Source organism: Trichomycterus rosablanca, chromosome 1 (genome assembly GCF_030014385.1).
Source record: "Trichomycterus rosablanca isolate fTriRos1 chromosome 1, fTriRos1.hap1, whole genome shotgun sequence".
In the NCBI taxonomy this organism is placed as follows: Eukaryota; Metazoa; Chordata; class Actinopteri; order Siluriformes; family Trichomycteridae; genus Trichomycterus; species Trichomycterus rosablanca.
Genome location: NC_085988.1, coordinates 55815244 through 55887332, shown reverse-complemented (window position 1 = coordinate 55887332; position 72089 = coordinate 55815244). Strand labels below are relative to the sequence as shown.

The 72089-nt window shown below is 39.0% G+C and overlaps 1 protein-coding gene across 2 annotated transcripts; it reads right to left on the bottom strand.

Moving 5' to 3' along the window:
* Nucleotides 1-17829: 17829 nt before the first annotated feature.
* rab3ip (RAB3A interacting protein (rabin3)) lies at nt 17830-68443 on the bottom strand. Of its 2 annotated transcripts, XM_062994661.1 has the most exons (11): nt 68262-68443; nt 57760-58029; nt 46794-46998; nt 29614-29709; nt 28252-28329; nt 25872-26075; nt 22787-22915; nt 22287-22399; nt 19804-19903; nt 19469-19538; nt 17830-18478 (listed from the first exon to the last, which is right to left on the bottom strand). In XM_062994661.1, the coding sequence occupies exons 2-11, from the start codon at nt 58002-58004 to the stop codon at nt 18396-18398; spliced, it is 1323 nt and encodes a 440-aa protein (XP_062850731.1). In that variant the 5' UTR covers nt 58005-58029; nt 68262-68443; the 3' UTR covers nt 17830-18395. The 2 variants fall into 2 exon arrangements, with proteins under 2 accessions (XP_062850731.1, XP_062850732.1); XM_062994662.1 differs by lacking the exon at nt 29614-29709.
* Between the last annotated feature and the right edge of the window lie 3646 nt (nt 68444-72089).

Here is a 72089-nt window from a genome sequence, read left to right as displayed (position 1 = left end):
GGCATTTGGAAGTGTCTCCCAAGAAGACTGCGGAGGTCCACAATTATTCTGATGTCTGATTTTTATTGATTTTTGGCATTGGCATTAAAGGTGGGACTTAAAATACTGCCACTGGGACACATCCAATAAACTTGAATGTTGTCAGTTAGCCTGTCAGAAGCTTCTAAAGCCATAATGCCTTTTTCAGGATTTTTCCAAGCTTATTGATATAGTGAATTATTAAAGTGGAACAATTTGGTTGTAAACAATTGTTTGAAGAAACGCTTGCCATGTACAAGGTAGATATCCTAAACAACTTGCTAAAACTATAGTTTGTTGATAAGGAATTTGTGGATGGGATAAATATGAATTTTAATTACTTTAATCTAAGTGTATGTAAACTTATGACGTCAATGGTATATGGTCAGTTTTTAAACAACAGGTTCTCATTATGTCTAGAAAAAAAATTAATTGTAATGCAAGGCTGAGGGACTAAGGTGGACATACACGCAGAGGCATTTTGAACATACAACAGGGGTGAATAAAGGCTAAGCTAACACTATGCTATGCTAATGGATAAATGCATTTGTGCAAGTTGTGTGAGGTAATAGAGGAAATAATGAATTTCTTTCTCTCAAAAATCATAAAATAAAGTCACATGCCAGTTATTCATTAAAGGTAATGATGTTGTTAAACTTAAAGTTAAAAACTTTGTTAATTAAAATTTTGTTTTATTTAAGTGCTTTATTGTGTCATATAATGTATTGTTCAATAATGTAAAAAATCATTAAGAGTAACACATTTGCAATAATAGATGGAAGCAGAAGGGGAAAAATGCTTTTTCATAGCAAGATCACTAAAAATAGTTTAAACCATTAGGGTAAAGTCCCAAACAGTATAGCTTTTAAATCTTGTTTTAAAACTGTAATCAGTAAATCAACAATAAGTTTGTGAATAATATGAAAGAAAACCCATTTCTTAACTTTTTGTAAAACACTCTGAGGCACTACTTTCTTGCGCGCCTGTCAGCTCAGAACAACACTATGGCCTTGATTTAATATCTGTGATTTATGGACTCTTGGCCTTGACCATGAAAGTGTGACTTAAACTAACCGTATCAGCTGCTGAAAAAACAAGAAAAGATTATATTGACTACATTACAAAATAGTCTTACCGGCTTTATTTTATAACCTGAACCTATTTCTGAGTGTGTGGAATACATGTAATTCATTGTTAAATAAGTTACTGCTAATTAATTAAAACACTTCACTGTTTACAATAAGCAGATAAGAGTGGATAAGACACAGCAGCACTGATGGCGTTTTAAAACACCTCACTGTCACTGCTGGACTGAGAATAGTCCACCAACCAAAAATATCCAGCCAACAGCGCCCTGTGGGCAGCGTCCTGTGACCACTGATGAAGGTCTAGAAGATGACCAACTCAAACAGCAGCATATACAGTGTATCACAAAAGTGAGTACACCCCTCACATTTCTGCAAATATTTTATTATATCTTTTCATGGGACAACACTATAGAAATAAAACTTGGATATAACTTAGAGTAGTCAGTGTACAACTTGTATAGCAGTGTAGATTTACTGTCTTCTGAAAATAACTCAACACACAACCATTAATGTCTAAATAGCTGCAACATAAGTGAGTACACCCCACAGTGAACATGTCCAAATTGTGCCCAAAGTGTCAATATTTTGTGTGACCACCATTATTATCCAGCACTGCCTTAACCCTCCTGGGCATGGAATTCACCAGAGCTGCACAGGTTGCTACTGGAATCCTCTTCCACTCCTCCATGATGACATCATGGAGCTGGTGGATGTTAGACACCTTGAACTCCTCCACCTTCCACTTGAGGATGCGCCACAGGTGCTCAATTGGGTTTAGTCCATCACCTTTACCTTCAGCTTCCTCAGCAAGGCAGTTGTCATCTTGGAGGTTGTGTTTGGGGTCGTTATCCTGTTGGAAAACTGCCATGAGGCCCAGTTTTCGAAGGGAGGGGATCATGCTCTGTTTCAGAATGTCACAGTACATGTTGGAATTCATGTTTCCCTCAATGAACTGCAGCTCCCCAGTGCCAGCAACACTCATGCAGCCCAAGACCATGATGCTACCACCACCATGCTTGACTGTAGGCAAGATACAGTTGTCTTGGTACTTCTCACCAGGGCGCCGCCACACATGCTGGACACCATCTGAGCCAAACAAGTTTATCTTGGTCTCGTCAGACCACAGGGCATTCCAGTAATCCATGTTCTTGGACTGCTTGTCTACAGCAAACTGTTTGCGGGCTTTCTTGTGCATCAGCTTCCTTCTGGGATGACGACCATGCAGACCGAGTTGATGCAGTGTGCAGCGTATGGTCTGAGCACTGACAGGCTGACCTCCCACATCTTCAACCTCTGCAGCAATGCTGGCAGCACTCATGTGTCTATTTTTTAAAGCCAACCTCTGGATATGACGCCGAACACGTGGACTCAACTTCTTTGGTCGACCCTGGCGAAGCATGTTCCGAGTGGAACCTGTCCTGGAAAACCGCTGTATGACCTTGGCCACCATGCTGTAGCTCAGTTTCAGGGTGTTAGCAATCTTCTTATAGCCCAGGCCATCTTTGTGGAGAGCAACAATTCTATTTCTCACATCCTCAGAGAGTTCTTTGCCATGAGGTGCCATGTTGAATATCCAGTGGCCAGTATGAGAGAATTGTACCCAAAACACCAAATTTAACAGCCCTGCTCCCCATTTACACCTGGGACCTTGACACATGACACCAGGGAGGGACAACGACACATTTGGGCACAATTTGGACATGTTCACTGTGGGGTGTACTCACTTATGTTGCCAGCTATTTAGACATTAATGGCTGTGTGTTGAGTTATTTTCAGAAGACAGTAAATCTACACTGCTATACAAGCTGTACACTGACTACTCTAAGTTATATCCAAGTTTCATGTCTATAGTGTTGTCCCATGAAAAGATATAATGAAATATTTGCAGAAATGTGAGGGGTGTACTCACTTTTGTGATACACTGTATATGACATGTGTATATATACACACTTCGGTTACACTAATGACAAAACAGCTAGTTACTGGTTACACAAGATTCATCAGTTTAAGTTCAATATGAAACACAGTCATGGACAATTTTATAACTTCAATTCACCTCACTTGCATGTCTCTGGACTGTGGGAGGAAACCCACGCAGACATGGGGAAAACATGCAAACTCCCAAATGTATATAATGTGTGTATATCTGTTGATGCATGCTCAATAATCCAGGTACACAAATCCACAAGGTTGAATCAGTTCATCTGGACACAAGTTTGTTGTAGAGATACGTTTCGTCACTCAATCCGAATGACTTCTTCAGTCAGACTGAAGAAGTCATTCGGATTGAGTGACGAAACGTATCTCTACAACAAACTTGTGTCCAGATGAACTGATTCAACCTTGTGGAAATGTGTGTATAATGTATATATACAATCCCTCACATACTCTATCACTGCTGCAACCTTACTCACACTAGAAATGCATCTTTCTAGTTATTATTCAGCCTGTTTATTTTGTCTAGTTTTCTTCTTCTGCAATTTCTAAGATATTGACACCGTTTCAACTTTAAAACATGTCTTTTTGAGAACACCATGGTTTGTATACAGCTTTTGGATACATGCTCTCATTCACCCAGAACGCTCATTTTTATCTTCTTTTTTGTCCCGCTCACTCCCATTCATGTTTTAAATGGCATGTCAATCTACTGTACTTCTGCTCAACTGATAGCTTGCACATGCACAGTCACCTGTCTGAGCAAATGTATTCACACTCCCACCAACTACATACTTGCACACAATCACTTTGCATAACAAATACTTGCACCCCCTCCAACTACTTACTTGCACAAACAGACACACAATCTTCTGCCTGAGCAAAAGTATTCACACCCACACCAATTGCATGCTTGCACACATACAGTCAACTCTCTAAGCAAAGTATTTACACCTCCATCAACTGCGTGCTTAAACACACACACACACACAAACACACACACATTCACCTTTATAAGCAAATGTATTTACCTTTATGAGGATTATTTACATACATCCTCCCACATACATACTTGCTGTCACCATAGCAACCACCCTCCAACATCCTAGCAACTATCTGAAACACCTTAGCAACAACCTAGCAACAGCTTTGCAACCTGATTGCACTGTGGCAGCCACCTAGCCAACCAACCACCTACTTACACATTAGGAATCAACCCGTTACCATAGCAACTGCCTACCACCTTAGCAAACACCCACAATATCCTATTATCCATCTAGCAACTCATTAGGAACCACTTATCAACACTTCAGCTACCACTTGGTATATCCAAGCACCTTGTAGCAACCACTTGGCATAATTTTAGATACTGCCTAGCAACTCTTTAAAAACAACCGGTTTTCACCTTAGAAAACCTTAACAACCAAAGATTACACCTTGGCAATCACCTAGCAACACATTAGCATCGGCTGAGCAATTAGCATATCACTTAAGCGTCTGCCAAGCATCTGCTAAGCTGCAATCATATTTGCATTTTTTTTAGGAAATGCAACCCTCTAGTTTATAAGGCAATGCTTTTTCTTTATCACTGGATTTCAAGAGTTCAAAGTGTTCCCAAACATCAGAATGGACTTTTTTTTACAGGTTCCATCCTACTCACTCTTAGTTTTGGTTTCTATTTCTCTCTTTCTGTTAATCCTCTTGTGACAGTCATATGATCATTGTAGAATAAATCAAGAATCAGCTTAGTAATTCGAAGCAACAGGTGTCATTTTTGTGTTTTGTGACACATGCTTTAGGGCTTCAGGTACAAAGGTGACATCACTACTGAAATCACTAAATGTCTTGTAATTGTGTGTTGAAAAACATTGATTTAAACATTTGGACGGTTTGCTCATGCCTTTTGTTAATGCTCAATTTATACTTAACCACTATAGCATTTCCACTTACCTGTGTACCTGTGGAAAGTTCCAAAACATGTTTTTGACTATTCTGCAAACTTTCCAGTTACAGCCATCAAATTAATAATTACTGTATATTTACAAATATCAATTAAACATTTTAAAAAACAGTAACTATTTTTGTTGTGCTGCCTTCAAATAAATAACTGTAAAACATTATATTAATTAAAGTTTCCTGACTTTATATACACTGTCAATACAAACCTCTTTACTTTTGCCTATAACTTGACAAATGTTGATCAACTTTCAAACTCTTTTACTGTTGAACACAACAACGTGATCATTTTACCTATTCAAAATATCGGTTACCATGGCAACTATTTGTGTTTCCGCTCAACAGCAGCAACTGAGCAACTGAGGTTTAAGGGTCTTGCTCATGGGCCCAACAGTGGCAACTTGGAGGTGGTGGGGCTTGAACCATCAACCTTCTGATAACTAGTCCAGTACCTTAACCACTGAGCTACCACTGTCCTGTGATAGGTTATAAACTGTATGAGATTGCTGGAATACTAATTATTTCCAGAGAAAGACTTGAAAAAACAGGGGACTAAAAATTGCTGCGTAATATCTGTGAAACTGGTAGCTTTGAAAGACAAAAACAAAGCAGCCGACTGAAAAGAGTGTGCACTTATGACAGCATAGTGCAAGTTCAAAAAAACCTCAGACCCATCAGTCAACACATCACATTTCTAAGGAACTTGAACTTCATTTGTCAGTCTGAATTAATAATTGTTATCTGGCCCTTCAACAGTAACAGCATTTGAAAAACTAATGAATATTTGCAAAACTGTTGGGCCTATAGAGGTTTTCTTTTGACTCAGAGTATATTTTACCTACTGTCACATTTGTTTTTTTAGTTCTGCAATTTTTGTACCAGGTTGGATATAGAATATTATGTAATACATAATCTGATACATAAACACATGCAAAATAAGTTTGTTTACACAATTTTGCAAGTTGGTTTGCACTTGTTGCTTATAGACTTCACCAAAACTCCTGTAAAACTTAGGAATATGTGACTTTTCTTATATTATATTATTATATTATATTATATTCAAGGCTTGGTCTGATCTCAGTTTTAACTTCTTAGGGTGTAAAATACAGTAGACCCTTGAGTTACGAACGGTTTACCATACGAACATTTTGGGTTGAGTTACGAACGATCAGTTTGAACTTAACGTACGAACAAATTTCGGAGTACGAACCGAAATTCGCGAAACACGTGATGTCACAAACAAGTTGACTCCGACCGTCGCTCTCTCTCTCTCTCTCTCTCTATATATATATATATATATATATATATATTAGGGCTGTCGAAGTTAACGCGATAATAACGCATTAACGCGACCTCAATTTAACGCGATTAAAAAAATTAGTGCCATTAACGCAAATTCTAGTTCATGTTGACACTTGACTGGTAGAACAAACGTTTTAATGTCGGACTTGCCACCGTTTTTCATTTGCGGTTTGTTAACATAATGTAACCGATCGTGGTAGTGATGCACTTGCATAATAAAGAAATAAATACACGCTATATTCACAAGTTGTCGGGAGCAGAACACTTTATTACACTTAATTAACTTCTTCTTCTGTACCGAATACCGGAAAGCTGAGTCGAGCACGTTAGTTCATGAACTATGGAAGCCCCAAAGGGTCAAAACACACTCACTTCGTGTAGAAACGTCCATCAAACCATCGTCACGATACAACCACAGACAAGTCTGATACAATAACTACGCCTTATCCCACCTAAAGCACCGCTGATCTACAATGTTTGCTGATGGAGAAATTCTAACCTACAATCTGACATTTACTGCCTAGTATGTGAGTGAATAAAACTCCCTTGCAGTTTTCTCTTGTCCCAGCAGTTTTTAACATAAGTACATTTAGCATAAAATGTGTTTACCATTTTAACTGTAACATTTCACTTAAAAATCCTTGTTTTCTATAACATTTACACAGATTTTTTTTATGCGATTAATCGCGAATAACTATATGAAATTCTGAGATTAATCGCGATTAAAAATTTTAATCGTTTGACAGCCCTAATATATATATATATATATACAGTGTATATACTGTATATATATACAGTGTATCACAAAAGTGAGTACACCCCTCACATTTCTGCAGATATTTAAGTATATCTTTTCATGGGACAACACTGACAAAATGACACTTTGACACAATGAAAAGTAGTCTGTGTGCAGCTTATATAACAGTGTAAATTTATTCTTCCCTCAAAATAACTCAATATACAGCCATTAATGTCTAAACCACCGGCAACAAAAGTGAGTACACCCCTAAGAGACTACACCCCTAAATGTCCAAATTGAGCACTGCTTGTCATTTTCCCTCCAAAATGTCATGTGATTTGTTAGTGTTACTAGGTCTCAGGTGTGCATAGGGAGCAGGTGTGTTCAATTTAGTAGTACAGCTCTCACACTCTCTCATACTGGTCACTGAAAGTTCCAACATGGCACCTCATGGCAAAGAACTCTCTGAGGATCCTAAAAGACGAATTGTTGCGCTACATGAAGATGGCCAAGGCTACAAGAAGTTTGCCAACACCCTGAAACTGGGCTGCAGCACAGTGGCCAAGATCATCCAGCGTTTTAAAAGAGCAGGGTCCACTCAGAACAGACCTTGAGTTGGTCGTCCAAAGAAGCTGAGTGCACGTGCTCAGCGTCACATCCAACTGCTGTCTTTGAAAGATAGGCGCAGGAGTGCTGTCAGCATTGCTGCAGAGATTGAAGAGGTGGGGGGTCAGCCTGTCAGTGCTCAGACCATACGCCGCACACTACATCAAATTGGTCTGCATGGCTGTCACCCCAGAAGGAAGCCTCTTCTGAAGTCTCTACACAAGAAAGCCCGCAAACAGTTTGCTGAAGACATGTCAACAAAGGACATGGATTACTGGAACCATGTCCTATGGTCTGATGAGACCAAGATGAATTTGTTTGGTTCAGATGGTCTCAAGCATGTGTGGCGGCAATCAGGTGAGGAGTACAAAGATAAGTGTGTCATGCCTACAGTCAAGCATGGTGGTGGGAATGCCATGGTCTGGGGCTGCATGAGTGCAGCAGGTGTTGGGGAGTTACATTTCATTGAGGGACACATGAACTCCAATATGTACTGTGAAATACTGAAGCAGAGCATGATCCCCTCCCTCCGGAAACTGGGTCGCAGGGCAGTGTTCCAGCATGATAATGACCCCAAACACACCTCTAAGACGACCACTGCTTTATTGAAGAGGCTGAGGGTAAAGGTGATGGACTGGCCAAGCATGTCTCCAAACCTAAACCCAATAGAACATCTTTGGGGCATCCTCAAGCGGAAGGTGGAGGAGCGCAAAGTCTCGAATATCCGCCAGCTCCGTGATGTCGTCATGGAGGAGTGGAAAAGCATTCCAGTGGCAACCTGTGAAGCTCTGGTAAACTCCATGCCCAGGAGAGTTAAGGCAGTTCTGGGAAATAATGATGGCCACACAAAATATTGACACTTCAGGAACTTTCACTAAGGGGTGTACTCACTTTTGTTGCCGGTGGTTTAGACATTAATGGCTGTATATTGAGTTATTTTGAGGGAAGAATAAATTTACACTGTTATATAAGCTGCACACAGACTACTTTTCATTGTGTCAAAGTGTCATTTTGTCAGTGTTGTCCCATGAAAAGATATACTTAAATATCTGCAGAAATGTGAGGGGTGTACTCACTTTTGTGATACACTGTATATATATATATATATATATATATATATACTGTATATATATATATACAGTGTATCACAAAAGTGAGTACACCCCTCACATTTCTGCAGATATTTAAGTATATCTTTTCATGGGACAACACTGACAAAATGACACTTTGACACAATGAAAAGTAGTCTGTGTGCAGCTTATATAACAGTGTAAATTTATTCTTCCCTCAAAATGACTCAATATACAGCCATTAATGTCTAAACCACCGGCAACAAAAGTGAGTACACCCCTTGGTGAAAGTTCCTGAAGTGTCAATATTTTGTGTGGCCACCATTATTTCCCAGAACTGCCTTAACTCTCCTGGGCATGGAGTTTACCAGAGCTTCACAGGTTGCCACTGAAATGCTTTTCCACTCCTCCATGACGACATCACGGAGCTGGCGGATATTCGAGACTTTGCGCTCCTCCACCTTCCGCTTGAGGATGCCCCAAAGATGTTCTATTGGGTTTAGGTCTGGAGACATGCTTGGCCAGTCCATCACCTTTACTCTCAGCCTCTTCAATAAAGCAGTGGTCGTCTTAGAGGTGTGTTTGGGGTCATTATCATGCTGGAACACTGCCCTGCGACCCAGTTTCCGGAGGGGGGGTTCATGCTCTGCTTCAGTATTTCACAGTACATATTGGAGTTAATGTGTCCCTCAATGAAATGTAACTCCCCAACACCTGCTGCACTCATGCAGCCCCAGACCATGGCATTCCCACCACCATGCTTGACTGTAGGCATGACACACTTATCTTTGTACTCCTCACCTGATTGCCGCCACACATGCTTGAGACCATCTGAACCAAACAAATTAATCTTGGTCTCATCAGACCATAGGACATGGTTCCAGTAATCCATGTCCTTTGTTGACATGTCTTCAGCAAACTGTTTGTGGGCTTTCTTGTGTAGAGACTTCAGAAGAGGCTTCCTTCTGGGGTGACAGCCATGCAGACCAATTTGATGTAGTGTGCGGCGTATGGTCTGAGCACTGACAGGCTGACCCCCCACCTTTTCAATCTCTGCAGCAATGCTGACAGCACTCCTGCGCCTATCTTTCAAAGACAGCAGTTGGATGTGACGCTGAGCACGTGCACTCAGCTTCTTTGGACGACCAACGCGAGGTCTGTTCTGAGTGGACCCTGCTCTTTTAAAACGCTGGATGATTTTGGCCACTGTGCTGCAGCTCAGTTTCAGGGTGTTGGCAATCTTCTTGTAGCCTTGGCCATCTTCATGTAGCACAACAATTCGTCTTTTAAGATCCTCAGAGAGTTCTTTGCCATGAGGTGCCATGTTGGAACTTTCAGTGACCAGTATGAGAGAGTGTGAGAGCTGTACTACTAAATTGAACACACCTGCTCCCTATGCACACCTGAGACCTAGTAACACTAACAAATCACATGACATTTTGGAGGGAAAATGACAAGCAGTGCTCAATTTGGACATTTAGGGGTGTAGTCGCTTAGGGGTGTACTCACTTTTGTTGCCGGTGGTTTAGACATTAATGGCTGTATATTGAGTTATTTTGAGGGAAGAATAAATTTACACTGTTATATAAGCTGCACACAGACTACTTTTCATTGTGTCAAAGTGTCATTTTGTCAGTGTTGTCCCATGAAAAGATATACTTAAATATCTGCAGAAATGTGAGGGGTGTACTCACTTCTGTGATACACTGTATATATATAGTGAGCAAACATTCAGCGGACTGTGTTTTTCCGGTGTTTTCTTTATATTTTGTACAATTTAATATTAAAATGTCCCCAGAAAAGGTGCAGAGAAAGCGCAGTGGTGAGAAAAATAAAAAAATCACTATTTGTTGTTGTATAATTACTCCTGCCAGTAGCTGTCACTGTGTATCAGACAGCGGAGCGGGGACATTGAGTAAGAGAGAAAAAGGAAGTTATTCTTTCGTGAAATTACACCTACAAAATACAACGCTATTGAAATAAAGAAGGAAATAATAGAGAAATATGAGAGTCATTGTTGTTTCTGGTAGATACAATGTATTATGGTGTATGGAACAGCACACGTACTGTACTGAAATGTGATGTGTGTTTATGTACAGTACAGTACTACTGTGTATTGTTTATTATTGTTTATTACAGGAATGTCTGTTCTATAATTTAAGATTTAAGGGAAAATATACTTGTATTTATAACAAAAAAGACCATTTAAGACATTAGAAGAGTTAGGTAAGGGGGTGGTTTGGGAGGTCTGGCATGGATTAATTTTATTTACATTATTTCTTATAGAAAAAATAGGTTTAACTAACGAACATTTTGACTTAAGAACTGCCCTTTGGAACCAATTAAATTCGTAAGTCAAGGGTCCACTGTAGTCTGACAGAAAAAAAACAGCTCACCCCTAAAAAATTGCTGCAGGGCCTCATTTTCACCAAGAACATCCATTGGACCTTTTCCAGACCTGTGCTCCACTTGCTTCACCTGTTTTGACATTGTATACATTTCAGTTAAAACCTTAAAGACCTTGGGTGAAATCATTATAACTTTTATTTCCATAAATGCAAATGCACATTAAATTCCATATCAAAACATTAACAAAATGTTTTGAGTTTGTTTTAATCCTTAACAGCAAGTGAAAAAGAATATTAGGCTGTTCAAAAATAGCCGTGCCAATATATTTTTTTAAAAACTCAAAATTTTAATATATAAAAATCCCTTGTATGCGATAAATAGACCCAACACCATGGTATGAGAAACATCCCCGATTTTGTACCACCATGCTTTACTGTCTTCACAGTGTACTGTGGCTTGAATTCAGTGCTCGTGGGTCGTCTGACTGTCTGCGACCACTAGACCAATAGACTTCACCAAATGTTGCATCATTTCTCTTTGTGCCAGTCAATGTGTTCCTTGGCAAATTTTTACCTATTCAGGTTAAAACCTATTCCAGGTTTAACATGTCTTTCAACATCAGGGACTTTGCGGGAAGTTCTTGCTGGTAACTTGATTGTAGCAGTACTCACTGGTAACTTCAGATCTTCTTTGATCTTTCTGGAGCTGATCACTGGCTGAGCCTTTGCTATTTTGGCTATTTTTCTATTCATTCGAACAGTAGTTCCATGCTTCCTTCTGTGTCTTTCAGGGTTTAGTTGCCACTTCAAGGCATTTGAGATCATTTCAGCTGAGCAGCCTATAATTTGCTGCACTTCTCTATATGTTTTTTTCCTCTCCAATTAACTATATGTCTGGAACGACCCACTTTACCCAGTATTTAAGAAGGAAATGCACTATGACCAACATGTGCAACATTTAGGGGGCAAAATTGACACCTGTTCTTCCACAGAATGAATGACTTCACCAATTGAACTTCTCACTGCTATTATTTTGAACACGCCCCTTACAATCAATGATTCAATATATATAAATGAAAGGGCTTTTGTGAGTAAATATTTTAAATTTATCTCACGCCAAATAAATCCCTGACTTATACATATACAGTCATGTGAAAAAGTTAGGACACCCCATGAGAACCTTTGTCTTTTTGAACATATTTTAACATATGAACATTTGAGCTTCATTTGAACAGTATTGAGAGATGGAGCTTATATAACTAAACAAATAAAACTGAAAAAATTACTTTTAAACAGAAGTTGTAAAATGTAATGAACAAAAATGAAAATTGATTGTGAGGAAAAAGTTAGGACACCCTATGCCCTAATAGCTGGTATTTCCCCCTTTGACCGAAATAACCTCAATTAGACGTTTCCTATAACCATCTACCAGTCTCTGATATCAACTGGGAGAAAGTTTTTCCCACTCATCCATGCAGAATTTCTTCAGCTGTGTGAGGTTTGAAGGGTTTCTTGCATGCACAGCCCGTTTAAAATCCCCCCACAGCATCTCAACAGGGTTAAGATCCGGACTTTGACTTGGTCATTCCCGAACTCTCCATTTCTTTCTTTTGATCCATTCCTTGGTGGATTTACTGGAATGTTTTGGGTCGTTGTCATGTTGCATTGTCCACCTCCGCTTCAGGTTCAGTTTTTGGACAGATGGTTTTACATTCAAGCACCCTCTGATACAGTGAAGAATTCATTGTGGACTCTATAATGGAGAGCTTGCCAGGCCCTGCTGCTGCAAAGCAGCCCCAAACCATGACATTTCCACCTCCATGCTTCACAGCTGGCATGAGGTTCTTGTGCTCAAATGCTGTGTTTGGTTTGCACCAAACATGTCTTCTGTTACTGTGCCCAAATAATTCAACTTTTGATTCATCTGTCCAAAGCACATTGTTCCAGAAGTCCTGGTCTTTGTCTAGGTGTTCTCTGGTAAACTTTAGTCTTGTGCCCTGATGTTTTTTTTTGGGTTTCCTCCTTGCACACCTCCAATGAAAATCAAACTTGTGCAATCTCTTTCTGATGGTAGATGTATGTACCTTGATATCAACTGTGGCAAGAGCTACCTGTAGGTCCAGTGATGACATTATTGGATTATTGGAGACTTTTTTATGCATCTTGCGGTCTGCTCTTGGACTGAACTTGCTAGGATGGCCTGACCTGACCATGCTGGCAGTTGTTTTAAATGTTCTCCACTTGTAAATTATTTTCTGGACAGTGGAATAGCTAATTTCTAATTGTTTTGAGATCTTTTTAAATCCCTTCCCAGACTCATATGCATCTACAACCTTATTTCTGAAGGCCTCAGAGAGCTCTTTAGATCTCACCATGGTGATACCACTCACCTTAACAATCAAGAGCAAACCAAACTAATGTCTGAGGTTTAAATAAAACTCCAATGTCCTCTAATGATAGTCTAATCATTGCAGCTGATGTGGTGCACTGGATTCTAATTTTAGACATTTTAAGTAGTAATAAATGTGGGGGTGTCCTAACTTTTTTCTCACAATAAACTTTCATTTTTGTTCATTACATTTTACAACTTGGGTTTAAAAGTAATTTTTAACATTTTTGTTGTTTAGTTATATAAGCTCAATCTGTCAGTACTGTTCAAATAAAGCTGAAATGTTCATATGTTTAAATATGTTCAAAAAGACAAAGGTTCTCATGGGGTGTCCTAACGTTTTCACAGGACTGTATATACAGTATATATATAAATGAAAGAGCTTATTTGAGTAAATACTATAAATTCCAAATTTATTATAAATTTATCCCACACCCACCTGCCCACACCAAACAAAAACAAACAACATATACACAAAATGCTCTTTTTGCACTTCAATAAAACTGGTCAATTTTACAACTGTTACAGAGTTACACACTGTATTCTTCTAAGTAAACCTAATTAAACTACAAACTTTGCCAGTTTGGCAAACACTCATCTATTTTGTCCTGCATAGTAAGTGATATGGTATAACAAAACAAGGAAGACAACAAAACAAAAACGGTCATCTGACAAAATGGTTGGCCTGTTTAAAGCAGATCTTACCACTTCCTTAGGATGGATTTTTCAGCAGGGTCAGCTTGTTAAAGTGTAATCCATTTGCAACACCAATACAGACAATCGTGCATAGTTTCCTTACTCCGGCCTCAGATTTTGCTCAGTGTAACGTTTGTTAAATTCCTAAATAATCCCTATTACATATTACCAAAGTTTAATGCAAATGGCGGCTGCTTGGAATAAAATGTACTTTGTTCACCGATCACTAAGGTAAACTACATCCACCTGTCCTGCGCAGGCGTAAAGGTGTGTATGTTAAGGAGGGGCCAGTGTCCTTGCTTATGGTCATAAATGAAGCACTCTTTATTGTCAGAACGAGATGGAAAGAGCTGCTGTCTTATCTAAGTCTTCTCTTTTAAAGCAAACAGAGCAATGACATCCTAAAGATACAGTCAATCTCTGACTTGACACATGCATAAGCATCTCCCCTTTAGGTAAGCTTTAAAATGATTTTCTGCATTTAGCAGACACTCTTATCGAGAGAAGTGCTTCCATAGTAAACATTACCTTACTCTAGTTTAAGTAGACAACAATCCAAGAATATAAATCTGCTGAAACTCTGTTAGAACCAAAGCTAGAAATGAATAAGAACATTAGTAAGTATGTACATGTCAGCTTAAGTACTTGGTAAAGAGGTGGGTTTTTAATCGTCTTTTGAAGACAGTGAGAGACTCAGATTAGTGATGGGAATTTCGGCTCCTTTTAGAGAGCCGGTTCTTTTGGCTCGGCTCACTAAAAAGAGCCGGCTCTTTCGGCTCCCAAGTGGCTCCTTAGATTTTTTTGTTGCTTAAATTAATTTATTACCAAATTACATGTAAAATGAATTACTAATGTAAAAAAAACATTGTATTAAATGTTTATTATTTAAATTGCTTTATTTATATACTCAACATGGAACAGAGTGCTCCAACAATAAATTATAAAATACAAAAACAAAGACCCATCTCAATAAGACAAAAAGATCCGATTGTGTATATTATTTGTACATTTGCATCTAGAGTGGGACGGCATGGTGGCTAAGTGGTTGGCACTGTCGCCTCACGGCAAGAAGGTCCTGGGTTCGATCCCCAGGTAAAGAGCCCGGGTCCTTTCTGTGTGGAGTTTGCATGTCTTTCCCGTGTTCGCGTGGGTTTCCTCCGGGTGCTCCGGTTTCCTCCCACAGTCCAAAGACATGCAAGTGAGGTGAATTTTCCTGTCATGAATGTAACCAAAGTGTAAAACGTGACGTTAAAATCCTAATAAACAAAACAAAATAAACAAGCATCTAGAGTGAAACAACACATCAACGAAGCATCACTCACACTCAGCAAAATATAAATGAAAATGTGCAAAACAAAAAGAAGATAGTTTAGTGAAGATCAGCATTCAGAAAAACCAAGGAGGTCATCTTTGATGGGCTGATCCTGTTTCTCTTTTCTGTTATGATCTGCCCTGTTAAAAAAGATTCTCTCTGAGGGGACAAATACACAGTCTATGTGCCATTACATGTATAAGATGTGGGTAGACTGAACACTTGGTCTCCCACCAGTGGGCCTGCACTTCTCTGTAAAAGGGGCTCCTCGAGTCCAAACTTTACTATGTTTCCTCTCACTCATTTCCCTCACCTTTCCAGCGTGTAATGTCTGGCTGTGTAAGTTAATGTGTATATTTTTTGTAATTAATGTGTATTGGAACTGTGAGAGACTGAGCACCTAAGCATTTCACTCACCTTTCACACCTGTGTTAATGTGACGTGACAATAAAGTGATTTGATTTGATTTGTGTAAAGCGCTGAGTTCTCTCTCCCTCCTGTTCGTGTGCACGCTGTCTGTGTGTGTGTGTGTAACCCCGCCCCTCCTGCTCAGTGTAAACACACAAACGCCACCACGTATTTTGACCAATCACGTGCGGCTTTGACAGAAAAAAAAAACCGGGAAAAAAACGAATCGGCTCCCAATCAGGAGCCAGATCCCGTCGTTCACTTTGAAGAGCCGGCTCTTAGAGCCGGATCGTTCGCGACCGACCCATCACTAACTCAGATGTTCAGACAGACAATGGAAGTTCGTTTCACCACTTGGGTGCAAGTACAGAAAAGAGCCTTGATGCTGGTCTTCCTTGAGTTCTCTGTGGAGGATCAAGTCGAGCGAGACTAATTGATTAGACCTCGAAGGTAGCTTGGGGCTGGTCTATTTTTGGCTTTGTAGGCGAGCATTAGTGTTTTGAACTTAATGCGTGCAGCTACAGGAAGCCAGTGAAGAGAACACAGCAGTGGAGTGATGTGGCAGTGTTTAGGTTGGTTAAAAACCAGACAGGCTGCTGCATTTTCAATGAGTTGCAAGGGTTTAATAGTGGACATAGGAGCACCTGCCTGGAGGGAGTTGCAGTAGTCCAGCCGTGAGATTACAAGTCACTGGACAAGAATCTGACTGGCTTCCATAGAGAGAAATGGCAGAATCTTCCTGATGTTGTAGAGGAGGAACCGGCACGATCTTGTCATGTTGGCTACATGAGAAGAGAAGGTCAGCTGGTTATCCAGGATGACGCCAAGGCTTCTTACATTATGAGAAGGATAACCCAGATTCTAAACATATAACAGCTTGGGCAGTAAAAATAACTTCAGTGTTACTGTTTTACAGCCAAAGCTCTGTATGATGAAGGCTAACAATGAACATAAACAAAAAAACCTTTGTGATGTAGACCTTTAATTTAAGTGAAGCTTATTAGGATTTTAACATATATACAGGGTGAGTCAAAATTATGTTAACACTAATGGATCTATTCCTCGCAAAATGTGACTTTAAATGGTACTGTTGCTTGCTGGTTTTTGTGTGTTGAACATGATGGTGAACAGGTTGAGACTGTCCTGTAAATCATCTTACACATATAAGGTATTTTTGTGAATAAATGATTTCCTCCATTCAAGTGTTAACATCATTTTGACTCACCCTGTATATATATTTTTACTTTGGTTACACAGGCAGTTAGGTTACACACGATTCATCAGTTCAAGTTCCAAGAATAAACCGGAGCTCCTGGAGGAACCCACACAGATATAAGACCATGCAAACTCCAAACAGAAAGGACCCAGACCACACCACCTAGGAATCGAACTCAGGACCTTCTTGCTGTGAGGCGAAAATGCAACCCCTGTGCTACCGTGCCACCTCAATCCTGAGGGCAGTACACAATGACTGTGGAGACATTTAGGAATAAAAGTACTTACTCTCCAGCAAAGAGCATGGTTCTGGATACATGTACATACAGTATATGGCATTAAAGTATGTGGACACCTGACCATGAGCTTGTTGGACATAATATTTCAAAACCTTAGACAATACTGTGAAGTTGCTCCCTTTGCCCACCACATCTTTTCAGCTATAACAGACAGTGATGGGATGTTCAACAAACTTAGCTTATGGTCAGGTCTCCACATACTTTTTTTAAACATTTTGTTAGACTACGTTTGTATAGTATAAAACTCTTTTGTTTTAAGTAAATTTTGCCATATTTATCTCACTGCATTTCTTTTTGTGGCTGAACCTGGGTGTATAGTGTTCTAGATACACTGAAGAACAATTTACACTGTACATAAAGTAGAGCATGTACTGTTAATACAAAGCAATTTAAACTTAGTTAAACTTTTGCTTAAAACTAAAATGGCCAAATACATTAAACACTAAGATCCATGTAGTATTTTATTTATTTAAATAAGCATGCCAATCTTTACAATATAGTATAGTATTTGAACATTATGCTACGCATTGCTTTTACTGACAAATACCAACACTGGTTTTTACAGAGGTATACAATTTTATTTAGTCTTTCCGGAAGGCACTAAAATCAAAATAGAGAAAGCATGGTGAGATTTAAGAAAAAAAATGCACAAATAAACAAGAAAAATCAAATGTACGCCACATTTTACACAAATACATGAAACACCACAGCAACACACCGCTGTTTCATCTGCAAGTGATTGGATGGGGTAAAATGTTGGGTTACAATTGCAGGACACGTATTTTAAAATCTGAATGACAAATCCGAAACCAGCACAAATATATTTGTATTTTTTCAAATAGCAATTGTTTTACATCATAAAATTATATAATCATAGCTTCTGCAACATGGGTTGTACATTAAATAAGAAGGGACATAGATATGGCTGATCGCGCACACACACACACACACACACATGTGGGACAAAAAAGTGTGTCGTAAATGAGACAGAATTCTCTCCTCAGTGCTGACTGGTTATAGTTCATCTCTATAATATCCCAGCTTGGCATAAGACATTTCCTTCCTTAGTAGCATGACCTCCCAAAACATCTGTTCAGCTGAATGAAAGAAAACATCCCACAGAAATGTGTTCATAACATATTTAATAGAGTAGGACTGCATTTTATCTCTCATTATTTATTAAAAACAAATACTTTACTTGATTTATACACTGATCAGCCATAACATTAAAACCACCTCTCTGTTTCTACACTCACTGTCCATTTTATCAGCTCCACTTACCATATAGAAGTGCTTTGTAGTTCTACAATTACTGACTGTAGTCCATGTTTCTCTGCATGCTTTGTTAGCCCCTTTTCATACTGTTGTTCAATGGTCAGGACTCTTCCAGGATCACTACAGCGCAGGTATTATTTGGGTGGTGGATCACTCTTAGCACTGCAGTGACAATGACATGGTGGTGGTGTGTTAGTGTGTGTTGTACTGGTATGAGTGGATCAGACACAGCAGTGCTGCTGGAATTTGTCCACTCTATTAGACACTCCTAACTAGTTGGTCCACCTTGTAGATGTAAAGTCAGAGACAATCGCTCATCTATTGCTGCTGTTTGAGTTGGTCATCTTCTAGACCTTCATCAGTGGTCACAGGACGCTGCCCACAGGGCGCTGTTGGCTGGATATTTTTGGTTGGTGGACTATTCTCAGTCCAGCAGTGACAGGGAGGTGTTTAAAAACTCCATCAGCGCTGCTGTGTCTGATCCACTCATACCAGCACAACACACACTAACACACCACCACCATGTCAGTGTCTCTGCAGTGCTGAGAATGACCCACCACCTAAACAATACCTACTCTGTAGTGGTCCTGTGGGGGTCCTGACCATTGAAGAACAGCACAAAAAGATCTAACAAAGCATGCAAAGAAACAGATGGACTACAGTCAGTAAATGTAGAACTACAAAGTGCTCCTATATGGTAAGTGGAGCTGATAAAATGGACAGTGAGTGTAGAAACAAGGAGGTGGTTTTAATGTTATGGCTGACCAGTGTATGTACGTGTGTGTGTGTGTGTGTGTGTGTGTGTGTCTCACCATCCTGCTGCTTGACCAGTCCTTGATGGATGTAGCGAATGTAGGTAAAGAAGTTGCACACAGAGGTGATCTAGGATAATAAATATCAGGAGTTAACAAACAACAACACAGCCAAGTAGTTATTATAGGCTCATGTATTCATGTTCCCTTGTGTAATAACAAGTTTTCAGAACCAAAAATCACAAATAATCAAATGGGGTGCAATCAATTTTGTTTACAACACTGTTTCTGATTATTACTTATGTGTGTACTGCTTTATTTATTTACTACGGTTTATTTGGCTGCTGATATAAGATAGTATTCATTTATCACAAAATCTGAATCTTTCTACTTACCCGAAACCGACAGAATGGAGACACATAATAGTAACTGGTGGAGTCCCCAAATTTTATTCTGTGTTTGCAGGTTTTACTCTGTCCACTGAGGGCACATTTTCTACAAATGAAAAAAACAAAAACAAAAAAAAACAGGTATATACAAGATATACTGTATATCAAGTAGATGCTGTAATTATGCTAATTCTTAATAAACATCCATCATTGTATTTGTATTGTGGATACCATTTAAAATCACAGCTATGAGATTTACAATTTATAAATACCATCCGCTCCAAAATGATACACTTTAGCAATCAACCCATTGCAACCCATTAGTGGCAAAGTATTAAGCAAAAATGCATTTTCGCTCTTTTCGTATTTTAATTTGCTGACTTTACCAATTCTTTTTCTTTAATTTAAGGTAATCGACATCTTAAGGAGTGAGGGTATGTACTGTAGGGCCTACAAATGATTTTCTACTTCTAAACTTAAATCTAATTCACCAACATTGTATCTTTTAAAAAAACACTGCTGTGTTTATGATAATTACTTCACCCTGTATTAAATTCTGTTAAACTGTTCAATGATCAATCTCGATAATTATCACAAAGATTAAATTATCAAATAGTAAATACTGTGTTAAAATTTCTTAATATTTATTATGAGAAAATAGTATACATGCAACAGTATGCAAATCACATAAATAAACAAACAGTAAAAAATGACTTGTAACACTTTGGCCTTAGTATAAAAAACTAACAAAAAACGGATGTGTCAAACATTCTCAGGGCGTAAACATTTCAAACTACAAGCAAAAGTTAAAATATGAATTGGTAACAAGTTAAAAACAAAACAAAACTTGCAATAAAAAAAAAGTTGAACTGATGGCATGTTTGTTTGTTTGTTTATTAGGATTTTAACGTCATGTTTTACACTTTGGTTACATTCATGACAGAAACTGTAGTTACTCATTACACAAGATTCATCAGTTCACAAGGTTATTTCGAACACAGTCATGGACAATTTAGTATCTCCAATTCACCTCACTTGCATGTCTTTGGACTGTGGGAGGAGACCGGAGCTCTCGGAGGAAACCCACGCAGACACGGGGAGAACATGCAAACTCCACACAGAAAGGACCCGGACCGTCCCACCTGCGAACCCAGTACCTTCTTGCTGTGAGGCGACAGTGCTACCCACTTAGCCACCTCCACATGCATAAAGAGGAGAATCAGACAACATGTAATGGAGGTTAACCAATAGAGATAGTGTGTTGCAGGTCATCTAATTCTAAATTCATTTTTATTTATAAACTACAATTTAGGTTTTTTTTTGTATTTTACCCCTTTTTCTCCCACTTTTTTAGCGCATCCAATTTCTGCCCGTCAATCATCCTCTCACTAATGCTGGTCCCTGCTCCTGATTGGGGAGGACGACACGTGCACAGCAATCGAACATCTTATCACCTACACTTGACGAGTGCAGTGCAGTACAGTGCTGTGTACGGACAGCCACACCCTCTACCGCACTCCTTTCCCATCTCTGTGCAGGCGCCACCAACCAGCCAGCAGAGGTCGTAATCGCACTAGTCTGAGAGAGAGTCCCCATCCTTAGTCCCTCCCCTGTCTGAACAACAGGCCTATCGTTGTTCATGTGGCTGCTCAGCCTCGGCTGGCGGGCAGAGCCGAGATTCGATACGATGTATTCGAGATCTCAGCTCTGGTGAACAGCGTGTGTTTTTACCGCTGCTCCACCTGAGCAGCCTACAATTTAGTTTTTATAAATAAAACATTGTAAATCTTTTCTTGAAATTTTGTTAGTTAAATTTATATTCAAGAGAAAAAACAAATCACAGATTCTTTTTATTATTGCTTTTCTTGCCTTTTCTGAAAAAAAGAGTTAATATATTTATATATATTTTTTTTTTTAATAATAACCGTCGACAGTTAGTCAATAACTGACAAGGTGAAGGTATCCCATTAAAATATAACACATTACGTTTTATGTCAACAAGTTCTTTTGTTTATTAGGCTTTTAATGTCATGTTTTACACTTTGTTTACAGTCATGACAGGAAATGGTAGTTACTCATTACACAAGATTCATCAGTTCACAAGGTTATATCAAACACAGTCATGGACAATTTAGTGTCTCCAATTCACCTCACTTGCATGTCTTTGGACTGTGGGAGGAAACCAAAGCTCCCGGAGGAAGCCCATGCAGACACGGGGAGAACATGCAAACTTCACACAGAAAGGACCCGGACCGTCCCACCTGTGGATTGAACCCAGGACCTTCTTGCTGAGAAGCGACAGTGCTATGTCAACAAGTCACAAATGCTTTATACAATGCTTTATACTTTATACAATATAATTGAAGTTACTCACTGACCAAATGTAATATTTACTTTGGTATATTAAACATAATTATATGATAAAAAAAACACTAGCCAGTCTCTTTCAAAATACACTTGCAATTGGTAAAATTATAGGCAGTACTTACTTAGGCCCTCCACACTCTACAGCTGAAGCCTTGACCACTGGCAGAGGTTGGAAGCCCACTGGCTCCACACTCAATGTGTTGTTCTCCACAGCCTCCAGGATTGCTGAGCCCAGCTATAGAAACACAAAATATATTGGTGAAACTGCTTGCTGAGAAAAATGTTTGCTGTAGCTGTCGGACACTTTGTAGACTTTCCAGGATAAAAAAATAAAAAGCATTTATCTATTACTTAAAAGCATAGAAGGCTGCAAGTAATAATACAATAATGTTGAAAATGCTGTAATGTTTTCTAAAATAATAATGGTGTTATTTCAACTAATGTAAATGTTCAGGCTAACTTGGCAATAAATACAAAGTTTAGAACTAGGTTGTCCACATTAACAAACTAGGCATTGGCACAGTGTCAGTCACAAGTGGATAGAGTTTCAGTACTATAAAAAGTGATACTCTGAATACAAAAAACCCCACAGAATTTGGAGAGAAAAGAAACATGCACACACCTCACTCTTGCAGAAGCTAAGACATGGGTATATGTCCTCTCGATAAATCTGTTCAAGGAAAGAGCAGCTCCTGTCTAAAGTTGGGTCCTCCTTCCATGCCTTAAACTCATTGAACAGAATTGAATCCACCTACACACCCACACAGACACGATTTATTACACAATCATAAAAATAATACATAATAACTGACAAAGTAATTATTCATATGAATTTAAATTTATTTCTATTCACTGATACTATATTTGACTGTTAAATTCACCCTCACTCACCCACAGTATGCATGAACCAGCTTTATAAGAACTGCCGTTTTAACCCAAACAGAAAAAAACTATGCATTGTTATAATTTCTATCATGAACAAAGAAAATATTTCACAAATGTGGTGTTTCTTACATTTACTTTGACTGTTATTTAATTGCAGACAGTGTGAACCCAAGATATTTCATGTTTTGTCTGCTTAACTTCATTTCATTTGTAAATATACATCCATTCCTGCATTTCAGTTTTGCAACACATTAAAAAAAAAATTGGGACGGGAGCTAGTAATAAAGTAAAAGAAACTAAATAATGATGTGATTTCAAAAAGGTGATGTTAACAGGTGATTCTAATCATGATTTAATGCAAAAGCAGTACCTACGAAAGACGATCTACGGTCTTTAAGGGTAAACGCTCTCCAGTTTGTCAACATTTGTGAGAATATTAATGAAATGTTAAAAAAAAAGAAAGAGAAAAATCGAAAGGGATCTGCTTATTTCTTCATATAGAGAACATAATATTGAATAATCCAAGGAATCTGGAGGAATTTCAGTGTGTAAAGGACAAAGTCGCAAGCCTAAGCTAAACACCAGTGATCTGCAATCCATCAGACGGCACTCCATCAAGACATGCATTCATCAATAATTGATAAAACCACATGGGCAAAGGATTACTTTGGCTAACTTGCATTCACTAATGTCATTTAAAACTTTACTGTGCAAAAAAGAAGCCTTATTTTAGCCATGTCCAGTCATGTTGTGTCGAGTTCTCTGGGCTTCCAGATCTTTTTTAGAAATGAACACTGTGTGCTTGGGACCAAAGAGGAAAAGAATCTTCCAGACAAGTCCAAAAGCCAGGGTTTGTCATGGTATAGGGTTGTGTCTGTGCCCTTCACAAACATAATTTACCCCTCTGTAATGGCAGAATTAAGTACACTGGGATTTAAGGAAAACATATTCTGCCTTCAAGACGTCATCTTTTTCAGATATGTCTACGCATTTTTAAACAAGACAATGCAAAAGCACATGCTGCACACATTACAAAGGCATGGCTGTGGAACAAGAGAGTTCAGGTACTGGACTGGCCTGTCTGCAGTCCTGACCTGTCCCCAATAGTGTGGAGAATTTTAAAACTAGAAATGCGTTAATGACAACCCACAAAGTTGAATCAGTTCATCTGGACACAAAGTTTGATCCAAGTGACCTCTTCAGTCTGAGCTGGTGGTGAATACCTCAACCTTATATGCAGCAGTTCGAAACCGGCCCATTGCATAACAATGGAACCGGTGATCAGGCCCATATGCAAATCACAATGAGCAAGTCAATGACAACCCCATACAGTTGCACACCTTAAGATGTGTTTGCAAGAAATATGGGACAAAAAACACACCTTAAACATTTCATAGCTTTGTATCATCGCTGCCAAAGCATCTTTTAAGTGTTGAGAGTAAGAATGACAACATTATAAAGTTGTAAATGCTTTATCATCCCAACTTTTTGAGTGTGTTTAAGGTCTGAAATGCAGGAATTCATGTATATTAACGAATAAAATGAAATTGACCAAACAAAACATGATATTTCTTGGGTAACAAATGTAAGAAACACTGCTTTTTAATATGCATTTTCCTCAGTGTCCAAACTTTTCTGATTTGGGATTGTATACTAACTAAACTAATGATGTCAGAAATATACTAGCAGAATTGTAATTAGCATGTTTATTTATCTGCATTTTGTATGCTGAACTAGTTTTGTTCATTGTTTGTGTTAATCATACTTTTCTACATTCATGCCACATTGGTCATGTTAGGCTGTTTTAACTGTATAAAGCATGCAGCCTTATTAATATGAAAGTCAGTAATGTGTTTTTTACTTTAATGGCTTATTGGTTAACCACTGACTTATAACAGGCAGTAATTGCAGTAGCTTTCCTAATTTTAACACACTTCATGCAAAAAGTGTTTATTTAAATTTTCTTTATAGTTTATTAAATTTGTATTTCGGAAAATATGAATAAATGTGCTAAATTAAAATATACATACAGCAAATTTTTTTGGTGGTGCAGAAAATTCTATGTCATTACATTTTTGGGTGGTCTCTAATTCCTTATTTATATAAGTGTTATTATTATTTTTTTCATTATTATTATCATTATTATTATTTAATTATTTTTTAACTACAGCTTGTGACTTTTCTGTGCCCATGAAAACAAAGCTAGTCTAAATAAAAAAGGTCATGTAACACTGGTCATGTGCCAAGGTCAGAAAGAAACTTCAAAATATGACCTATACTAAAAAGACATTTTTTCAACCAAGTAAGGGCAAGCAAGTTAAATGTCTTAGAGTCTGGCACAGACCAGACAATAATGATGAAGTGGAATTGATGCTGATAAACGGTCAGTCCCTTTCAGTACATGTCATACACTTAAGTAGCACACTAAGCACATAAATGCCTACAATGAAATTAAAAGGTAAATTTGTAAAATTATATTTTTATTATTTACCCTGTGCTTTGAATGAAACAAAGAAAATGTGGTTAAAAGTGCAGAAAGTACACTTTAAATTTATGCGCTATATTAATCAAAGACCAAATATTTGACACGTTTATGATTTTGTTTTCCTTATGATTGCTTTTTTCTGGTCAAATCTTAAAAAATCTAAAAAATAGAAAAGTGTGCAAAATTAGGACAGTAATTAATAGGCAGCTTAGTCAAAACAGACTATTAGCTTGAAATGAAAAAATACCATGTGTTAAAGAAAGAAAAAACCCAACAAAAATAACTTTGCCTAAATATTCTGTGACAGAAAGAAATAAAGAGTAAATAGATCTCCTGCCTCTTTACAGTCTCGTATGATGGGCTCGGGAATGGTAACTTCTTGTTGACTGCCCAGCATAGCACTACTGGTGCTTTTGTTTCGCATGTGGCCTTTCTTGAATGGCACCCTAGAGCCCAGTGGCAAATCTTTACACGGCGAGGTGGGAGAAGTGGACATCACTAGAGTTTTTAGAGCAGCTACCTCCGCCTGAAGAACATCAATCTGCAGAGAGAAATGTAAATGATTTACTATGTTTTTATAAATAAGTCCCAAACAGTGTAACAAATAATCTTTGAAACAAAGCAGTTATTTCTTTTCAAAGCATTATTTGGTAGGAATTGTTCAGGTTGCTTAATTTATAATACAGAGCCTATAGACATTTATCAGCCTTCCATTTTCCCAAATTACAAACCAAATTATTTATTTATTTATTAGAATTTAACACAGTTTTACACTTGGTTACATTTATGACAGAATTGGTAGTTACTCATTACACAAGATTCATCAGTTAACAAGTTTAATGTCAAACACAGTCATGGACAATTTTGCATCCCAATTCACCTCACTTGAATGTCTTTGGACTGTGGGAGGAAACTGGAGCTCCCGAATGAAACCCACACAGACACGGGGAGAACATGCAAACCCCACACAGAACGGACCTGGACCGCCCCACCTGGGGATCGAACCCTGGACCTTCTTGCTGTGAAGTAATAGTGCTAACCACTAATAAGTAGTATTTACAGTATACAGCTGGTGAAATATACAGTTGCAATCAAAAATACTGACCCCCATCCCCCTTAAAGGGTATTATGGTGCTTCGTATAGAATTGAATTAAAATATCCAACAAGAAGATTCAGTAAACAGAGAAAGAATATTTATTTAAAATATAATACATTTTAAATGAAGTAAATAAATTTGACAAATGTCCATGTGCAAAATTATTCAGCCCTCAGCCTAAAAAGTTGATGGAACATCCTTCTGCCTTGATAACCACTAGTAAGCACTTGGGCTCAGTTGCAGAATTTTGCTCCATCTGCTGATCATAATCGGACGAGCCACAACAAAGGGTCCGAATAATTTTGTGAATTATTTAAGCCTCATTTTTCAATTCTTAAAACAGGTGTTTGTAATGTGGCATCTGCTTAAGTAATTTGGTAGTGTGCCACGTTAGAAGTAGTGTCCTTTGGCATTTCTATTTTGGCCAGCAGAGGGGGCACAGAGGCACAGCTGATGTTTCAGTTTCTCTAAATTGACAATCCTCTGCATCTTGTAAACGTTAATTCGATCCAGGTGAAATTTTTTCTATATATCTTGGTTTCTCCCTCTCAGACTTGATATATGCTTCGTTGGCAAACCTGCTTTTCTCTAAAACTGTGATACCGGGCTGCTCGGTCCAGTCCAGTTTTCCCTAGCATGCAATGGCACTGTTATTTCTTTCTTGGAACTTACACAGTATCACAGTTGTTGCAGACAGCCAGAGCATCCAGTCATATTGTGACAACCATTTCCGCGCTATCTCTGTTCTATCCAAGCTTTTTGTTGTGGGCTGTGGATGTTTTTGAGTCTTTCATTTGTTAATTTGTTTCTGTTATTTTGGCCACCTTTTTTTTTTTTTCAATGATCCCACTTTGATAAGTGGTCAAGGCTTTATTTCACACTTTACTGGCAACGCACAACCCACACGTTATGTTTCTTGTTTCTGGGTGATTAAGGTGATAATGGGCTGAGTAAAAATGGCAACTGAGGCTCTCACACCAGAGCTGACATTTCGAATTTGTCGGTTCGAAACTCAGCTCTGCCATCCGCCAGGCTGGGCACCTACACAAACAACAATTGGCCTGTTGTTCATTCAGGATTAGTGCCAGGCGGGACCACATAACTGATGCAATTACAACCTCTGCTGGCTGATGGATGGCGCCTGCACAGAGACAAGAGATACTGTGTTATAAGGGTGTGGCTCTCCGTACACAAAGCTGATCTGCACATGAACTCGCCTTGTGCAGGTGAAAAGATGCAGTCGGCTACTGCACACGTGTGTGTGTGGGGGGGGGGGGGGGTGTCAGCTCTCACCAGGATGGACATAACGTAATCGGGTAATTGGATACAACTAGATTGGGAGAAAAAATTTTTGGTAATAAAAATTGTGTTTTGTGAAGATCACACAATGGATTAATTGATTTGTAAAAAAAAAAACAGTTGCATGTCAATTAAAAAAAAAAAGAATAACAGAGACAATATTATTTCAGTCAGATTTGGTATACTGAGTAGTTCTAAAGTAACTAAGTGAATGTAACAATTCTAAAGACAAAACAGCAGATGTGTCAAAATGTAAATGATGTAAACTGAAAACATTACAGTTCAAAGGAAACTAAGAAAATAAATCTACAATTGTCTAACCTTTCCCAGGGCTTCTTTGAGTTGTTTCTCTGCAGTGGCTTGTTTTACATTTGCTTCCTGCACCATCCTATGAGCTTCCTGTTAAGAAAGGATTTGTTTCAGAATCTGATCACAGTGCCCCTATATGCACATTCTCCCCACACCAAAGAACAAACAAAGCAAGTCAAGTCTGCTTTAAAGATCCTTCAAGAAAACAGTAATTGGAGTTTCTACAATTCATAGCTACAGTGCAGGAAATGTGGGGAGCAAAGATGAGAGAAAATATGACAGAAGGAGAAAAAAAATAAAACCAACCACCATGAATTAGGAAACAGAAGAATATAAGCACAGATTCCTGGCACATCCTAATTTCACTAATTATATCTACAAAATAACTAACAAGGGTCAAACAAAAACTAACAAGCTGTTTTTATCTTGAATTAGTTTATAATTTTCTCATGTTTTATTGTAATTACCACAAGTAAATATAATGTAAGGGGATACGTAAATAGATTTTTTTTTGTTTTGCCACAGAAGTATGCTTTAGTCATTAAGCCTAAAACACACAAAAACACTCGGCATACATCTATCAGGCATAACATTATGACCACCTTCCTAATACTGTGTTGGTCCCCCTTTTTTGCAGCCCCATATGCAACAAACTGTGATGCACTGTGTATTCTGACACCATTCTGATATCAGAACCAGCATTAACTTCTTCAGCAATTTGAGCTACAGTAGATCGTCTGTTGAATCGGACCACATGAGCCAGCCTTCGCTCCTCACGTGCATCAAAGAGCCTTGGCCGCCCATGACCCTGTCGCTGATTTATTACTGTTCCTTCCTTGGACCACTTTTGATAGATACTGACCACTGCAGACCGGAAACACTCCACAAGAGTTGCAGTTTTGGAGATGCTCTGACCCAGTCGTCTAGCCATCACAATTTGGCCCTTGTCAAACTCGCTCAAATCCTTACGCTTATCCATTCCTGCTTCTAACACATCAACTTTGAGGATAAAATGTTCACTTGCTGCCTTATATAACCCACCCACTAACAGGTGCCATGATGAAGAGATAATCAGTGTTCTTCATTTCACCTGTCAGTGGTCATAATGTTATGCCTGGTCTGTGTATATACACTTTTAATTCTTATTTGATTCAATTTATCTTCATCCCAAATGTGGACTGAAAAACAACTAAAGAGCTAATCTGATTTCAAATGAAAACAGTCTGTACTGTTAAGAAAGTAAGAAAGTTATTAGGGGTAAAAATGTATATTAATTTGCAGATGTGCAGAATAGCTGATCCAGTTCTACCCTGTGGATTTTTTCTCTTTTTATGAGTGGAGAAAAGAAGAAACTAAACAAATAAAAAAACAAACCTCAAACAGGCTAGCAGTGAGTTCCTCCAGCTCCTGCCCCAGCTGGTCCCTTACTTTAGAAAGCCTCTCACACTCCTCGTCTTTTAATTTAAGCTCCTTCAGGTAACACACAATTAAATGAACAAATAAAAAATGAATGAATTAACAGAAAAGGGTGCAGGGAAATGTGGATCTTTTCATACTTGATGTCCCAGCTAAAAATGTTGAAGCTGAACATGAACACCACAACAAAGCCATGACTCCTAACACGTGAGGCTCTTCAAGTCAGAGCAAACAAATTTTTACAAAATGACAAGAAGTAATACTGTAATGTAAAAAATAAGTAAACTGCAATGTAAGTAAACTGCTTAACTTAATTCAGAGAATGGTCACAAAAAAGTGACCACTTATGTAGCTGGGAAAATAAGTACTGCTACAACAGTAAGTACAGCTATAATCAAAACTACAGTAATTATTTTAGTCAAAATAGTTACTGATTACAATTATTTAGCCACTTGAAAAAAATACTTTTATTGAACCTAATTAATTAAAACAAAATTGACTTCTATTTACAACCCTAAATCAGAAAAGTTGGGGCAGTATGGAAAATACAATTAAAATAAAAATGCAGTGTTCCTTACATTTACTTTGACTTTTATTTGATTGCAGGCAGTTTGAACCCAAGATATTTCATGTTTTATCTGCTCAGCTTCATTTCATTTGTTAATATACCTTCATTCCTGCATTTCTGGCCTGCAACACATTCCAAAAAAAGTTGGGACGGGGGCAATTTAGGGCTAGTAATGAGGTGAAAAAACGAAATAATGATGTGATTCCAAACAGGTGATGTCAACAGGCGATTGTAATCATGGTTTGGTACAAAAGCAGCATCCAGGAAAGGCTGAGTCTTTGATGAGCAAAGATGCATATTTGGTAGGGATGTCCCGATCCGATCTCAAAGATCGGAATCGGGGCCGATCAAGGCATTTTTCAACTGATCGGTATCGGCTTTAAAAGGCAGATCCTAATCCTGATCCTTTGTTTTACGGTAGCATGTCCGCTGTGTGGAAATACTTTAAATTGAAAAGTGAAACAAGTCCAACAGTGAAGTGTAATGTCTGCAATGCGAGCGTCGTAGTGATGCACTTGCTTAATAAAGAAATAAATACACGGTATATTCACAAATTGTCAGGAGCATAACACTTTATTAACTTCTGTTATGGTACCGAGTAGCGGACAGCTAGAGCCAAGCACGCTATTCCATGAACTATGGAAGCCCCAAAGGGTCAAAACACGTAGACACGTAGAAACGTCCATCAAACCTTTGTCACAATACAAGCACTTTAAGAACTGGCTTTCCTTCATAACAAAAGAGTGACTTTCCATTTTATTTTGGTATTCAGGTTTTACTGTAATGCTGTTAAGTAACTTATTTGTTTTTTTTTATATTCAAGTTAAGCTGCTACACCACTTTTGAATGGAGATTTCTGTTCATTTTTAGTGTATCACTGCATTAAACAGAATTGTGTTCTTTGAATGTAAAGTTCAAAGTGAAACTGTAATTATCTCACTCATTTTGAGTGTTCTAGTTTTACTACTAAGCACTACTTGTAAAAATAAAAGAACTTTAAGTAATAGCTTGGATGCAGGCATTTTTTTTCCTACAGCACTGCAGAGCTACTCAGTTGTTAAACATATACTTTGGAATAATTTGAATAACTGTAATGTACTTGAAGTGTGCACTGTGTGAACAGTATTATCTAGTTCTTATCTAGACAATATCTAGAAAATACAAGTATCGGTTTGAGACTCGGTATCGGATCGGGATCAAAATTAATGATCGGGATCTGGATCGGGAACAAAAAAACGTGATCGGGACATCCCTAATATTTGGATTTGCATATTTCTATTTCTAAGCTTAAGCTGAATGCCTGTGTGAGGGCAGTGATAGCTCAGTGGTTAAGGTACTGGACTAGTAAACAGAAGGTTGCCGGTTCAAGCCCCGCCACCACCAAGTTGTCACTGCTGGGTCCCTGAGCAAGGCCCTTAACCCTCAATTGCTCATCATGTTCAGCTCATTGTGTAAGTCGCTTTGGATAAAAGCGTCTGCTAAATGCTGAAAATGTAAATGATCTTTAAGGTGGCACTGCATCAAGAACCGCCACTCAACAACAGCTGATATAACCACATGGACAAGGAATTACTTTGCCAAACCTGTGTCAAGCACTACAATACAGAGTTACATGCACAAATGCCACTTAAAACTTTATTGTGCAAGAAAGAAACCTTATGTTAACCATGTCCAGAAGCAGCGCCGACTTCTTTGGGCTCGGAGGCATCTAGGATGGACCATCACACAGTGGAAACATGTATTGTGGTCAGATGAATCAGCATTCCAGGTCATTTTTGGAAAAACTGTTATCCAGACTGTTATCAGCAACAAGTCCAAAAGCCAGCGTCTGTCATGGTATGGAGTCGTGTCAGTGCCCTTGGGAAAGGTCATTTACACTTCTGTGATGGCAGCATTAATGCAGAAAAGTACATTGAGATCTTAGAGAAACATATGCTGCCTTCAAGACGTCATCTTTGCCAGGGACGTCCATGCATTTTTCAACATAAGTTTCAGGTCGCATTTCTTGATGCAGTAGCAAATTGTTTTAGGTGACTATAGGTTTAAAAAGAACCTCCAGGCCACATCTGTCACAGTAACATGATGTTTTTTCATGCAATGCCATTTAAGGGTTGAAGGACCAGCACATTTAACAGTGATTCCGACTTTGTCATACACTGAATTAAAATTCCTCCATAATATCAAAATCTTTATTCAGTATTATGTATGTTAGATTGTAAGAAATCTAAGTTATTTGAAACACTGATTCAATGAATGTTCTTTTAAACTCATGAAGTTTGCTTATTCCTGTTCGTTTACCTGAGTGGGAGAAAATTGTTAATTTACATTACAAGCATTAATCAATTACTACTTAAAACATGTACGTAGATATGCTTGTCAGTAGTCATATTCCAATATTTCAAGAATACTGCTACAATAGAATGCTACTGAAAAGTGGTTTATGTGACAAGAGATGTGTCAATTACATTGTATGACCTTCAAAACCTAGGTCCAGTTGGTTAGACCAGTTCCTATGTTCTAGCTATGTATGTATCTTCCACTGTCCTACAAGGTCAATGATAGAAGTATAAAGGATAAAAGGTTATTTTCTCTTTTTCTTATCACACTTTCCGAGCTTCTATGTGAGACTTTGTCAGTGCAATCCTTTTCTGCAGACAAGACTAGAATAGAATACCTTTATTTGTCATACAGTGGGGCCAAAAAGTATTTAGTCAGCCACTGATTGTGCAAGTTCTCCTACTTAGAAAGATGAGAGAGGTCTGTAATTTTCATCATAGGTACACTTCAACTATGAGAGACAAAATGAGAAAAAAAAAATCCAGGAAATCACATTGTAGGATTTTTAAAGAATTTTTTTGTAAATTATGGTGGAAAATAAGTATTTGGTCAATAACAAAAGTTCAACTCAAAACTTTGTAACATAACCTTTGTTGGCAATGACAGAGGTCAAACGTTTCCTGTAAGTCTTCACCAGGTAGCTGTAGCTGGTATTTTGGCCCATTCCTCCATGCAGATCTCCTCTAGAGCAGTGATGTTTTGGGGTTGTCGATGGGCAACACGGACTTTCAACTCCCTCCACAAATTTTCTATGGGGTTGAGGTCTGGAGACTGGCTAGGCCACTCCAGGACCTTGAAATGCTTTTTACGGAGCCACTCCTTCATTGCCCGAGCGGTGTGTTTGGGATCATTGTCATGCTGGAAGACCCAGCCACGTTCCATCTTCAATGCTCTCACTGATGGAAGGAGGTTTTGGCTTAAAATCTCACGATACATGGCCCTGTTCATTCTTCCCTTAACACGGATTTGCAGAAAAACCCTTTGCAGTCCCCTTTGCAGAAAAACAGCCCCAAAGCATGATGTTTCCACCCCCACGCTTCACAGTAGGTATGGTGTTCTTGGGATGCAACTCAGCATTCTTCTTCCTCCAAACACGACGAGTTGAGTTTTTACCAAAAAGTTCCATTTTGGTTTCATCTGACCACATGATATTCTCCCAATCCTCTTCTGGATCATCCATATGCTCTCTGGCAAACTTCAGACGGGCCTGGACATGTACTGGCTTAAGCAGGGGGACACGCCTGGCACTGCAGGATTTGAGTCCCTCTGGCGTAGTGTGTTACTGATGGTAGCCTTTGTTACTTTGGTCCCAGCTCTCTGCAGGTCATTCATCAGGTCCCTCCGTGTAATTCTGGGATTTTTGCTCACCGTTCTCATGATCATTTTGACCAACCTGCTTGCCTATTGTAGATTCACTCTTCCCAGCCTGGTGCAGGTCTACAATTTTCTTCCTGGTGTCCTTCGACAGCTCTTTGGTCTTGGCCATGGTTGAGTTTGGAGTCTGACTGTTTGAGGCTGTGGACAGGTGTCTTTTATATAGATAACAAGGTCAAACAGGTGCCATTAATACAGGTAACGAGTGGAGGACAGAAGAGCTTTAAAGAAGAAGTTACAGGTCTGTGAGAGCCAGAAATCTTGCTTGTTTGTGGGTGACCAAATACTTATTTTCCACCATAATTTACAAATAATTTTTTTTTAAATCCTACAATGTGATTTCCTGGATTTTTTCTCATTTTGTCTCTCATAGTTGAAGTGTACCTATGATGAAAATTACAGACCTCTCTCATCTTTCTAAGTAGGAGAATTTGCACAATCAGTGGCTGACTAAATACTTTTTGGCCCCACTGTATATACTTACACATGTGTACAGTACAACGAAATTCTTACTTTGCATGTAACAGCATGTTTGGAAGCTGGGGTCAGAGCGCAGGGTCAGCCATCATACGGTGTACCTGGAGCAGAGAGGGTTAAGGGCCTTGCTCAAGGGCCCAGCAGTGGATGCATGGCAGAGCTGGGATTCGAACTCTCAACCTTTCAGTTGCAAGCTCAAAGCTCTCTTATTGTGGAATGTAAAAAAATCTGTAACTTTAATATTTAATTAACTTAAACATTTAATCCCAACTTTTGAGTGTGTTGCAGCAGGCATCAAATTCTAAATTTGAAAGAACGTCAACTGCCACTATTATGCCAATGTGTCTTCGTAAACAATGATGTGAGATGAGTGCATTTGCAGATCTAGCATTAAGAAATCAAACTGTATAATCTGACACTGACACACAAGGCTTGATATAAAAGTGCACTAAGTATTTTTGAATAATCTCATAGGGTCAGGTAATTTAGGACAATTTTGGTAGATTACCAAGAAAACCACCTACAATTCTGAAGACTATGTTAAGTGTTACTTTTATAATTTGTTACAGATCTCTATAATTTTTCCAACACATCAAGAACCCCTTACTTACTCCAATGTTTTGTTCAGGTAAAATAAGACAGCTGATAAGCTAAAATAGGACAATGTCAATAAAGTTAAAAATGACACCAAACTAATAAGCTTAATTGAATAACAATTGTATTTCATCTTTTTTATATTGTTAAATGATTAAATGCATTTCCCAGTTCATTCATTAATTCATTTAATAATTCATGTAGCCTAAAGGGAGGCTGTAACTCTACCCACTACACCATGATACATACAGCCAAAGTTAATTTACTATAGGAACATCCTAACTACACAATTCAAGCTACTTGGTTTGATTTTTTTTTTTTTTTTTTTTACCCCTTTATCTCCCACTTTAGCGCATCCAATTTCCGCCCGTCAATCATCCCCTCACTAATGCTGGTCCCTGCTCCTGATTGGGGAGGACGAGGCTGCTCCATGCCCCCTCCGACACGTGCACAGCAATCGAACATCTTATCACCTACACTTGACGAGTGCAGTGCAGTACAGCGCTGTGTACGGAGAGCCACACCCTCTACCGCACTCCTTTCCCATCTCCGTGCAGGCGCCACCAACCAGCCAGCAGAGGTCGTAATCGCATTAGTCTGAGAGAGAGTCCCCATCCGGCGTAGTCCCGCCCCTATTCAAACAACAGGCCAATTGTTGTTCATGAGCCAAGATTCGATAGGATGTATTCGAGATCTCAGCTCTGGTGAACAGCGTGTTTTACTGCTGCACCACCTGAGCGGCTTTGCTTTGATTTTTGTTGCCACTGGATGTAACCAAACGTGATGTCTGTAATATGACAACACAATAGCATAGTAACTCCATAAAGAGAAAATCAACATGCCACATGGCCTGGGACCAGTGATTTTTTTTTTTATCTTTGTGCCACTGATCGTATTTATTGCAGAACGATCAAAACGCTTGTTTCATGTGAAGGACATTTGTAGCAACCATGTAATAACATGTCTGGTGACTGGCTGGTAATATACAGTATATACGTATATATACGTATATATACAGTATATATACAGTATATATACTATATATACTCAGACCCCTGAGTCAATACTTTGTGGAACCACCTTTTGCTGCAATTACAGCTGCACGTCTTTTAGGGTATGTCTCCACCAGCTTTGCACATCTAGTGACTGACATTTTTGCCCATTCTTCTTTGCAAAACAGCTCAAGCTCAGTCAGATTAGATGGAGAGTGTTTGTGAACAGCAGTTTTCAGATCTTGCCACAAATTCTCGATTGGGTTTAGGTCTGGACTTTGACTGGGCCATTCTAACACATGAATATGTTTTGTTTTAAACCATTCCATTGTAGCCCTGGCTTTATGTTTAGGGTCGTTGTCCTGCTGGAAGGTGAACCTCCGCCCCAGTCTCAAGTCTTTTGCAGACTCCAACAGGTTTTCTTCCAAGATTGCCCTGTATTTGGCTCCATCCATCTTCCCATCAACTTTGATCAACTTCCCTATCCCTGCTGAAGAGAAGCAGCCCCAGAGCATGATGCTGCCACCACCATATTTGACAGTGGGGATGGTGTGTTCAGAGTGATGTGCAGTGTTAATTCTCCGCCACACATAGCGTTTTGCATTTAGGCCAAAAAGTTAAATTTTGGTCTCATCTGACCAAAGCACCTTGTTCCACATGTTTGCTGTGTCCCCAACATGGCTTCTGGCAAACTGCAAACGGGACTTTTTATGGTTTTCTTTTAACAATGGCTTTCTTCTTGCCACTCTTCCATAAAGACCACATTTGTGCAGTGCACGACTAATAGTTGTCCTGTGGACAGATTCCCCCACCTGAGCTGTGGATCTCTGCATTTCGTCCAGAGTCACCATGGGCCTCTTGGCTGCATCTCTGATCAGTGCTCTCCTTGTTCGCCTGTAAGTTTAGGTGGACGGCCTTGTCTTGGTAGGTTTACAGTTGTGCCATACTCTTTCCATTTCCGGATAATGGATTGAACAGTGCTCCATGAGATGTTCAAAGCTTGGGAAATCTTTTTATAGCCTAAGCCTGCTTTAAACTTCTCCACAACCTTATTCCTGACCTGTCTGGTGTGTTCTTTGGACTTCATAATGCTGTTTACTCCCCAATATTCTCTTAACCAACCTCTGAGGCCGTCACGGAGCAGCTGTATTTGTACTGAGATTAGATTACACACAGGTGGACTCTTTTTAGTCATTAGCAGTCATCAGGCAACTTCTGAATGCAATTGGTTGCACTCAGAGAAAAGGGGGCTGGATACTTTTGCACACCGCACTTTTCAGTTTTTTATTTGTAAAAAATGTTTTGAATCATGTATAATTTTCCTTCCACTTCACAATTGTATACCACTTTGTGTTGGTCTTTCACATCAAATTCCAGTGAAATATATTTGTTTGTGGTTGTAATGTGACAAAATATGGAAAAGTTCAAGGGGTATGAATACTTTTGCAAGCCACTGTATATATATATAATTGTAACTTTTTTTTTTTTTTTAATCCAATTGTTCAATTTGCATCGTGCTTCCTCTCTGTCTATGCCGAACCCTGCCCTGACCGAGGAGATCGAAGCTAACCCATATCCTCTCCCCGAAACATGGACAGCAGCCGGATGCATTTTTGCCACCCTCACAATGATGAGTGTTGTGCCACCTAGCGTTGCATGCGGAGAGACACACCCTAAGGGCACTCTTCCTCATCTCTGTGCAGGCGCCTCTACTCAGCCGGCAGAATTCGTAATCGCATTCTGACAGAGAGAGACCCACATCCGGTTCTTTGTCCCATTCCCCCCAACTGAGCAATCAGCCAATCGCTGCTCATACAGCCACTCAACCTCGAACCGGTGAGGCAGAGCTGGTTTCGATACGATGTATCAGAATCCAGCTCTGGTTGCAGCGTGTCTTTTTACCACTGCGCCACCTGAGCGGCTTGACTGGCTGGTAATATTTAAAGAACACATGATAAAAAACCTTGTTTGTCCCATTACGCCTGATGTCCCAAATTACCTGACTTCACCCTATAATGATCTTACTAGGCCACTGAAATAAAAATATTACAATTTTAGATTTTAAATGAATAAGCCACTGAACAGCGCTGTTAAATGTTTTTGCTGCTGGGGTTTTTTGTGTATATTTGTCAAACTAAATGGTTACCAAAAAAGTAACTGCCCCTTAAATTACTGGCTTTGCCACATCCTCCTTGCAGAACTGCTTTAATTAAGCCACACTGCAGGGCTTTCTAACATACATTAGCCACTATTGTCTTGATGCACTGTCTGGTTTTGTCAATTATGGCAAGTCACCTGGGCCCTACATGTTTGGCTTTAGGTATAATACTGATACTGAGAAATCTTATATTAGCTTTAGGGCAGTTAAAAGGGTATCCATGTCTTTACTAGTCTTTATTAGTCCATGAAGCATCATTTCAAAGGGCATAGAAAGCCAGTATCAAAGGCCAAATGTGTGGTGTTCCTCTTGGTTGAAAGTAGTTTCGCAAGTCATGAATACAATCAGTCTATTGGTGGAATCATAAATGCTGATCTTATCTAAGACAAACAAGGCTTATAGTTTCTCGGATGTTTGTCCGTGTTCTTTTGCTACTTCCTGGATGAGTTAAATAATTAATTAATAAATAAAATATTTATTTATATTTAAAATTAATTAATTAATTCTACTGAATTTGTATGCTAAACAATTTTCTTATTGTTTTATATTTTTTATGTTTTATTTTCTGCATTAATGCTGCCATCACAGAAGTGTAAATTACCTTTGTTAAGGACACTGATACAACCCCATACCATGACAGACCTTGGCTTTTGAACCTGTTGCTGTTAAAGAGTCTGGATGGCCCTTTATGTCTTTAGTCTGGAGCACACAGCATCCATGTCTTCCAAAAAAGACCTGGAATACTGAGTTGTCTGACCACAATACACGTCTCACGCTGGGTGACCATCCATCCCAGATGCCTCAGAGCAATTCACATACCAGAGAACTTAACACTGCTTTTGGACATGGTTACCATGTATCTTTTTTGCAAGTGCCACTTGTGAATGCAACTCCAGGCAAATCTGGTTTGCCAAAGTAATCCCTTTCCCATGTGGTTATATCAGCTACTGATAAATGATGGTTCTTGATGCAGTGCTGTTTGAGAGATTGAAGAACTCTGGTGTACAGCTTAGGCTTGCACTCTTGCCTTTTACACACCGACATTCCTTATGATTCCTTGAGTCATTTATTGATACTGTGCACTGTAGAGGAAGAAACATGAACATTCCTTGCATTCTTTCTTTGAAGAACATTGTTTTTATATATTTTTATGATTTTCTCACAAATTTGTTTGTGCCCTCTGCCCATTTTTGTTCCTCAAAGACCTTTTGTACCAAATTATGTTTACAATCACCTGTTGTGTTTTATTGTGAGTGATGGACTGCATGTTTGGCAAGTTGGTTTGTAGGTTTGAATGGGCATCTAGTGGGCATCTAGTATAGATGGATTGATCCAGTTGTTTTGGGGGTAAGTTTTTTTCCTGTTTAAGATTGGAGAGACTTCATTTTTATGTATTTTATGTAATTCATTATGTTGATCAAAATATTCTTGCCATTTGATTTTTAAGTATGTCTTCATTGTGAGAAAAGCAGTCAAGGATAGAACACAACAGTTGGAAGTTACTTTTCCTACAAAGTCTGTCTGCTTGCTCATTCCATGGAAGTTCACAGTGATTAGGAACCCAGCAAAAGATTATGCTGTAGTTTTGTTTGCTCAGTTTTTCTACCTATCCAAGAATTTTAGCAATGATGGTGGTCTGGTCTGAGATTGCATGATTTGTAGGCATGATCTGGAATCTGAACAGAGTGGTGTTGTATGAACTCCACAGTAAGTAATAGAGATTATGCTTCTGCCGTAAAGAGGGAGCTGTGTTTTGGTAAGCAGATAATGTGTTGGTAGTCAGTAGTTACAAAAGCTGCATCCACATGTGTTTGCACTCTGGAGACTCTTTTCTAAATTCTTTATGTGCATTTGTTAAGAGTGTTTAGTTGTGTCCATAATCTGAGTGGTTTGATTTGATGTCTTATTTATAGGTGTAAATACTAATTATTAAAGACAGAGTGATAGGATGGGTTTTGTTCCAGGAGCTTAATAGTGTATTGCAGAGCTAATTGTTGCCTTTGATTGTGGAGTGGGCGTTTGCCTGCTTCTATGTATAGGCTTTGTACAGTGATGATCTGTAAGCTCCTAGAGCTAGTGCGAGACCTTGATGATGGAGTTCAGTGGTTGCACATATGTCCTCCTTGCTCTCGGATCAGACATAAACTATCCTGGGCATTATCTGTAACTTCCACATGGTGTGTGTGTGTGCTGGAAGATCGGATGACCCACTCCCTGTGGCTACAGTCTGAAGCACAGCCTGTCAAGTAGCTAGATTAGGACCTCCCAACTCACTCACAACAGAGTGTAATTGGACATTGTTAGTTTGCAATTGAATGGTCTGGCAGAAACTAAATCATACCAACAGTAGCCTACCACCATATAGCATTAAGCTCAGCTAAAACTAATTCCACACAGGCATATGTGTAAATACTAGAAACCAGGTAGTACAAAATGTAGAGACATCTCGAAGATAAATAACTATGGGGGTGGAAGTTAATGTAATTGAATACTCTATGTATGTACTGCATCAATAACCTATACACAAAATTTGGTAATGTATATTGCACTTTGTGTAATGTTTAAGGGGTTTTAACATAAGAGTTCATAACATATGTACAGCACAGGCTAAAATGAATAAGTGTAATAAACATGACTAATAAGTAAATATGACATATTTGATTTCTGAAAATCAATCAAAACTTTACAATGTCACTTTTATAATTTCAAACTCTAAATATCACTAATTATTGCTAAAGACTTTTCCAGCTCTCAGCACCCTCAGACTGTGCCTGTGGGTGTATCTCTCATCTTTCTTTGTAATGTGTAAAATGACAGTGTGCCTTGGTAGGGAACAACTGCTCATTTACAGTTATGTTCTCACCAGGTGTGTAACAAGCAATACTGTTTTTCTCAAACATATCTCCAACATTGTGGCAAATTAATGTCACAAGGCAGGCATAACTTGTGTTCATGTCATTGAAATGCAGACAGTGAGAAAATAGTCAGAAAATAGAATTCTCCAAGTCAGCAGACCAGTATTCAGCAAGTTTAAGGCTTTTACCGCCTGTAATCTTTATCAAGTAAACAAGACCCACAAATGCTTTTAGTTCGTCACGTCAGTATTAACTTAAGAGTTATTTCGATCAGCTTTAGCTTGAGTGTCTGCAATGATCATAACAGCCCCACCCATCCCATCATCAACTTTTATCATCTGTCAACTGCCATCAAAGGTGTTATTATATTAAATGGGTTATCACTTTGCAATATTCCTGCAAAATATAGTCATATATAAGTCATATAGCAGGCTACTTAAACCATGGACACACTACATGACTTTCAAAGTCATCAGAGTCCTGTACTGTTCACACTGCACAACTTGCTCTCTTATAATCAGAAATATTTAAGTCATGGTTTGCACACCACATGACTGATGACAAATGTTATATGTTCCCTATCGAAGATATGTTAACTTATTGACACTTATAAATACTTAAAAAACAACGAAACATTTTGTAATTTAATCAAGGGTGTCCGAACATTTGCCCTAAATTGTAATTGTTTGTGTATTGGTTCTCAGGATTCATCTTTTGTTCTGTCTTTCGTTTCTTATGAATGAATAAACGCTATGTCCCTAGACTTAACTTATATCCCTAGACTTCATCATGGGTCTGCTGCCTTCAGAGGGCAATACCATGTTCATGGTGATATGGACAGATTTTCTAAGACCAGCAAATCTGTCGCTCTACCCGAGCTCCCTTCGGCCAAAGGGACCGCCAAGATACTCCTGGATAAGATGATTAAAGTTCATGGGCTGTCTAGTCTGATCTGGTTTCTGATTCGCTACTCAGTTTTGGAAGGTCTTTTTTTCAGCTTTTGGGGGCCTATGTTAGTCTGCTATTGCAAACCAGAAAAGGCACATGGGCTTTCCTTTTCTAACCAGAAAACAAGTTTGGCTATCAACCACAGACTTGCCATTGCCCACTGAGTCCCGTAAGTTTAGCCCAAAATACATGGGACCATTCAAGATTCTCCGAAGGGTGAACCAGGTGTCATACACGCTATAGCTTTTCTCAGAATATGAGGATGACTCTTCAAACCGGTACTGTGCAGCTCCAATAACCCCCATCCCAAAACAAAGAATAAATGCAATAATCGTCATAATCAAAGTTAGACAATACTCTGAGACTCCCACAACTGATTTACATGCAGACATTTTTAAAGGCAAGAATTAAAATACGGTCAAAGATGCCTTTCTCAACATAAATATAAAAATCTTGGTGGAAATACTATCATGCAGATAAGAGAATCCTTAATCTCTTATCTCTGTATGCAAAGAAGGCTTGATTAAGTAGAATGGGGCATATATCTCTGTACTGTATTTAAGAGATTTGGTTTTTCATAACCTTTTCATAACCTTTAAACCTAATGCTGTCATTTGCTCAAACTAACCATTATCAATCTTTTGGGCCTTGCTCTGGGGCCCAACAGTGATAACCTGGCTGATGTGGAGCTTGAAGGAGTAACCTTGCAATTAGTAGTCCAGTACCTTAATCACTGAGCTACCACTGTCCACTGTTTAATTCCTTTTATAACATGGCACTTGCCATAGATGCCCTCTAGCTTCTCTAGTGCAATCAAACCCCTATTACAACCCCAAATCAGAAAAAGTTTGGACAGTATGGAAAATGCAAATAAAATAAAAATGCAGTGTTCCTTACATTTACTTTGACTTTTATTTGATTGCAGACAGGATGAACCCAAGATATTTCATGTTTTGTCTGCTCAACTTCATTTCATTTGTTAATAAACATCCATTCCTGTATTTCAGGCCTGCAACACATTACAAAAAAAGTTGAAACGGGGGCAATTTAGGGCTAGTAATAGAGATGTACCGATCAGGGTTTTTGGCACCGATTTCGATCTACGATCTCCTTTCAGGGCGATCGACCGATAGCCGATTTCGATCGGGGGGGGTGCAACATGCCCACACACACACACACACACACGCAGGTTTAATGTTATCCAGTTCAGTCTGAAAAAAAACTTAAAGAGCCTCACAGTGAAGATAAACCGGAGACAAACGCAGCAGCGTGTGTGTGTGTGTGTGTGTGTGTGCCTTTAAGAGAGACGCTTTGTTCACAGTGTCGCTAAGTGATTCATGAGTCGATTCGTTTTCAGTCGAAGCGTAAGTTTTTCTTCTCAGTTATCTCTCTGTGTTTACTTTTATTAATTAAATGTCGTGGTTTAAAATAAACACCAGATACTTCAGAACAGTTTGTGTGACTCTTTTACATTAAAAAGCTTAATTAAAAAGCTTAATTAAACTGCTATTACCACAGATCTGTAACCGAGTCAGACTCGTTCCGTCTAAAAGTTTTCTGATAATCCTAAAAGTTCAGCAGATGATCCTGAACTAACGAATTTGGTAATGAATAAACCTTTGCCTCTGATTGGCTCTGTAACGTTTTCAGTTCTCATCTACATCACAAGCAAGAACCGCTTACGATTTACCAAAGTGAACCAGGAGTTTATATAACGTGCTGATAGAATCGACTCAGATGTGACCGGGCTGAATTATCTTTTTAAAGTAAATATTTCAATCAGCAAAATTACATCGTATGTATGATGCACAACGTTAATCATGTTATTTTAGGTCATGAAGAGCTTTCACGATGGTTTCTGTACGATGATTGATGAATTTTGATGCGATGGTTGGTGCTTCGTAGCTCAAAGTCTGGATCAATCCACTGAGCTGTTAAGCTTAACATGATCTTTATATATCACACGATCGAATCGGCTACATTTGGGAAATATCGACCGATCGTCGATAGCATATTTTGATAAAAAATCGGCCGATACCGATTCATAGCCGATCGATCGTCCCATCTCTAGCTAGTAATAAGGTAAAAAACAAAATAATGATGTGATTCCAAACAGGTGATGTCAACAGGTTATTGTAATCATGGTTGTAATCAAAAGCAGCATCCAGGAAAGGCTTTGATGAGCAAAGATGATCAGAGGATCTCCAGTTTATCAACAAATGTGTGAGAAAATGATTGAAATGTTTAAAAACAATGTACATCAAAGAAAGATTGGAAAGGATTTGCATATTTCTCCCTCTACAGTGCATAATATCATTAAACCATTCAAGGAATCGGAAATAATTTCAGTGCGTAAAGGCCAAGAGTAGAGATGGACCGATCGATGGCACCGATTCCGATCTCCGATCTCCTTTCAGGGACATCGGCCGATAGCCGATTCCGATCGGTAATGAATAAACTTTTGCCTCTGATTGGCTCTGTAACGTTTTCTGTTCTCATCTACATCACAAGTAAGAACCGCTTACGATTTACCAAAGTGAACCAGGAGTTTATATAACGTGCTGATAGAATCGACTCAGATGTGACCGGGTTGAATTATCTTTTTAAAGTAAATATTACAATCAGCAAAATTACATCGTATGAGCTTTCACGATGGTTTCTGTACGATTGTTGATGAATGGTGATGTGATGGTTGGTGCTTCGTAGCTCAAAGTCTGGATCAATCCACTGAGCTGTTAACTTAACATGGTCTTTATATATCACACGATCGGATCGGCTACTTTTAGGAAATATCGCCGATCGCCGATAGCATATTTTGATTAAAAATCGGCCGATACCGATTCGTAGCCGATCGATCATCCCATCTCTAGCCAAGAGCGCAAGCTTAAGCTGAACACCCATGATCTTTGATCCTTCAGACGGCACTGCATCAAGAACCACCACTCAACAATAGCTGATGGGCATGGGATTACTTTGGCAAACCTTTGTCAAACACTACAATACGGAGTTACATGCACAAATGCCACTTAAAACTTTATTGTGCAACCATGTCCAGAAGTGGTGTCGACTTCTCTGGGCTCAGGGGCATCTAGGATGGACCATTACACAGTGGAAATGTGTTTTGTGGTCAGATGAATCAGCATTCCAGGTCTTTTTTGAAAAAATGAAAGCCGTGTGCTCCAGACCAAAGACGAAAAGGACCATCCAGACTGATATCAGCTACAAGTCCAAAAGCCAGGGTCTGTCATGGTATGGGGCTGGTCATTTACACTTCTGTGATGGCAGCATTATTGAGATCTTAGAGCAACATATGCTGCCTTCAAGACGTCATCTTTTCCAGGTTCAACAAGACAATGCAAAACCACATGCTGCACACATTACAAAGGCATGGCTGCAGAAGAAGAGTGTATGGGTACTGGACTGGCCTGCCTGCAGTCCTGACCTGTCCCCAATAGAGAATGTGTGGAGAATTTAAAAACAAAAAATGCAACAACGACGACCCCGTACTGTTGCACATCTTAAGACGTGTTTGCAGGAAGAATGGGACAAAATAAAACCTGAAACACTAAATCGCTTGGTATCCTCAGTGCCAAAACGTCTTTTAAATGTGGTGAAAACGAATGGCAACTTAAAAAAAAAAAAGTTGGGACAGTAAAGCATTTACCACTTTGTAATGTGTTGCAGGCCTGAAATGCAGGAATGGATGTTTTATTAACAAATGAAATGAAGTTGACCAGACAAAACATGAAATAGCTCAGGTTCATCCTGTTTGCAATGAAAAAAAGTCTAAGTAAATGTAAGAAACTCTGTGTTTTTTTATTATTTGCATTTTCCATGCTGTTCCAACTTTTTTTGATTTGGGATTGTAAGATTAACATTAATTTAAGATATTAACAAGGTGATATATATGTATATATATATATATATATATATATATATATATATATATATATATTCTTTCACATAAACATTGATATTGTAATCAGTGTTGAATATTTTTTTATAATTTACAGTTAAAGTTGTCATCATGGTATTGTGTATGCTAAGACTGAGAATATACTGTATATATATAATTTTTTTATTTTTTTTTTTCACTGTGGTGACTGCATTTCAATTTGTCACTAATTCCTCTTCATATTAAGGGTCATATGCAGGACTTGTTGTTAATGGAGAATGTAACAAGAAGCCAGTGTCAACTGAGTAAGACCAGGGTAATTCAATCAGACTTTTTTTCCCCCCCAAGTTAGGTCAAGTTGCTGCATTTCACATCAGCTGACGCTTAGTTAAAGAAACTGCAGGATAGCCAGCTATAGCAAAACAATGCAGCTACAGTAACACAATGCAATTTCAATACTTTTCCTCTGTATAAATAAAGTATCTATCTATCTATCTATCTATCTATCTATCTATCTATCTATCTATCTATCTATCTATCTATCTATCATCTATCTATCTATCTATCTATCTATCTATCTATCTATCTATCTATCTATCTATCTATCTATCTATCGTGTAATCTAAAGGTAATGAAAGCATGTACGCATACATGCCTTTGCCTGTTTTTCATGATAATACATTTTTTTTTACAATACAAAGGTACTTAGCAGTAGCTTTTGGATTTACAAACCAATTATGAGACTCTAAAATAACTTAAGTAACATTGCTTCTATTTTATAAAGTACCCAAAGTGATGTTATTATATAAGAAAGTCTATAATTTTATGTCATTGAGCTGATCTGGTAGAGGTGATAAGTTCAACCGCATTTTGTCAGCATACAATGAAAGTAACCATTTTATCAAAAACTGAAGATAATAAACAAATTCTAATATCTCACCCTCTGTGCTTTAGCAAGCTCCTCCTTTAGCCTCTCATATCCTTTTTCTCTGACTTCCATAACTGAGGGGCTTCTGAGCCGTGACAGACCATCGGTCCTTAGGCCCAACTGATCCACTCCTTCCTCACCCAATGAAGAACCCCCATCAACTGACCCTGGCTCCTGGGATGTGAAGACTGAGACTGCCATTTCCAGTCCAGACACACTGAAAAAAGGCACAAAAATGATATGGTAAATTATTAACATTTATTTTATTCTTTGTTGATACTGTAGCGTCGCCACTGGGGGGCCGGCACGGGCTTTACCCAGAAAGCCTTGCGGCCGTGGTATCCAGGCTTACCGTAGCCGTGTAGCCCAGTGTTGGGGATGGGGTGGCTGCGGTAAGGGCTGGATAGGCTATGATAGGTGAATGTCTATGTGTATGAATGGTTGTCTTAAAATAACCATCTGGCGGCCCCGACGCCCCTCCCTTGATACTTGCCGGCGCCACAATACCAACACAAAGGCACACTTTTGAGAAAAAATTCAGCCACACCTATTGCTGACAGATGTATAAAATAAATTATATGCTTACAACTTTGTGGCACCAGACCGGGAAAGGACCTTTTGTTGTTCCAGTATGATTTTGCCCTTGTGCACAAAGCAAGGTTCATAAAAAGACAGGTTAGACAGGTTTGTTGTGGATGAACTACAGAGGCCTTCACAGAGCCCTGACTTTAAAAGCACTGAACACCTTTGTGATGATTTGGAATATTCATTCTAAGCCAGGCTTTTTCGTACAACATCAGTTTTCCACCTCGCTAATGCTATATTAACTACGTTTGTCATACAAATGTTTGTTTTTCCACATAGTAAAGTCATGATAAAACTATGTGTTTAATATTTTATATTTAATATTGCTAAAAGCTGGTCTGAAAATGGGTAGTGGGGGGCAGTGGTAGCTCAGCGGTTAAAGTACAGGACTAGTAACTGGTGGGTCACTGGTTTAAGCCCCACATCTGCCAGGTTGCCACTGCTGGGCCCTTAAACAAGGCCTTTAACCCTCAACTGCTTGAAATGTACACAGTCTCAAATGTAAGCCGCTTTGAATAAAGGCGTCTGCCAAATGCTGGAAATGGAAATGATAGATATAAATTCAAAGCAAAGTTATTTAATTTAAATAAAGACCTCATGACAAACTTGTAACAGCGTAAGCAGCAATAACATCAAATAAACACTTATAAAAAATATATCCCACTGTTCTTAGCAGAACTGAACCAGACACAATGGTTGAGTCAGCCATGCACTGCCCATTTCAGAGCTTGCCACAGCATATACAGGGCTAGGAAAAAGTTTTTTGCCCTCGTGCAATTTCCTCTATGTTCCTCTATATATGTATATACAGTGTATCACAAAAGTGAGTACACCCCTCACATTTCTGCAAATATTTCATTATATCTTTTCATGGGACAACACTATAGACATGAAACTTGGATATAACTTAGAGTAGTCAGTGTACAACTTGTATAGCAGTGTAGATTTACTGTCTTCTGAAAATAACTCAACACACAGCCATTAATGTCTAAATAGCTGGCAACATAAGTGAGTACACCCCACAGTGAACATGTCCAAATTGTGCCCAAATGTGTCGTTGTCCCTCCCTGGTGTCATGTGTCAAGGTCCCAGGTGTAAATGGGGAGCAGGGCTGTTAAATTTGGTGTTTTGGGTACAATTCTCTCATACTGGCCACTGGATATTCAACATGGCACCTCATGGCAAAGAACTCTCTGAGGATGTGAGAAATAGAATTGTTGCTCTCCACAAAGATGGCCTGGGCTATAAGAATATTGCTAACACCCTGAAACTGAGCTACAGCATGGTGGCCAAGGTCATACAGCGGTTTTCCAGGACAGGTTCCACTCGGAACAGGCTTCGCCGGGGTCGACCAAAGAAGTTGAGTCCACGTGTTCGGCGTCATATCCAGAGGTTGGCTTTAAAAAATAGACACATGAGTGCTGCCAGCATTGCTGCAGAGGTTGAAGACGTGGGAGGTCAGCCTGTCAGTGCTCAGACCATACGCCGCACACTGCATCAACTCGGTCTGCATGGTCGTCATCCCAGAAGGAAGCTGATGCACAAGAAAGCCCGCAAACAGTTTGCTGAAGACAAGCAGTCCAAGAACATGGATTACTGGAATGCCCTGTGGTCTGATGAGACCAAGATAAACTTGTTTGGCTCAGATGGTGTCCAGCATGTGTGGCGGCGCCCTGGTGAGAAGTACCAAGACAACTGTATCTTGCCTACAGTCAAGCATGGTGGTGGTAGCATCATGGTCTTGGGCTGCATGAGTGTTGCTGGCACTGGGGAGCTGCAGTTCATTGAGGGAAACATGAATTTCAACATGTACTGTGACATTCTGAAACAGAGCATGATCCCCTCCCTTCGAAAACTGGGCCTCATGGCAGTTTTCCAACAGGATAACGACCCCAAACACAACCTCCAAGATGACAACTGCCTTGCTGAGGAAGCTGAAGGTAAAGGTGATGGACTAAACCCAATTGAGCACCTGTGGCGCATCCTCAAGTGGAAGGTGGAGGAGTTCAAGGTGTCTAACATCCACCAGCTCCGTGATGTCATCATGGAGGAGTGGAAGAGGATTCCAGTAGCAACCTGTGCAGCTCTGGTGAATTCCATGCCCAGGAGGGTTAAGGCAGTGCTGGATAATAATGGTGGTCACACAAAATATTGACACTTTGGGCACAATTTGGACATGTTCACTGTGGGGTGTACTCACTTATGTTGCCAGCCATTTATACATTAATGGCTGTGTGTTGAGTTATTTTCAGAAGACAGTAAATCTACACTGCTATACAAGTTGTACACTGACTACTCTAAGTTATATCCAAGTTTCATGTCTATAGATGTGAGGGGTGTACTCACTTTTGTGATACACTGTATATATATATATATATACAGTGTATCACAAAAGTGAGTACACCCCTCACATTTCTGCAAATATTTTATTATATCTTTTCATGGGAAAACACTATAGACATGAAACTTGGATATAACTTAGAGTAGTCAGTGTACAACTTGTATAGCAGTGTAGATTTACTGTCTTCTGAAAATAACTCAACACACAGCCATTAATGTCTAAATGGCTGGCAACATAAGTGAGTACACCCCACAGTGAACATGTCCAAATTGTGCCCAAAGTGTCAATATTTTGTGTGACCACCATTATTATACAGCACTGCCTTAACCCTCCTGGGCATGGAATTCACCAGAGCTGCACAGGTTGCTACTGGAATCCTCTTCCACTCCTCCATGATGACATCACGGAGCTGGTGGATGTTAGACACCTTGAACTCCTTCACCTTCCACTTGAGGATGCGCCACAGGTGCTCAATTGGGTTTAGTCCATCACCTTTACCTTCAGCTTCCTCAGCAAGGCAGTTGTCATCTTGGAGGTTGTGTTTGGGGTCGTTATCCTGTTGGAAAACTGCCATGAGGCCCAGTTTTTGAAGGGAGGGGATCATGCTCTGTTTCAGAATGTCACAGTACATGTTGGAATTCATGTTTCCCTCAATTAACTGCAGCTCCCCAGTGCCAGCAACACTCATGCAGCCCAAGACCATGATGCTACCACCACCATGCTTGACTGTAGGCAAGATACAGTTGTCTTGGTACTTCTCACCAGGGCGCCGCCACACATGCTGGACACCATCTGAGCCAAACAAGTTTATCTTGGTCTCGTCAGACCACAGGGCATTCCAGTAATCCATGTTCTTGGACTGCTTGTCTTCAGCAAACTGTTTGCGGGCTTTCTTGTGCGTCAGCTTCCTTCTGGGATGACGACCATGCAGACCGAGTTGATGCAGTGTGCGGCGTATGGTCTGAGCACTGACAGGCTGACCTCCCACGTCTTCAACCTCTGCAGCAATGCTGGCAGCACTCATGTGTCTATTTTTTAAAGCCAACCTCTGGATATGACGCCGAACACGTGGACTCAACTTCTTTGGTCAACCCTGGCGAAGCCTGTTCCGAGTGGAACCTGTCCTGGAAAACCGCTGTATGACCTTGGCCACCATGCTGTAGCTCAGTTTCAGGGTGTTAGCAATCTTCTTATAGCCCAGGCCATCTTTGTGGAGAGCAACAATACTATTTCTCACATCCTCAGAGAGTTCTTTGCCATGAGGTGCCATGTTGAATATCCAGTGGCCAGTATGAGAGAATTGTACCCAAAACACCAAATTTAACAGCCCTGCTCCCCATTTACACCTGGGACCTTGACACATGACACCAGGGAGGGACAACGACACATTTGGGCACAATTTGGACATGTTCACTGTGGGGTGTACTCACTTATGTTGCCAGCTATTTAGACATTAATGGCTGTGTGTTGAGTTATTTTCAGAAGACAGTAAATCTACACTGCTATACAAGCTGTACACTGACTACTCTAAGTTATATCCAAGTTTCATGTCTATAGTGTTGTCCCATGAAAAGATATAATGAAATATTTGCAGAAATGTGAGGGGTGTACTCACTTTTGTGATACACTGTATATACACTGTGTTCCAAATTATTATGCAAAAAGTGTTTAGGAGTGATAAGGTAAGAATTTTTTTGTTTGTCAGTTAAACTCATTGATGGTGATGTGTGTCAGGGCTCTTTATATCACTGAAAGCAATTGCAGACACCTGTGCTAATTAGTTTGGCAGGTGTGTCCAATTAAAGGCAAGACTACTTAAGAAGGCTGTCCCACATTATTAAGCAGCCTACATTTTCAGCCAAAATGGGAAAGAAAAAGGATGTGTCGGCTGCTGAGAAGCAACAAATTGTGGAGTGTTTAGGTCAAGGCATGACTACAATCAACATTGCCAAGACACTTCATTGTGATCATCGCACAATCAAGAAGTATGTAGCTGATTCAGAGCACACACGTGTGCGTGCTGATAAGGGAAAATTGAGGACTCTTTCCAACAGGCAATTACGTCAGGTTAAAAGAGCAGCTGCAAAAATGCCTTGTCATAGCAGCAGACAAGTTTTTGAAACTGCTGGTGCCTCCAACGTCCCCCGAACAACAAGATGCAGGGTCCTTCAGAGGTTTGCAGCTGTGCGTAAGCCATCCTGTCGACCTCCTCTATCCACTGCACACAAGCAGAAACGGCTCCAGTGGGCCAAACAATACATGAAGACTGACTTCAAAACTGTTTTGTTCACCGATGAGTGCCGTGCAACGCTAGATGGTCCAGATGGATGGAGTGGAGGATGGCTGGTTGATGGACACCCCATGCAAACAAGGCTACGGCGCCAACAAGGAGGAGGTGGAGTAATGTTTTGGGCTGGAATCATGGGGAGAGAGATTGTCGGCCCCTTTAGGATCCCTGAAGGGGTAAAGATGACCTCCATAATGTATGTGGAGTTTCTCAAACAGCACTTCCTGCCATGGTTCAAGAAGAAGAACTGTGCATTCCGCAGCAAGATCATTTTCATGCATGATAATGCACCGTCTCATGCTGCAAAGAACACATCTGCATCTCTGGCTGCTATGGGCATAAAAGGGGACAAACGTATGGTGTGGCCCCCATGCTCCCCTGACCTCAACCCCATTGAGAACCTCTGGAGCATCATCAAAAGGAGTGTCTATGATGGCGGGAGGCAGTTCACATCTAAGCAACAGCTCTGGGAGGGTATTCTGTCCTCATGCAAAACAATTGAAGCAGATACCATCCAAAACCTGACAAATTCAATGGACGAGAGAGTTCAGAAGCTCCTTTCGAACAAGGGGTCCTATGTGCAAATGTAACATCACCTAGAATAAAGTTTTGACTTGAAAACTGTTTGATTTCAGTTTGTAATAACCTGCTAATGCTTATAATTTCACAAATGACCATTTTTTTGTTCTTTATAAAAATGAAAAGGTTGAAAACTCTGCTGTGCATAATAATTTGGAACATGCATTTTGAGTGCATTTTGAGTGTTTAATTTTTTTTAAAATATACTGTTATCATTGGCAGTTTGTTCAAAAACCTTTCAATTGTACTCTAATAGTTGATGACTGGAAAATTACAATGACTGCAATTCATATAGGTAATTTTGGAAAATCTGAGAAAATATTATTTGCATAATAATTTGGAACACAGTGTATATATGAATATATTACAATTTTCAAATCTTCCAACTAATTTTAATAAAAGATAAAAATCATTCTATTTACTAAAGACAAAGATTTATACAAAACCTATATCAACCATGTGATAAAGAAACCTAATAACTTGTTCTGCTACCCTTGGCAGTAACAACTGCAATTAAATGTTTGTGATAACTTGGGACAAGTCTTGCACCATGGTGGTGGAATTTTTGATCACTCTTCCTTGCAGAATTGTTTTAAGGGTTTTCCAGCATGAACTGCCTGTTTGAGGTCTTGCCACAGCATCTCAATGGGAGAACTTTAACTCAGCCACTACTAAACCTTTTATTCTTTTTGAGTCATTCAGACATGGACTTGCTTCTGTGCCTTGAATCACTGTGTTATACATTACACATTATTGCATTATACATTTGATGGTTGCAAATGCATGTTTACCCCTGTGTTGCATCATCTTTTCAGTTAACTGTAAGTAAATCATTTAAAAACTAAACACAGCCATTTTTCTAGTATTTTCTCTTTATTCTTTCCTTGATGCAACACATGGATCCTTGATCCTTGATGGATCTCTGTTATCTTTATATTAAACTTATATTGGGTGCTCAGGTGGCACAGCGGTAATACATGGTACCACACTAGAGTAACATCTCGAACTCACGAGTGTGAATCTCAGCTCTGCTACCAGCAAACCAGGTGCCTACACATACAATTATTAGCTTGTCACATCACCACAGTTATAATCATTTTAAAATCAGACAAAATTTAATCTGTCATTCTCCTCAAAGCTACTCATAATATTATTCAGGGTTGTACTTAATCATAACATTTAAAATTTTTTCTTACTCCGACTCTACGCTTTCCGATTATGCCAAGTTCACACTACAAACATTTCCAAGTTGTCAGGTCGCTGTACAGTTCACACTACACGACTGGATCTCTTGTAATCGGGAGTCTTTCAAGTCGATGTGGCTTTCACACTACACGACTGATCAGCGATAGGGGATTTTTACACTACACGATCTATCACCACCTGGAATCGCAGGCGAGCTTTTCTGGTCTCCCAAACTACGTTTTGTCACGAAAACAAATGCAAGAAGTGACGAGGGGTTTAATGATACCATGTCCAAAAATGCACGTCAACAAGTATTGAGTGATCAAAGTTCTTTGTGTGCTGATGTGCAGCATAAAAGACAAGAGAAAAATAAATTACTCCGAGTGGATTTGGCCTGGCATTGCCTTGCTGAAAATGACTTCTTGGGAAAAAAATGCCACCTTGATGGCAGCATGCATATCTCTGAAATTCCCATATACACCTCTGCATTAATTGGGCCTTTACACATATGCAAGTCACCCATGTCACCGGCACTGAAGCACCTCTGTACTATGACAGATGTTGGCTTTTGCACTTTTCGCTGGTAACAGTCTGGATTGTCCTTTACGACTTTGGCACGGAGAACAAACTAATATGTGGACTTGTGGAATGTCTAAAATGTGGAATTGTTTCTTTGCAGATGGAATTTTTTGTGCATTCCTGTTTGTTACTAGACTGCTGCTGCTCAACATGCCCGTGAGGCTATATTTAATCACAGCTGCATGATGTTTTATCAGTCTAAGGTTTCAAAGGTGGTTGTCGACCTCATCATGTCCTTTACACATAAAAATTTATCCAAAACTGTGCTCTGATTCTATTATTAATGTAATGGACTATGGATGGTGAAATCACTAAAAGTTGGTATAGATGACATACTAATAAATATAAAGCAGCGTTAGGTAAACGTTTACAGGGATTTAATTTAAAACACCACAAAAATATTTTACCTCTATTTATTTTACCTCATCAAATTAATTAATTTACACTGACCAGCCATAACATTAAAACCACCTCCTTGTTTCTTCACTCACTGTCCATTTTATCAGCTCCACTTACCATATAGAAGCAATTTGTAGTTCTACAATTACTGACTGTAGTCCATCTGTTTCTCTACATACTGTTTTAGCCTGCTGTTCTTCAATAGTTTTCAATAGTCTATGCTGTTCTTCAATAGTCAAGACTCTCCCAGGACCACTACAGAGTAGGTATTATTTAGGTGGTGGATCATTCTCAGCACTGCAGTGACACTGACATGGTGGTGGTGTTAGTGTGTGTTGTGCTGGTATGAGTGGATCAGACACAGCAGCACTGATGGAGTTTTTAAACACCTCACTGTCACTGCTGGACTGAGAATAGTCCACCAACCAAAAGTATCCAGCCAAACAGCGCCCCGTGGGCAGCATCCTGTGACCACTGATGAAGGTCTAGAAGGTGACCAACTCGAACAGCAGAAATAGATGAGCGATCGTCTCTGACTTCACATCTACAAGGTGGACCAACTAGGTAGGAGTGTCTAATAGAGTGGACAGTGAGTGGACATGGTCTTTCAAAACTGATTCACTCATACCAGCACAACACACACTAACACACCACCACCAAGTCAGTGTCACTGCTGTGCTGAGAATGATCCACCACCTAAATAATACCTACTCTGTGGTGGTCTTGTGGGGGTCCTGACCATTGAAGAACAGGGTGAAAGCAGGTTAAAAAGGTATGTAGGGAAATAGATGGACTACAGTCAGTAATTGTAAAACTACAAAGTGCTTCTATATGGTAAGTGGAGCTGATAAAATAGACAGTGTGTGTAGAAACCAGAAGGTGGTTTTAATGTTATGGCTGATTGGTGTACACTATTTATATATCTATATACACAAACTGCGAGAGTTTAAAAACAATATTCTAATGCACAATTGCAAGGAATTCGAGGATTTCCCCATCTACAGTGTATTACATGAATAAAAGACTTCGAAAATCCCACAATATCTCTGTGTTAATAACAAAACCAAAACCAATATTGACAGTCTGTGACCTTTGACCCCTTAGACGGCACAGCTTTAAAATGTTTCTGTATTGAACATATCCACATGGGTTCAAGTATAATTCAGAAAAGATTTGTCAATGAACACAGTTTATTGCTGCATCTACAAAAACAAGTTAGGAATTTTTATACAAAGAAGAAGCCATATTTTATCATTAGCCAGAAAGGTTGCCAATCAAGGCTCAGGCTTCTCTGAGATGGACTGATGCAGAGTAATAATACTGTCTTACAAGCACTGAAAGTCTGAAAAAGCTGGCATCTGTCATTGCATGAGGGGGCGTTAGTGCCACTGCTACTCATAACATGCAGGTTTGTGAAGGTACCATTAATGCTGAGGGATGCAAACACTTTTTGGGAGTGTTCTAACAGTGTGCTTTTGTAGTAAGAGAGTGCAGCTGCTAGACTGGTTTGTCTGCATTCCAGACCTGTCTTCATTTGAAAACGCTTAATATATTATAATGGAGACCCAGCACTGTTGAGCAGATAAAGTGTTATCTCAAGCTAGAATCAGAAAACATTCTACATCCACAGCTACAACAATTGTTCTCAGTTTCCAACCAATCAGAGAACGTTGTTTAAAGGAAAGATGATGTAGCACAGCGGTATGTATGCCCCTGTCCCAATTTTTTATAATGTGTTGCAGCCATCAACTTTAGAATAAGCCTATACTGTATACAAAACGAAAAAGTTGATTAGTTGAAACAATAAACATCTAGTTTTTATGCATGTTTATAAATTAAATACAGATTAAAAACTTTATGGTATGGTAACTTTATGTATAATGTAAAGCTAATATTAATAGTCCTACAATACACCAATCAGTCATAACATTATGACCACCGTCCTAATATTGTGTTGGTCCCCCTTTTGCTGCCAACACAGCCCTGACCCTTTGAGGCATGGACTCCACTAGACCCCTGAAGATCCTTTAACTGCTGTAAGTTGCAAGCTGGAGCCTCCATGGATTGGATTTGTTTGTCCAGCACATCCCACAGATGCTTGAGTGGATTGAGATCTGGGGAATTTGGAGGCCAAGTCAACACCTTAAACTGCTTTGTGGCAGGGTGCATTATCCTGCTGAAAGAGGGAATACCATTTCCATGAAAGGGTTTACATGGTCTGCAACAATGCTTAGGTAGGTGGTACGTGTCAAAGCAGAACATTGCCTCAGTCAGCTTACCTTCTTCCCATAGTGCATCCTGGTGCCATGTGTTCCCCAGGTACGGGCACCCGGCCATCCACGTGATGTAAAAGAAAACGTGATTCATCAGACCAGGCCTCCTTCTTCCATTGCTCTGTGGTCCAGTTCCGATGCTCACGTGCCCATAGTTGGTGCTTTCGGCAGTGGACAGGGGTCAGCATGGGCACCCTGACTGGTCTAAGGCTGTGCAGCCCCATACGCAACAAACTGTGATGAACTGTGTATTCTGACATCTTTCTATCAGAACCAACATTAACGTCTTCAGCAATTTGAGCTACAGTAGCCCGTCTGTTGAACTGGACCACACGGGCCAGCCTTCACTCCCCACGTGCATCAATGAGCCTTGGCCGCCCATGACCCTGTCGCCGGTTTACCACTGTTCCTTCACTTTTGATAGATACTGACCACTGCAGACCGGGAACACCCCACGAGAGCTGCAGTTTTGGAGATGCTCTGACATAGTCGTCTAGCCATCACAGTTTGGCCCTTGTTAAACTCGCTCAAATCCTTATGCATGTCTATTTTTTCTGCCTCTAACACATCATAGGATAAAATGTACAAAATATGTATAATAAATGTATAAAATATCCCACCCACTAACATGTACCGTGATGAAGATATAATCAGTGTTATTCACTTCACCTGTCAGTGGTCATAATGTTATGCCTGATCGGTGTATATTCAAAACAAATTAACAGTCTATGACAAGAGTACTCTTTTTACCTGCCATTGTGTGACTCATTGATGTCCAGGTCTTTTGGAGCAGGATAAACTGGTTGGGTGGGCAACTGGTCAGCATAGAAAGTGGTAGGAGGACAGACGGCAGAACTCAGGGACTGGGTACGATAAAGTGTGCTAGGTGGTGCACTGGGCTTGTGCATGCAGGTCTCAGCAATGCCATGTAGGTCCGGGGTGGTGGGTGATGCCAGGTTCACCTCATGAAAATCTTCGAGGGGTTCGCTCGCCATAGTCTCAGAGTCATAGTAGGCTTACCTGAGCAGACACAGTAAGCAGTATGAGTTAGAAAGACTGCAAGTTCATATACAGAAACAGGAAATATTAAAGATACCTAACAAAGAACATGGATGTAACCTGTCAGATGTGGTTTAGCAGTGCAAATGATGTCTAATATCAGATTTATTACAACCTAAAATCAAATAAATAAAACCAAAGGTTTAAGCAAATGAGCTGTTAAGAAAAATGGGCTACCATTTATTGTTAGCTAAACACATTTTTTTTTTCAAAATAAAAGAATAATGTATTTTAAGATATGATACAGCAACATCTTTCATTAAATTAGCATAGGTACTTTAAAATATAGTAATGAAATAGCAATACCACCAACATATGGGGAACTGCAAAACATGAATGTTTCTCCACAGACAAAAACAAAAATATAAAAATTTCACCATCTACAGTGTCTAACATTATTAAAATATCAGAATCAAATAATGACTTGTTTGTCGATTATTGGTTGACTGGTTAATAATGGACATCCCCAACTCTAATGGAAAATAATAGTTACTATAATTTAGAAATATTGGAGTAAACTATATTGCCCTGCAAATCAGCAAAGTGCAGGGCCAGCTGGTCTGAGAAATATTACAGCATTATAAGAAAGGACTAAAGTATTAGATTATAGTTCTATACTAAAACAATTTTTTTGGAAACACACACACACACACAAAGACAGTACTATGCAGAAGTCTTAGACCACAACAAGCTTTGTTGTTTCAGCAAAGTTTTAATGACCATCCATATTTATTTTTTGGTCTCTTTTTAAGATACAAACAGAGCATACAGGAAATACGTACATAACATTAAAACCACACAATCCTTAAAACAAAACAGCCTCTGCAGGCACAATTCAGTATTTCTCGACTCATCCTAAACTATTTTGGGGAAACTCTTTAAGTTTTCTAAAGTAATCTTCTGGTATATTATACCAGGCTTCTTTTAGCACTTCCAAGAGTCCTTCTTTAAATTTAGGCTTTTAATTTTTTCTCTGCTCAGGTGATCCCATACTGTCTCTCTTATATTCAGGTTTGGACTCTGTGGAAGCCAGTATATGACAATCAGTGTCTATTAGCTGCCTTTCTCTCCAAATATGATTTCACTGCATTAGCAATGTGTCTGGGATCAATATCAATATAAAAAAAAATCCAAGCACTAATAAAACAAGTAATCAGCCACTCTTCTCACATATTATCGACTGGACCCAAAAATTCCAAACTTGAATTAGTCACTCCATAATATTTTTTTTCACTGATCTTCATTCCAATTTTTGTAAGCTGGGACAGTCATGTTTACCCCTTTCCTTTTAATGAGACTTTATTATAATTATTTGGAAACTGAGGTCACTAATTGTTGCAGTTTATTGTTGCAATGTATTGTCTGAGAAGTCAAGGCATTTTGCAGGCATTTTTACTCTTTACTCCCCAGTAAGTCTGTCATGGTCAAGGCCATAATGGTGGTGGGATAAGACTTAGGTAATGCAGAATGCAAACCAAATTTGGTCAACGATAATAGGTATTGCATAATTAAAAAATATGAAATTGTAAGCAATTATATGTTTTATTTTTTATATTTTATTATATAAATAATGAATGTATTTGTCTTTAATAACTTGTCTGAATTTGTAGCACTCTGTGGTTAAAGTATGGTGTGGCATTTGTAAGCTATACATGCTTCAGCTGCGACTTCCAGGCCACTAGTTTCCGTTTATCACTCTGCACTGAGATTAATTACTAGGGATAATAAGATTCATCGTGAGCTATATGCTAAGGTTGGATGGTCCTCTTTCTTTATAAGGTGTGATGAGACAATGAAATGTATTTATTTATTTATTTCTAAAGCTCCGTTATACCTTCATACATAGCTTTAGTGCTGTCTGGCCCCTACAGAACAGGTTCAAATGACTGGATTACATTGCAGGTGCCGGCTGTTATTACCAAGCTTGGAAAATCTAGTTGTAAAATCTACTCGCTGTACACTAAACCAGGAATAACACACAGAACAATCTAAAGTTTACCTTATTTTTAATCATTAGAACTGAACTGAACTATTTTTAGAAATATTAATATATAGTTTTATCACATTCTAATGATCTCAATTATCCTCTAGGTCAGTGGTCCCCAACCTTTTTTGCAGCACAGACCAGTTTTATATAAGATATAATTTCACAGGCCGACAGGGGGTGGGGGGCTGTTGGATTTAAAATAGAATAACTATAGAATGGAAAATCAGTGTGAATCCTAAGCTTTTTTCAATGCAACAAACGCTGCTCCCACCTAGTGGTGATTGGAGACAATAACACAGAGTTTTGGAAATGTAATTGCTCTTGTAGCGATCTCTAATTATTTATTCTTTCTGTGCGGCCCGGTAATAAATTACCCACAGACCAGTACCGGTCTGCATCCCGGTGGTTGGGGACCACTGCTCTAGGCCACCCAAAGAGGATGGGTCCTGTTGAGTCTTGTTCCTTTTAGGGTTTTAGGGATTTTTCCTCGCCACAGTCGCCATCAGCTTGCTCATCAGGGGTTTTTGGTCCTGGAATCTGTGTTTTAAGACAATGTCAACTGTAAAATGCGATATGCAAATACATTTGACTTGCCTTATTTTGAAGTTTTCTCAGTTTGTGGATTATAGCTCTGACTGTGGTTTGCTGAAGTCCCAGAGCCTTAGCAATGGCTTTGTAACCTTTTCCAGACTGGTAGATTTTAATGACATTGTTTGCATCTGTATGTGAATCTCTTTCTAGTCTGCGTCACATTGCCCGACAGGCAAAACATAACTAAACATTTATTTATTAGGATTTTAACATCATGTTTTACACTTTGGTTACATTCATGACAGACATGGTAGTTACTTCCAAGTTTAATGTCAAACACAGTCATGGACAATTTTCTATCTCCAATTTACCTCACTTGCATGTCTTTGGACTGAGGGAGGAAACCGAAGCCTCCGGAGGGGGCTCACACAGACACGGGGGGAACCTGCAAACTCCACAAAAGGACCCCGACCGCCCCACCTGTGGATTGAACTCAGGACCTTCTTGCTGTGATGAGACGATGCTAACCACCGAGCAACCGTGCCACCCCACTAAACATTTAAGCAATGTCTAGATTCAACAGGTCTGGAAATAATCATGCCAGGGCATGGCCAGTGAAAATAAACCCAACTGTCAATTTCATTTGGTTAATTGCTTTAGTAACTAAAGAAGTAAATATTTTTACATAGGGACAGGTAGGGCTAAACAGCCTTTTTTTCTACATAAAATTATTTAAAAATGTGGGTTATTTTTGTGTAATATTTAAAGCAGTCTGATTATCTGAAATATCCAAGTAAGACAAATTGGAAAGCAGCTGGAAAGGGGCAAATGCTTTTTCAAAGCACTGTAAAGGTTAAACAACTCTGCTTATCAACTTATAATAACAAATGCTGTCATAAAGAACTTTAAGGAACTGACTGCAACTCAATTTGTGGTTGGCATGTTTAGCTTATGTAATCTACTGTACATAAGTGCAATCTACATTCTAATTGCTGAACTGTTTTTATATACACATTACTGCCATGTTTGCTACATAACACTGTTTTTAAATAAATACAAGATGTATTACATGTTGATATGTGATTTTTTTCATATAGTAATGGAATGCTATGAGCTTGCTGGTTATCAGTTAACCGTCAATGTTGTGCGTAACATCCCGGATAACAGCAGTTTCTGACAAACCAGCTTGTCTGGCACTATCACCAAGGCAAAGGTAAAGTCACTCAAAGCACATTCTGCCTCACTGTTATCTAATCTGTAATATTTGCTGTAAACATGAACTGAGGCATTTTAACTAAAACTGTTATTAAAAGTACTAACAGTGTTCTTGCAAACACACTTCTACAGTGACCATTAAAAAATCCAAATTACGAGTTCAAGCTAGCGAAAACAGAATGTAAAACAGCATTGTTAAGAAATATCAGAAAATCATTGTTTAAAATATGTTGCTGTAAAGATGCTGGACTGTATGAGTGTTTAAAGAACTTTGTTTGCTTTTTTTATTGCACCTAACACCTTAAAAGCAAATAGATGACTTTGCTTACAATTTATAAGCAAACTGGGCTACACAGGGAATCTTGCCAAGAACTCAAACAGGACATGTAGGACACACATGTGCAAGCAGTTTGGAGTAGCTGACCAGTTTATTTCAAAACAATGGCAAAAGATAGTGGTACAGTACATAAACAACCTAAGTGTATTCATTCTGCCTACTCATGCTGGTTTGAGCATCTCTGTACAAATGTTTAGAATGTATTCTTTACTTTACTAAAAACTAGGAAGGTGGATTGGGAAGCTTCTTGATAAATGTTGATGTAGAAAAGTGGATTGCGCCTCATCACTAGGGTGATAGATTTAGATTTAAAGTTAATGTAATTTATAATTTACAGGATTGTTTGTTTGTTTTTAAGGATTTTAACTAGAGATGGGACGATCGATCGGCTATGAATCGGTATCGGCCGATTTTTAATCAAAATATGCTATCGGCGATCGGCCGATATTTCCTAAAAGTAGCCGATCCGATCGTGTGATATATAAAGATCACGTTAAGCTTAACAGCTCAGTGGATTGATCCAGACTTTGAGCTACAAAGCACCAACCATCGCATCAAAATTCGTCAACAATCGTACAGAAACCATCGTGAAAGCTCTTCATGACCTAAAATAACATGATTAACGTTGTGCATCATACATACGATGTAATTTTGCTGATTGTAATATGTAGTTTAAAAAGATCATTCAACCCGGTCACATCTGTGTCGATTCTATCAGCACGTTATATAAACTCCTGGTTCACTTTGGTAAATCGTAAGTGGTTCTTGCTTGTGATGTAGATGAGAACAGAAAACGTTACAGAGCCAATCCGAGGCAAAAGTTTATTCATTACCAAATTCGTTAGTTCATCATCAGATCATCAGAAAACTTTTAGCTCCTTAGACGGAACGAGTCTGAGTCGGTTACAGATCTGTGGTAATAACAGTTTAATTAAGCTTTTTAATTAAGCTTTTTAATGTAAGAGAGTCACACAAAATGTTCTGTAGTAGCTGGTGTTTATTTAAAACCACGACATTTAATTAATAACAGTAAACACAGAGAGATAACTGAGAAGAGAAACTTACGCTTCACATGAAACGAATCGACTCATGAATCAATGAATCACTTATAGCGATACTGTGAACAAAGCGTCTCTTCTAAAGGCACACACACACACACACACACGCTGCTCCGGTTAATCTTCACTGTGAGGCTCTTTTTAAGTTTACTTACTTTATTTACTGCTAAATCCCCCCCCCCTGTACTGTAGGTATGATGAATGGTTAGCATTAATGTGCTATGATTTTATACATTTTTTATTTATTCTTTGCTTTTACACTTCTATTTATGTATATGCAAAAAATGTGGTAGTGTATCATTCTCAGCAAGTGTATGACATGTATACAGTGTCAAGCTTGTTTTGGGGTAGGAATAATAATAATAACAACAACATTTTATGTAAAAACGGTACTTGTCTGACTGCATTGTACCGAGTGTAAAGTGTGGTGGAGGGGGATTATGGTGTGGGGATGTTTTTCAGGAGTTGGGCTCGGCCCCTTAGTTCCAATGAAAGGAACTCTTAATGCTTCAGCACACCAAGAGATTTTGGACAATTTCTTGCTCCCAACTTTGTGGGAACAGTTTGGGGATGGCCCCTTCCTGTTCCAACATGACTGCGCACCAGTGCACAAAGCAAGGTCCATAAAGACATGGATGAGCGAGTTTAGTGTGAAAGAACTTGACCGGCCTGCACAGAGTCCTGACCTCAACCCAATAGAACATGTTTGGGATGAATTAGGGTGGAGACTGTGAGCCAGGCCTTCTCGTCCAACATCAGTGTCAGGTCAGGATTCGCATCTGGAAGAATGGTCAAAAAATTCCCATAAACACACTCCTAAACCTTGTGGTAAGCCTTCCCATTGATGGTTGATGTTGTTATAGCTTCAAAGAGTGGCCGACATCATATTAAACCCTATGGATTAAGAATGGGAGTCACTCAAGTTCATATGCGCGTGAAGGCAGACGTGCGAATACTTTTGGCAATATAGTGTAAATGTAAACAAAAACGGAATGCAAATTTTTTTTGCAAATCTCAGAGACCCATATTTTATTTACAAAAGAACATAGAATACATATCAGATGTTGAAAGTGAGCAGCAACACATCGAAAAATATTTCGGTCAGGGCCATGTCTACCACTGTGTAGAATCCCCTCTAGCTGCTCAACAATCAACAGAAACTGGGGTTGTAGAAGTTTGGGTTTGGAAAATGTGAACAGATTAGATTAGTTTTGTTCTTGAGTCAAGATAGCTCTTGGGTTTGGAGAAGGAATTGTAAATTCAGAGAATGTCACCATAATTATGTTTTATTTCCTTTTTTAGGAAAGAAATGGAGAATATTTGGATTGAAGGTGTTAAACGAAAGTTGAAGGAGGTTACAGATCCTGATGTCATCCAAGAAGTAGTTGTTGTTTCTGAGGAGGAGAATATTTTCCCCACTGTAGCTATAAACAGATCAAAATAAAATAATACAGTTCAGATCTTTAGTTTATTTTTTTATTCTTGTTTATTTGTATCACAGAAAAAAATAAATTAAAATATAAAATAAAGTGAAACAAAAAAGTTTTTATTTTCTCATGAGGAGGCTCGTATGTTTTGCTGTACTAAAACAATTTCCAAAATGGTAACTTAAAAGGAGAGAATAAAAATTAAAAACAAAAATCTGTACTCTTAAACAGTGATTACATAAAAACCTTAATATTTGCAAATACAAAATGTGTGAAAAAAAACCTTATTCTTCTGTGGACTGTTTTGATGTCAGGACTTCCATTTTCTCTTTAAGACATTAATGCAAATTTGCCTTTAATAACAGCAGGCCCAAAGCCATGTGTTGCCAGGTCGAATGTTAACCAATTAGTCTCCAAAGCATTCTGCACATCTTTTAAGGTCTTTCTGTAATTAGAAGAAGATATCCTTTATTTGTCACATATACATATACAGGTGTACAGTACAATGGAATTCTTTCTTCGCATATCCCAGCTACTACTACCCAGGAGCACAAATTTATGACCTCCGTTTCTCAACAGTTATACTGTTATATTGCATCATATACTTCTCCTCAGTGCACTACAGTACACTGTACAGTACATCTCTCCTGCCCTGAGAGCAGCATTACACTATACAGTACACTGTACAGTACATCTCTCCTGCCCTGAGAGCAGCATTACACTATACAGTACACTGTACAGTACACTTCACCTGCCCTGAGAGCAGCACTACACTATACAGTACACTGTACAGTACATCTCTCCTGCCCTGAGAGCAGCACTACACTATACAGTACACTGTACAGTACACTTCACCTGCCCTGAGAGCAGCACTACACTATACAGTACACTGTACAGTACACTTCACCTGCCCTGAGAGCAGCACTACACTATACAGTACACTGTACAGTACATCTCTCCTGCCCTGAGAGCAGCACTACACTATACAGTACACTGTACAGTACACTTCACCTGCCCTGAGAGCAGCACTACACTATACAGTACACTGTACAGTACACTTCACCTGCCCTGAGAGCAGCACTACACTATACAGTACACTGTACAGTACACTTCACCTGCCCTGAGAGCAGCACTACACTATACAGTACACTGTACAGTACACTTCACCTGCCCTGAGAGCAGCACTACACTATACAGTACACTGTACAGTACACTTCACCTGCCCTGAGAGCAGCACTACACTATACAGTACACTGTACAGTACATCTCTCCTGCCCTGAGAGCAGCACTACACTATACAGTACACTGTACAGTACACTTCACCTGCCCTGAGAGCAGCACTACACTATACAGTACACTGTACAGTACATCTCTCCTGCCCTGAGAGCAGCATTACACTATACAGTACACTGTACAGTACATCTCTCCTGCCCTGAGAGCAGCACTACACTATACAGTACACTGTACAGTACACTTCACCTGCCCTGAGAGCAGCACTACACTATACAGTACACTGTACAGTACACTTCACCTGCCCTGAGAGCAGCACTACACTATACAGTACACTGTACAGTACATCTCTCCTGCCCTGAGAGCAGCATTACACTATACAGTACACTGTACAGTACACTTCACCTGCCCTGAGAGCAGCACTACACTATACAGTACACTGTACAGTACATCTCTCCTGCCCTGAGAGCAGCACTACACTATACAGTACACTGTACAGTACATCTCTCCTGCCCTGAGAGCAGCACTACACTATACAGTACACTGTACAGTACACTTCACCTGCCCTGAGAGCAGCACTACACTATACAGTACACTATACAGTACACTGTACAGTACATCTCTCCTGCCCTGAGAGCAGCACTACACTATACAGTACACTGTACAGTACATCTCTCCTGCCCTGAGAGCAGCACTACACTATACAGTACACTGTACAGTACACTTCACCTGCCCTGAGAGCAGCACTACACTATACAGTACACTATACAGTACACTGTACAGTACATCTCTCCTGCCCTGAGAGCAGCACTACACTATACAGTACACTGTACAGTACATCTCTCCTGCCCTGAGAGCAGCACTACACTATACAGTACACTGTACAGTACACTTCACCTGCCCTGAGAGCAGCACTACACTATACAGTACACTGTACAGTACATCTCTCCTGCCCTGAGAGCAGCACTACACTATACAGTACACTGTACAGTACACTTCACCTGCCCTGAGAGCAGCACTACACTATACAGTACACTGTACAGTACATCTCTCCTGCCCTGAGAGCAGCACTACACTATACACCATAATTTAGCGTTAGCTAGCTAACCTACTAAAGGTGCACTCTCTTGGTTCATCGAGTTAAACAAAATAAACCCAGATAACTATATAAACTAAATAAAAATAGAAAACAAGCTTACCTCTACTGAAGGTGCAGTTTAAAAGACGTTTTCTCAGCCGCTCAGCCAGGATCTTCCACTGCTGAAAGTAGTTTTTTTTTTTTTATGTATTCGCGCATTATTTTTTTCTGGCTTTTAGTGCCCGCCTCCTCTCTATTTTGATTGGTTAATTTAGTTTTTTACTGCCCGCCTTCTCTGCATTTTGATTGGTTATTTCTCTGAACCAATCATTTGTCTTTCTGCCCTCAGAACACCTTTCTGTAAGTAAAACTCCCATCTGCTCAAATTGTGTGGGTACAAACATGGGGCCCGCCCTGGAAAAGGGCTGTCACGCCACCTTTTAGGAACTATTGAAGCAGCTCATTTAGGAAGGAATTCTGTAACAAGCCTACCTACAGTGGAGATCAGAATCCAGGCGCAAATGATTAACATGTCAGTCTGTTTCAAATGACTGTCATGTGCTTTGTTGAGCTCTAATTTGCTCCAGGTGGAAGTGTTTCTTTTTATCATGGCATCAGCTCCTACGTTGGGAAATCTGCTTTTCTCTTGAAACTGTGATGCCAGGCTTGGTCCATTCACAATAAAGGGTATAACAGGAAAACAGCCAGTCCTCTTTACTACATTAAGGGTTCACAGACCATGGGCTAGAAGCAAAGTCACCATTAAGGCCTACTAAGATCTTATGCATGTTGTAGTCAACTAGAATTAAATGTTTTTATAATCATTCAATTAAGCATTAATTTTAAGGCATAATGCTATCAATGTGAATCAGTAAGAAAAAATAAAAATAAATATTAAAATATATGTTTGGGAATAGAAAAAGCCATAAAAACATGCACCTGTCAATATAATAACAGGGAGGAATCTTAATCTGTCTGACACGGAGGTTGATTCTTATCAAAGATCAAGAAAACATATAAATGATCTTTTTATAATTATTAACAGAAAGGGTTTTACCCTAGAAGCAGATACTAGATCCATACATTGCTAACGTCAGGCTAAATGATTGTTTATTCTTGTCTAAATTTGCACATGACACAAATTCCTATCCTCAAAAGCATTATTATAATAGCATTATTATAATACTGTACGCATTTAGCAGTTTGTATTTACGAATAAAAACAAAACACAGGCGATAATTCGGCAACGTTATCGACAACTGATGCTACCCACGCTAAGCCGGTCGACGTTTATTCTGCTAGTGTAGTAAATGATTAAGTATAAACATACCTCAAGATAGGCGTTGCCACATAACGTTACTCCTTATAAATGACCAAAGTCGAGCGATTAAAACACTAATATTTTAATTAATCGGCTCTTTTGTTTCGTGCATCATTTTTAAACAAGGTAAAGCCCAAGCTGCTAGTGGAACTGTAGCAAAGTCTCGGGATATACATCCTACACAACTAGCCACTAGCGACACACACACACACACACACACATACACACACAGAAAAAAGCCGTGCGCGCGCATGGACAAGAGTGTTCGCCCGTGAACGCGCACGTTCTGACAGTATTTCCATTGACTGATCGATTTGAGCTATTTTAAAATAATCCGAGCGTAATGTTGGCATATCAGTGCATTAAATACATTAATTAATTACTATTATATAGTATTTTTTTCCAGCAATTAAGCGCTGAAAGAGTACATGTGTTCTGAAACAACATGCGACAGTTATTATTTAAACAACAGCGGGATCAGGTGAACAGGGTGGCTAAAAGTAGGTTAACAAAAGGATGGAAATGTGAGACGGAGCCTCTATTAAATAAGCAGCAGTTAATAATTAAAGCAGTGAGGGTAGACAAAGATGTAGTTTACCATAAATTAACCTTAAATATTGTTTATTTATTAGGATTTTAACGTCATGTTTCACACTCTGGTTATATTCATGACAGAGACGGTTGTTACTCGTTACACGAGATTCATCAGTTCATAAGTTTTAATGTCAAACACAGTCATGGACAATTTTGTATCTCCAATTCACCTCACTTGCATGTCATTGGACTGTTGGAGGAAACCCACGAAGACACAGAGAGAACATGCAAACTCCACACAGAAAGGGCCTGGACTGCCCCACCTGGGGATCGAACCCAGGACCTTCTTGCTGTGTGGTGACAGTGCTACTCACCTAGCCACCATGTTGCTCCACTGAAATATTGAATCAGTTTATTATTGTTCAACATACAAACCTAAAAAATACAATTCTAAATTTAAAAAAAAAACACGTCGCGACAGTATGGAAAATGCAAATAAAAAACATAGTGTTTCTTTTATTTCATTGCAGACAGTAAGAACAACATATTTTATGTTTTGCCTGGTCAATTTCATTTCATTTGTTAATATACGTCCAGTCCTGCATTTCAGGCCTGCAACACACTCCAAAAAAGTTAGACCAGTAAAGCATTATCCCTTTGTAATGTTGCCATTCCTTCTCACAATACTTAAAATACATTTTGGCACCATGGATACCAAGTGATGAAGTGTTTAGGTGTTATTTTGTCCCATGCTTTCTGCAAACACGTCTTAAGATGTGAAATAGTATGGGTTTGTCATGATATTTTTCCTTTCAAAATTCTCCACACATTCTCTATTGGGGACAAGTCAGGACTGCAGACAGGCCAGTCCAGTACCCGTACCCTCTTCTTCCACAGCCATGCCTTTGTAATGTGTGCAGCATGTGGTTTTGCATTGTTTTGTGGAAAAATGCATAGTCCCTGACGTCAATATGTTGTCTTGAAGGCAGCATATGTTGCTCTAAAATCTCATTGTACATTTCTACATTAATGCTGCCATCACAGAAGTGTAAATTACCTTTGCCAAGGGCTCTGACCCTACATAAACCATGTCCAAATGGTCCTTTTCGTCTTTGACACACAGTGTTTATTTCCTCCAAAAAAAGAACTGGAATATTGATTCATCTGACAACAATATTTCTTCAATCGTTTAATGATATTATGCACTGTAGAGAGAGAAATCCTTCTAGTCTTTCTTCAAGGAAAATTATTTGTAAACATTTCAATATTTTTTTCACTCATTTGTAGACAAACTGGAAATCTTTCATGGGTACTGCTTTTGTACCAAATCATGATCACCTGTTGACATCACCTCTTTGAAGTCACATTAATATTTTTTTGTTTTTAACCTCATTACTAGCCCTAAATTTCACTATTTTTGGAATGTGTTGCAGGCCTGAAATGCAGAGATATAAGTATATTGAGAAATTAAATTAATCTAACCTGAAAACACATGAAATATCTTGGTTTCATACTATCTGCAATTAAATAAAATTTCATTTTCATATTTTTTTTCATTTGCATTTTCTATACTGACCCAGCTTTTTTCTGATTTGGAGTTGTAGAATAACGACATAACAAACAGCCAAAACAATATGGCCTATGGGTTGAAATATTACCAAGCATCAAGTGCTGCTCACAGTGAACTGCACCCACCATGAATATAAGATATACACTATATGGAACAGTATAAGATGTATAGTATTTGAACACCTGACCATAATCTTGTTGGATCCCATATCAAAAACAAACAGTATTAAAATAGAGTGACCTCTATGTGATCTTTTTAGTTATAACAACAGTCACTCTTTTAAGAAGGCTTCTCACCGTACTTTTAAATATGTCTGTGGAAATGTGTGCCCACTTGTCAAAAGAGCATTTGTATGGCTGGACAATGCTGTTGGTCAAGAAAGCCTCAATTGATGTTCCAGTTCATTACTAAGCTGTTCAGTGGGGCTAAGGTCAAAGCTCTGTGAAGACCACTGTAGTTTCTTTAAACCAAGCTTTTTTTCATTTCTTTATAGACCTTGTTTTGTACACAGGGGCACAGTCATGCTGGAACAGGGAATGCCTTTCAGAAACTGTTGCTGCAAGCTTAGAAGCATATAATTTCCTTTATATAATTACAACTTTTAGCAATTGTTGTGACTGAAACACATACATGTAATTAATAGGGGTGCCCCAATACTTTTGTCCATATAGTTTGTATATGAAAAAAAACAATATTTTTTTAATTATTTAATTTAATTTTTATGGTGTGATTGTATTTTTTTTATCAATGATTAAAAAGGTTAGGCTATGGTCAGGCTATAATTAGGCCAGGCTGTGGTCAGCCATACATACTTACTGTGATACTCTGATTAGTCATACATATTACATAGTACAGCTAATTATATAATTAATTATGTTATTTAATTACATCATTACCTGAAGCCTACATTCTCACATTGGGGGGAAACATCAGTAGAAGAAATTCATCTAATTTCTGCTTGTTCTCATTTTATCTAATTAGTCTGATACTGTATGTTTAACCAATGTGGAGCTTTCACTAATTTTTATTTTATTTTATTTATTAATTAGCATTTTAAGGTCTTATTTTACATTTTGGTTACATTTATGACAAGACAGGCAGTTGATGATTGATAATTCAGTTCAAGTTCAATGTCAAACACCATCACAGGCAAATTTGCATCTCCAATTTACCTATCTTGGACTGTGGGAGGAAACTAGAGTCACCAGAGGAAACCACACAAACATGAGGAGGGCATGTAAACTCCACACAGATAGGACCTGGAAGACTTCATCTGTGAATCAAACCCAGGACCTTCTTGTCATAAGACGACAGTGCAACATGTAAACATTTGGGTGCTCTACACAAACTCAGTCATCAGAGTCATTGACAAGTAATGTTTAGTAAAGATTTTGGGTTTAGTAATATGACTTTTTAACAAGCACTAGATGTTTAATACTGTATTCAGAAAGACAGAATGTGTTTTGGTTTAAGATAAATTTTTCCTAAGCCAAAAGTCTTGATGTACTGTACACTGAGAACATAAGTCAGAAAAATGTTGGAAAACTCGTGTGGCAAAACCTAATTTCCTCTGGGGTGACTTGGCACAAACTATACACTGGGCAACAAATACATAGGAGCATTGCAGCCACTCCATTGTGAATTTGTCTGTTGGGCTCCAGTCAAAAGGGTGTGGTCATGCTGCCTTTCGAGCTTATATGGTATAATGGTAAGTAAGTAAGTAAGTAAGTAAA

What these genes read in the sequence shown, in the direction of transcription:
- rab3ip (XM_062994661.1), bottom strand. Translation starts at nt 58,004, where the DNA reads ATGGCGAGCGAACCCCTCGAAGATTTTCATGAGGTGAACCTGGCATCA. An exon ending in TTAGCTTCTGCAAGAGTGAG is followed by an intron (nt 22,400 to 22,786) that starts GTGTGTGCATGT and finishes GTGTTTCTATAG; the next exon opens with CTGGGCTCAGCAATCCTGGA. An exon ending in ACTGGTCAAGCAGCAGGATG is followed by an intron (nt 18,479 to 19,468) that starts GTGAGACACACA and finishes TCTTTCATTCAG; the next exon opens with CTGAACAGATGTTTTGGGAG.